Raw genomic sequence first — 72,089 nt, 5'->3', positions numbered from 1 at the left:
AGCCTTCAAGGCCGGTGGATGCCCTCCTCCATTACGGAAGAGGATATCAAGAAGTTGAGGGAGGCCAGATACCTGACCGCCAAGGTTTCGCATCGGCTGCCTGCCCGAGGGCAGGTCGTCCCTACTCCCGAACCCAACGAGAACGTTGTGTTCATCTCCCACTTCCTTCGAGGCCTAGGCCTCACCCTGGATCCCTTTGTTAGGGGTTTGATGTTCTATTACGGGCTAGATTTCCATGATCTAGCCCCGGACTCCTTTCTCCACATCTCGGCATTCATTGTCGTGTGTGAGACCTTCCTCCGCATTACCCCTCACTTCGGCCTATGGCTCAAGACCTTTGACGTGAAGCCGAAGATAGTCGAGGGGCAGTATGCAGCGTGCAGAGGTGCATTAATAAGCAAGATAGCAGGAGCTCCGTGGCCAAAAGGTTCCTTTCCAGAGGTGTCCGGATTATGGCAACGGGAGTGGTTTTACATCACAGCTCCCAGAAGTGCCAAGTGGGTGGCTGCCCCTGCTTTCCGATCGGGCCCTCCACCACAACTGATGTCATGGATTAGAAGAGGACTAAGCTGGGGACCAGCCAAGGACGTGCCTATACTGCAGAGCCGCATTCAAGATCTCTTCGAAGAAGATTTCAGTCTGGTTACAGTGGTGCAAGTCATGCTGGTTCGTCGAGTCCAGCCTTGCAAACGCCGGCCCCTCTGCATGTGGGAGTTCAACCCAGAAGGGACGCGCACTATTCGGAATTTCCTCGGCCTGACGCAGGAGGAGATGTACAAATCATTCTTCGGACCCCAAATAGAGTGTCCAGATACTACCGAGGACGTGGGCCTGAGTAGCAACCGTACCGCCGACCAAGTAAGTAATACTTTAGCCGAACACACCGTCTTTCATTTACCATGACGTCATTCTGATAAATCGCTCTTTGACCAGGACTGGCTAACAAGGGCGAAGATGATTCGGTGTTCGGCCCCCCTTCCTGAGGGTTTGGAGAATCCGGTACTGGAAAAGATGCTCGAGCTAGCACCTTGCTCGGAGCCATCAAAGGAAGATAAAGGGGGGAATAATGAGGTCGAAAGCGGGCCCCCATCGCTACCAATTCCAACCGAGGGAATGAGCGCCTCCGTGAAGGAGGATAACCAAGGGGAAGAATCTGACCTTCTCTCGCTTCGGGGAAGGAAGAGGACTGCCTCTGAAGATCCGGAAACCGAGGCTTCCAAACGGGAGAAGAAGTCTCCACCAGAGGGTCCTGCCTTGGAGGGTGCTTTTGCCGCACAAAGTCCGCGCGAGGATCAGCCCTCCAACGAGCTGTAAGTAATCAAAAAGTACTTTAATAGTGGAGATATACTACCTTACCTCTGAGGAAAATAACCGAAGCGTTTATCTTGCAGTTCGGATCTTTGCCCTTCTCAGCAGAGCTCGTCTTCGGGGGATCTTCTTCCGGAGATGATGGAGAGCGAAACGCCTCCCCCGGACTCCCCCGCTCAAGAAGCGGGCGACCATGAAGTGTCGTCACGGAGGGCCTCTCCGGATCCGGTGAGGCCAGAAGATAATCCTATAGTAACCCGAAGTCCCCAGTGTCCGGCTCTTGAAGAGAGCAAACAAAAGAGTCCAGCACCGTCTGGTATGCGGTCGGACGTACTGAGGGAGCTGTTGGAGTGAGCGGCCATCTCAGAAGAACACCGTACGTTGATGGGTACAGTGATGGAAAGAATTTCGTCCGCCGAAAGCGGATTGCATGAAGCCTTTATGAGTCTACTGACGGGCTTTGAGGTATGTGAAATGATATACTTTTTGATAGTACCGCACATTTTTAGGTGTGCCCTGTGTAGATAGTAGCCCCTGAGACTCTGGTCGTCGTCGAGAACGGCGACGAACAGAGGATCGTAGTCCCAGGTAATAACCATACTGCTTTATGTGCAGGTGATGGGAGCTCCAGTGGCTGGCCGGACTAATGAGTTTGCCGAACTAAAGCGGCAACTAGATGCGGCAGATGCCGACATCGAGCTTGTTAACAAGCGGCTTGACGAGGCACAAGGTAAGTAATGTTTTTCCGGTCAATGTCACATAGTAAGAGTAGCATGATGCCAGTATATTTAATATGTTGTGACTACAGATGGATCTGCCGCCGTGGAGACCCTTCGGGCGGAACTTGCCCGAGCCAACGAAGAAACAAGGATTAGTAATGCGGCCGCTTTAAAGGCGGTCGAAGAGTTAAGAGCTGAGAAGGCCGCGCATTGCGAGAGCAAAGAAAAGATGTCCAAGATGGCTGTAAAGTTAAAAGACACTGCCGACCATTGTCGGTTCTTTGAAGAAGAAAACCGAGCGAAGGCGACGGACCTCGAAAAGGCCACGATGGCGGCCAAAGACACCCGCTCTGCCATGAGGGCAAAGAAGGAAGAGCTGTGTGAAGCTGGTGATATTGTGGCTGGGAAGCCCTTTTTGCTGCGGAGGAAGTTCAGAGATCCACGGTATGCCCCTCTGGATCGGCTGTGGAGTTCGGCAGGCGCATATCTGGATTTGACGGCGAGTGCTGTCGATGCGGCCGAATACTTCCAAGATCAAATAGATCATGAAGTGGACAAGCTATTCTGGTTGCAATTTAACGTTCCAGAGCGTCCGCTTCCCTTGACTGATCGCCTAGCCGAATGGGCCGAACTCAATAGATTGTACGGACTCACCATGAGGTCCGTCGTAGATCATCTGTGGCCGGAAAAACCAAAGCCGAACAGCTATTTCAGCTTAGTGCAACAGTTCCTTGAAGCGGTGCCACGCATCAATGCGATGAAGAGGTCGGCGTGTATAGAAGGCTCGTGGATGGCTCTTGCCCGTGTCAAAGCATACTGGGCAGAGATGGATGGTACCACTGTTGCGGCGCAGGGTTCGGCCATAGGCCGAGTGGCTGCCGAGCACTATTTTGAAGAAGTTCTTGAGGGTGCTCGTTTGATAGAGGCCCAGTGCTCGAAGAATATTATGTTTGATTGACATGTATTCCCATTGTAAAAACAATGTTTTTATGAAATTTATCAAGGCTGTATTTATACTTTTGCCTGAAAGTAATATGATGCCTCCTGTGCGGCCGTTTATGTATACATGCGTATAACCTGAAAGATTGCAGTCGCTGGCTTCAGCCCCCACGCATATAATGCGGGGGTGTTCGCAGAAGACGCGTATTCACACTTAATCCAACGTCGTGGTCCTAATAAGGAGGTGATGGCGCAGCGAACTAGGCAACCGGACTATAATGCTTTAACACTTTCACTTAACCATAGGAGTTTGACAGTGGGGCTACTATATAGCCCCTGGTGGCTCCGCACTCATCCGAATTCGGGGTGCGTACATGCCTGGCCGGGAAATGGCCCTTCGTTAAGGCGGAGGAATTCTAACATTCCGATATGTCATCGAGTGGTTGACCAGTCTAACGCTATATCATGACAGTCAGTTTTCGGCTTTCTCTACTAAGGTGCTCGTCCAGATGAACTAGGGCACAATTGCAGCAGTTCTCCTGGTGCCGCCTTAGCCGATAGAGCGGAACGTAAGGCAGCAAAACATAGGAGCCGGGCAAACCCAACATTTGACCAAAGACATGATTCGGAGCTGATGCATATAAGGCCAAACTCGCGATGCCGAACACTCCCTAAGGTATTCGGTCTTTATGGTGTAAACCGGGCCTAAACAGTGCCCTTTGTAAGAAGCCCATGGTGTCCAGGTACGTGCATTATTCTGACGTGGCCACATGCCAAGACGCCAGCATTCTTCTCAATTGTACTGAGAATCCGAGGGATGTGTATCAACAAGAGAGAGTAAAAAAGGTTTACACAGGGTCTTAATCTAAAAAGAATCCTTGGAACGGGTCCCTGCTGCACGTCTGCGCCTATGTCTCCGTTGTGTCGTATCCTAGACGGGTGTAGCACGATGGTCATCTGTAAAATAGAGAAACTTAGGTGAAAAGTTGTCGTGCAAAAAGGTAGGTTTAAAGAAACCATGTACAATTCAAGATGAGTAAAGATTGCCACTTGTTTGCGCGTGTTGAGCCCCTTGTATTTGTAATAGGGGTGTGGCCTATCAAACCTGTGTGAATTACATATAGTTGCGCCGGACTCGTCTAACCGTGTCCATGGTCTTGACGACCTATCAAATGCTTTAGTTGGTGAGGCTGTTTTTAGCGTGCGGCTGCCTTAGCGGCTGCCAAGGCAGTCGCACTCTCTTCGGCGCGCAAGGATCACTCAATATTTCCATTCACTGTAATGATGCCACGTGGACCGGGCATCTTAAGCGTGAGGGAAGCGTAATGTGGTATTTCATTAAAGCGAGCGAAAGCTTCGCGTCTAAGTAGTGCTTGATAGCCACTTTGGAACGGAGCAATGTGGAATGTTAAATTTCCGCTACGGAAGTTATCGGGGAAGCCAAATATAACCTCTAGTAGCAGGGAGCCCGTGCAATGAGCCCCTGGGCCTGGAGTTACTCGTTTAAAGGTAGTATTGCTATGGCAAATTTTCGTTGGGTCTATCCCCATTTCGCGGATTGTGTCCTGATATATCAAGTTTAGACTGCTGCCACCGTCCATCAGGACTCGTGTGAAATGGTATCCGTCAATTATTGGGTCTAATACCAAGGCAGCCCATCCTACACGCCGGATACTTGCTGGGTAATCCCGATGGTCGAAAGTGATCGGTTGAGACGACCAGTGGCAGGACTCCGCGGTGATAGGCCCTTGGGCATATTTCTCTGGGAGTGCCGCTTTGTTTCTCCCCTTGATCACGTGTAACACGTTCACTGTTTTGACTTCTGGTGGAAATTTGTTTTGTTCCCCAGTGTCTTGCTTGAGAGGCTCATCCTCGTCTTTGCTTGCTGTATCCTCCCCCTTGTGTACGGCGTTGAGCTTGCCGGACTGCTTGAAGACCCAACATTCTCTGTGGGTATGATTAGCGGGTTTACCAGGGGTGCTATGGATCTGACATATTTGGTCCAGAATTTTGTTTAAGCTGGACAGTTCGTCTCTGCTGCCTTTAGAGGGCGGCTTTTGCTGACCTGGCCGAGAGCTTCTGAATCCGGCGTTTACTACCGTGCTCTTCAGGATGTCTTCTTTATTCCGGCACGTATTATTTTTGCTGCGTCGTGATTTCCCATTTCCATCTCTAACTTCGGATGTACTTGGGTCGCTGGTGCTGCATCTGGCTAGCCAGCTGTCCTCACTCGCGCAAAAGCGGGTCATGGGGCTTGTTAATGCTGCCATTGTTCTCGGCTTTTCTTGGCCGAGGTGTCTGGCAAGCCATTCGTCGCGGACGCTATGCTTAAAAGCTGCCAAGGCTTCGGCGTCTGGACAGTCAACTATTTGGTTCTTTTTGGTAAGAAACTTGTTCCAAAGCTTTCGGGCTGACTCACCGGGCTGTTGAGTTATATGACTCAAATCGTCCGCGTCCCGAGGTCGGACATAAGTCCCTTGAAAATTTGCCCGAAAAGCGTCTTCGAGCTCTTCCCAGCTTCCAATGGAGCTTTCGGGGAGGCTTTTAAGCCAATGCCGAGCTGGCCCTTTGAGTTTGAGGGGTAAATACTTAATGGCGTGGAGATCATCTCCTCGATCCATATGGATATGGAGGATATAGTCCTCAATCCAGACCCCTGGGTCTGTTGTTCCATCGTATGCCTCTATGTTTACGGGTTTGAATCCCTCTGGAAATTCATGGTCCAGCACCTCGTCGGTGAAACATAGGGGGTGTGCGGCACCCCTGTATCTGGGTGTACCGCGTTGTTCAGATGTTTGTTGTGTTGCATAGTATGCTGGAGCGCGCTTGCGTGGTCCATAGATGGATCTGGTTGCGCCGTCCTTTTGATGCGAGCCCTCGCGTGGATCGCGTATTTGCTTATGTGCGGCGTTGTTTGCCGCTCTATGTTGACCGTTGTCGGAGTCAAAACCGGCGGATCTCGGGTAGGGGGTCCCGAACTGTGCGTCTAGGCCGGATGGTAATAGGAGGCAAGGGACACGAAGTTTTACCCAGGTTCGGGCCCCCTTGATGGAGGTAAAACCCTACATCCTGCTTGGTTAATATTGATGATATGCGTAGTACAAGAGTAGATCTACCACGAGATCGGAGAGGCTAAACCCTAGAAGCTAGCCTATGGTATGATTGTTGTTCTGTATGTTGTCCTACGGACTAAAACCTCCGGTTTATATAGACACCGGAGAGGGTTAGGGTTACACAAAGTCGGTTACAATGGTAGGAGATCTACATATCTGTATCGCCAAGCTTGCCTTCCACGCCAAGGAAAGTCCCTTCCGGACATGGGACAAAGTCTTCAATCTTGTATCTTCATAGTCCAGTAGTCCGGCTGAAGGTATAGTCCGGCCATCCGGACACCCCCTAATCCAGGACTCCCTCAATAGCCCCTGAACTAGGCTTCAATGACGACGAGTCCGGTGCGCAGATTGTTCGGCATTGCAAGGCGGGTTCCTCCTCCAAGTACTTCATAGAAGATTTTGAACACAAAGACAGTGTCCGGCTCTGCAAAATAAGTTTCCACATATTGCCATAGAGAGAATAATATTTACACAAATCTAATCTGCTGACGTATTATGTAGTGTGACGCACCACGACCAAGCTTTTATTTGAATCGTTTTATTATCCCACCTCAGCGCGCCATGCGAGGCGGTTTCCTTGGCATGTCTTGTTAAAGCAGAGATTGTGTCCCCTTATTCCGGGATTCTCATCAATACGGGCGTGGGTAACCCAACAGCGCCATTGATTACGGTGCTTGGAGATAAGCGAGTTTTACCAGGCTGGTGGGGACACGTAGCTGCGTCCACCCATATAAGGGGATAAGGATCCACCTTTTCACCTACGCCTTCTTCCGCCTTTGCCTATCCATTTTGGTGCACTCGAGCTCCAGCGCCCAAGTCCGCACTCCCCACCTCAACCTTCTCCAGCCATGTCCGGAGCGGGAGGCAAGTGGATGGTCTCCTCCGTCACGGAGGGACACATCAAAAAACTGAGGAAGGTCAGATACTTGTCTAACGACATCGTGTACCGGCTTCCCGAAGAGGGGCAGCTCCTCCCCACCCCAAGGCCCCATGAGAGGGTAGTGTTCCTTCCCCACTTCCTCCGCGGACTGGGCTTTCCTATCCACCCATTCGTCCGGGACTCATGTTCTACTACGGCCTGGATTTCCATGATCTACCCCCGAATTTCATCCTCAACATCTCGGCGTTTATCGTCGTGTGCGAGGCTTTCCTCTGCATCCGCCCCCATTTCGGCCTATGGCTCAAGACTTTCAATGTCAAGCCGAAGGTGGTGCGCGGCAACCAGGCGGAGTGCGGAGGCGCCATGGTGGGCAAGATGCCCAACATCTTATGGCTCGAGGGCTCCTTCCTGGAAACCCTGAAGGGGTGGCAATCGGGGTGGTTTTACATCACCGAGCTGCGCGACCCTGAGTGGGTCGCAGCCCCGAGTTCCGGTCCGGACCCCCAACACGGCTCACGTCCTGGAAAGAGACGGGCCTGTCATGGGGCAGCAAAGGAGAGGTGACTGGACTGCAAACATGCATCCAAACCCTGGTGGACAAGCAGCTCAAGCTTGTCAACGTAGTCCAGGTCATGCTCATCCGCCGGATCCTCCCGTGTCAACAACGGGCCTTTAATCTGTGGGAGTTCAACCCAGTGCAGCACCGAACTCTGAGCAGGCTCTTCGACATGACGTACGAAGATGTCTGGAAGGTGCTTTTCAAGGGCACCGAGGCTCCCGCATCCGCTACCGAGGATCGCGGATTCAGCGCGCAGCGTCACGCCAGCGCGGTAAGTTCTTTGTGCCTTTTATAGTGTATTAGTTTTTCATAGTTTAACTCTATGCGGGATCTAAGCTCCCTTACCTTTGACAGGTTTGGCAGGCGAAGTCCGGACAGATCGACTGTCCGGCTCCTTTGCCCGAAGACCCAGCCGATGCCCGCTTGGCGAAGTTGCTGGTTCCGGCACCCTATGTGGTGCCAGAGAAGAAGGCCATGAAGAAGGCCACGGGGACTCTAAAAAGTGCCCGGCGCCGGGAGGTGTCGGGTTCATCATCCGACGGCTCCAAGGCGCATTCCTCCCATGAAGACGAGGAGGAGGAAGAAGAGACCTCCCCCCCTCCAGCGGGGGGGGGGAGAAGAAAAGGAAGGCTGCCCTCACTGGGGAGGCCGAAGGGTCCAAGAAGGGGAAAACCCTTCCTCCGGACTACTCCACCGACGCCGACGACGGTGGAGAGGAGTGGCCGCTCAGGGCCAAGCCCCTGGCGAAATTGTAAGTATCTGGATACCAGAGTAATTCATAGTATTCCTTTATTGCACAGCTTTCCCTTATGTCGAATATGTTTATGCAGCCCACCCAAAGACCGGCTCGACGCGTCGTCGAGCGGTTCACTGGACTCGTCGGATGTGAATTCACTTCCGACGGCTTCCTCCCCCCGCCCTTTGGACGACGCTGAAGTGTTGTCCCAACAGGTTCCAAGCCAGGAGGAGGTGGTCCTGAAGGTGCCGCAAGGCGACCTCCCGGACTCCAGGAGTAAAGGGGATAAAACCCCCCAGGGCTCCAAGTCCGGCTCTAGGCCGGACACCGCTCCGGAACCTTCAAAGGTTCCAGAGTCCGGCGGGCGACCTCCTTCCAAGAGGAGCAAGCCCACCGTGCCGGTGACCCCCGTCCAACCTGAGGTGCCGGACAATCTGTTGGAGGTGCTCAAAGGCGCCTCCATCGACGAGGAGCACCACACCATTATGAGTGTGGTGGTCCAGAAGGTTCAGTCCACCAAGAGTGGACTGACTGAAGCTTGTACTAGCCTTTTAACAGGCTTTGAGGTAAGTAAAGAATGTGTAGATAATATTACCGCATAGACAATAGCCCCGGATGCTCTATTTTGCGTTCGGGAAGAAAAGCCAAAGAGAGGATCAAATAAAATTTGCAGGAGTCTAACAAAAAGGAGTCAGTGCGTATGCAGGCTTCTCTGCTGGCGTCCGCCGCATTGACTGCGGAAGTGGACACGCTAAAGCAGAACCTCGAGCAGTCCGAGCAAGAGCTCGGGCGTGCCAAGAAGCAGCTTGAGGACAAGGAAGGTAAGAAATACCTTGTTTAAATATATATATATATATATATATATATATATAAGGTGCAATTGCAAAAAGTGACAGGATTATCGTGGCTATTGTAGGGGCCACATCAGAGGTGGCGACCCTTAAGCAAGCGCTGATCGAGGCCGAGAAGAGGGCGGCCATGGAGCGCACCGAGCGGGAGAAGTATGAGGCCCAGGTTGGCAAGGTGTAGCAAGAGCTCCAGGCTCTCATGAAAAAACATGAGAGTTTGGAGCTTGACTCAAAGACGCGAGTGTCCGAGCTCGCGATGGCTATTGAAAATGCCAAGTCTACCAAGGCCGAATCCCAGAAGACCCTCCAGGAGTTGGATGCGGTGAAAAAGATAGCAGCGGGTAAGGCATTCTTTATGCAAAGCAAACACATAAGCGTGAGTTACTTGTTACTTACCCAAATCCGGAGCTCTCCAGGAGCATTCGCAGATCTTCCCCGTAGCGTGTCCGATGCCGCCGCATTCTGTCGAGCCGAGGAGGGAAGCTCGACGGAGAAGGTGTTCTGGTCTCAGTATGCTGAGGCCGGACACCCCGTGCCCCTGAGCGACCAGCTGAAGCAACTGGTCGAGCTCCACAAGGCGGCCGAACAGGCCATGAAGGGCCTCATAGTTCGGCTGTGGCCTGGAGAGGCTCTTCCTGGGAGCTATTTCGGGCTGGTGCGGCGGCTAGTGGGGGCCTGTCCAAGGCTCGAAGTCATCAAGCGCTCCGTCTGCATTGAAGGTGCCCGTAGGGCCCTTGCCCGTGGTAAGGTGCACTGGGGCAAGCTGGATGCTGAGAAGCTTGTGAAGGACGGGCCACCGCCGGGGAAAGAGCATCGCAAGCCCGAAAATTATTATATGGATGTTCTGAAGGGTGCCCGCCTTGTGGCGGATGAATGTTCCAGGGATGTAATTTTTGAGTAAAACTCGCTCGTTTTTTCCTGTGCACTGAAAACTTGTTCATATGCGCTAAGCAATGCTGTTGGAATTTAAAATATTACCTTCTATGCGGCTATTTATCAATTCTGAGAGATGGCGAGTCGTCGGCTTCTGACCCCATGCCGCTAGTGCTGGGGTGTTCGGGGATAAACCTGAGCGCTCTTTTTCCCATGTTTGGGTCCTTCGAGGGAGGCGCTCAGCACAATGAACAAGGCAATCGGACTATAATGCGTGAACACTCTCACTTAGCCATAGAATTCTATAATTTTAAATTTTGGCGAAGCCCCTGGTATTCGGAAGACCGAGTTCGGGGCGCTATCCACGCCTTTGCTGGACAGAGCCGACTCCTCGCTCTAAGCGGCATAAGTCTTTAGGGACTCGAAAAACCTCTCGAACAGCGACCGGCTCTCGCTTCATCATGACAGTCAGTTTTAGCTTTCTCTACTGAGGTGCTCGACCTAGCTCAACTGGGGCACAATCGCAGTAGTTCTCCTAGTGCTACCTTAGCCGATATAGCGGAACGTAAGGCACCAAAACATAGGAGCCGGGCAAACCCAACTATTGACCCAAGACATGATTCGGAGCCGATGCATATAATGCTATAAGTTCGGCGTGCCGCACTTGTTAAAGTGTTCGGACTTCTCACACCATATTGAGGGGTACTAAAGCCCCTGGCGTATTTTGGCCGTACCAAAGTGTACGGGTGCAACATGTCGTTAAGGAACATATATTTGTAAAAAAAAAGAGTAATGCAAAAAGAGACAAAAGCTATGCATTGTTTATTAAAAAGGGCTGCAATCAAAGCGGAATGATACAAATAATGCGATAAGCAAAAGGTTGGACTATTTAACATGTCCGTTCCAGGGGTAGGCTGCGGAATGGTATGCGAAACAGGTATACTGCTCGTGATAGATACCACCTGGGAGTTCCGTAATGCGACATGGCTTGTCTGCTTCCCTCGTTCTTGCATCGTTTGTGCGGCAATTGAACTGCCGAACAGGCCTTCCGAAGAGTGGAGTCCTGAAAGTAAGAGAAAATTAAAAAATCGGCAGCCCCTGGTGCGGTTTAAGTCGTGTTTCGGGCGTGCCGTGATGGTGCCCCTCCCCCTGTATCCATGGTATTTCTAGAGCATAGTTATGTACGCGAAGTACTGGTGTCGCATTTTTGCGAGGGCTGGGGTTGGGGCCGCATTGCTACGCCTGCTCGGAACGTGCCAGGCGGTCTTGTTGTAGGTTACTCTGGGCGCGCTTGACGATGTCCGGACGTTTAATGGCCGGACTGGAGAACTGCCTAGAGAGGCTGCTTTGTACTTCCGCTTCAAGGGCCGCCGTGTGCTCCTCCGTTCGGAGAGAGCGTTCAGTGTTTCCATTGACCGTAATTACTTCTCGAGGGCCTGGCATCTTGAGCTTAAGGTATGCGTAGTGCGGTACCGCATTGAACTTGGCAAATGCGGTTCGCCCGAGCAGTGCGTGATAGCCACTGCGGAATGGGACTATGTCGAAGATTAACTCCTCGCTTCGGAAATTATCCGGAGATCCGAAGACCACTTCAAGTGTGACTGAGCCTGTACAGTTGGCCTCTACACCTGGTATTACGCCTTTAAAGGTCGTTTTGGTGGGCTTAATCCTCGAGGGATCTATGCCCATTTTCTGCACTGTATCCTGGTAAAGCAGGTTCACGCTGCTGCCGCCGTCCATAAGGACTCTAGTGAGATGAAATCCGTCAATGATTGGGTCTAGAACCAATGCGGTGAATCCGCCATGACGGGTGCTAGTGGGATGGTCCCTTCGATCAAAGGTGATCAGGCAGCAGGACCATGGGTTGAACTTTGGGGCGACTGGCTCTATCGCGTATACGTCCCTTAACGCGCGCTTCCGCTCCCTCTTGGGGATGTGGGTTGCGTATATCATGTTCACCGTCCGCACTTGTGGGGGAAAACCCTTCTGTCCACTGTTGTTCGGTGGCCGGGGCTCTTCGTCGTCATCGCTGTGCAGCCCCGTGTCTTTATTTTCGGCATTTAACTTGCCTGCCTACTTGAACACCCAACAATCCCTGTTGGTGTGATTGGCCGGCTTTTCGGGGGTGCCATGTATCTGGCACAAGCGATCGAGTATTCGGTCCAAACTAGACAGGCCCCTAGGATTTCTTTTGAATGGCTTTTTCCGCTGACCGGATTTATAGCCTCTGAATCCGGCATTAATTGTCGTATCCTCAGCATTGTCGCCGTTAATGCGGCGCTTCTGCTTGTTGCGACGCGACCTGCCACTACTGTCCCTGGTATCCGAATTACCAAGGTTCTTGGTCATATTGTTGCTACGAGCAAGCTAGCTTTCTTCTCCCGTGCAAAAGCCGTTCATGAGTGTCGTGAGTGCTGCCATAGATTTCGGCTTTTCCTGTCCAAGGTGCCGGGCAAGCCACTTGTCACGGATATTGTGCTTGAAGGCTGCTAGGGCCTGTGCGTCCGGACAGTCGACTATTTGATTTTTCTTTGTTAGGAACCGTGTCCAAAATTGCCTGGCCGATTCCTCTGGCTGCTGAATTACGTGGCTTAGGTCATCGGCGTCTGGTGGTCGCACATAGGTGCCCTGGAAATTGTCGAGGAATGCGGCTTCCAGGTCCTCCCAACAACCGATTGATCCTGCTGGCAAGCTGTTAAGCCAATGCCGAGCTGGTCCTTTAAGCTTGAGTGGGAGGTATTTGATGGCGTGGAGATCATCGCCGTGGGCCATGTGGATATGAAGGAGATAATCCTCAATCCATACCACAGGATCTGTTGTGCCATCATATGATTCGATGTTTACGGGTTTGAAACCCTCGGGGATTTGATGATCCATTACTTCGTCTGTGAAGCATAGTGGATGTGCGGCGCCTCTGTACTGGGCTATATCACGATGTAGCTCCAATGAGCTTTGTCTACTGTCTTCGGCCCTACCGGATTTGTGTCCGGCGTGACGGTTACCATCTCGAGTCGTGGGGCGCCCACTCGATCCGTAGATTGATCTTGTTTTCCTTGCCTTGTCCTCCAACATATCTCGCAGGTCTGGCGCATTTTCCCGTGCCTTGGTACGGGGTGTGGCTTGAGTGGAGGGCCAAGAGGCCTCTCTGTCGCGGCCACGAGGTGGCCGGTCAGCCGTATCAAGTGCTGGTGATGTAGGTTTAAGTGCTTCCTCCTCTAATCGGGGTAGCACACTACGCTTTGGGTAGCTCTTGGGGGGGCGTTCGAGTTTACGCTCTTCGGCCGCAAGGACTTCAGTCCATCTGTCGACTACCAAATCTTGATCAGCTCTAAGTTGTTGCTATTTTTTCTTGAGGCTTCTTGCCGTGGCCATAAGCCTGCGTTGAAAACGCTCTTGCTCGATGGGATCCTCTGGCACGACGAATTCGTCGTCGTCGAGGCTTGCCTCGTCTTCGGAGGGAGGCATACAATTATCGTCCTCGACCTCTCTGTCTGCCGCTCTCTCATGAGGGCTGGCTTCTTCATCCTCCTGTGCTGAATCTTGCTGGAGGTGGTTTTCTCGGCACTCTCCGGAGTATTATTATCTCTCGTGCTGGAATCACCGTATTTCCTTTGGCGGGATTTTGAGCGGCGCCGCTGACGCTGGCGCTTAGGCTGTTTCTTGGAGGGGTCATCCTCCGCTGTTCCATCACCATCTCCTTCTTTGGGGGTGTCCACCATGTATATGTCATATGACGAGGTGGCTTTCCAGGGCCCAATAGGTGCTGGTTCTTCATCGTCTCCTGCATCGGCGTCCATACCGTCGATGTCTTCGGAGTCGAAGTCGAGCATGTCAGTTAAATCATCGACAGTGGCTACAAAGTGGGTGGTGGGTGGGCTTTGAATTTCTTCATCGTCCGTATCCCAACCTTGCTGACCGTAGTTCGTCCAGGGCTCTCCTAATAAAGAGAGAGACTTTAGTGTCTTCAAAATATCGCTGAAAGGCGAGTGCTGAAAGATGTCCGCGGCAGTAAACTCCATGATCGGCGCCCAATCGGATTCGATCGGCAGGGGCGCGGAGGGTTCGGAGTCCGGAGAGGAGTCCGGCTCCTTGGAGTCACGAGTCTCGCGGAGTGTGGGGCTGGTGTTCGGCTCGATCGCCGTTGGGATCGCAGCCCTCGAGGCGGCGTCCAACCACCCATCCTCGATTGACGCAGTTGGCTCCGAATTAAGGGTCGGAGCCGATGCCGGTGCGGCCTCTAGGGCACTGTTCAGCGGCAAAGCTATGCTCGTCGTGATAGTGCGGCGTGCTCGACAGTGGCTCGAATCCATCGAAGATCAAGTCCCCGCGGATGTCAGCCGTGTAGTTTAAACTTCCAAATCTGACCTGACGGCCAGGGGCATAGCTTTCTATCTGCTCCAGATGGCCAAGTGAATTGGCTCGCAGTGCGAAGCCACCGAAGACGAAGATCTGTCCGGGGAGGAAGGTCTCACCCTGGACTGCATCGCTATTGATGATCGTAGGAGCCATCAAGCCTAACGGAGACGACACAGAGGAACTCTCAATGAAAGCACCAATGTCGGTGTCAAAACCGGCGGATCTCGGGTAGGGGGTCCCGAACTGTGCGTCTAGGCCGGATGGTAACAGGAGGCAAGGGACACAAAGTTTTACCCAGGTTCGGGCCCTCTTGATGGAGGTAAAACCCTACGTCCTGCTTGATTAATATTGATGATATGGGTAGTACAAGAGTAGATCTACCACGAGATCGGAGAGGCTAAACCCTAGAAGCTAGCCTATGGTATGATTGTTGTTCTGTATGTTGTCCTACGGACTAAAACCCTTCGGTTTATATAGACACCGGAGAGGGTGAGGGTTACACAAAGTCGGTTACAATGGTAGGAAAGCTTTCCTTCCATGCCAAGGAAACTCCCTTTCGGACACGGGACGAAGTCTTCAATCTTGTATCTTCATAGTCCAGGAGTCCGGCTGAAGGAATAGTCCGGCCATCCGGACACCCCCTACTCCAGGACTCCCTTAGCCGTGAGGTCGTCTATCCGGCCAGATGGCCGTTTTAATTTTTGGTAGCGGGGGATCTAAGGCCTCCTCATCGAATTCAGCTAGCAACTTCCGCTTCGGGTAGCTCTTGGTGGGGTGATTACCGCCGTACTTCGCTGCTGTGTTGAGCACTTTACTCCATCTAATTCTGAGTGTGTCTTGTGCAGCCTTGAGCCTTTGCTTCTGCTTTTTTAGACTCCTCGTGGTGGCAACGAGCCTTTGATGGGCATTCTGTTGCTCCGGGTGTCTGTCCGGTGTGATGTCGTGCGGACTATTATCTTTGACAGGGTCGGGTTGTTTGGTTTGATTCTTCGTGTTGTCGTGGTTCGGAGATGGTTCACCCTGCTCTAATGCTGGATCTATATGATCATTGTTTCTGTCAAGGCGGGATTTGGAGCGGCGCTTATGCCGCCGCTTTGACTGCTTCTCGAGGGGACAACCCATCGTTGCGTCCTTCCGTTCCTCGTCGTCGTTTTCTTTTGGTGTGTCCACCATGTATACGGCATGTGGTGAAGTGGGCGTCCAGTGCCCTGTGGGCAGTGGTTCTTGTTCGTCTCCTGCATCGTCGTCCATAACCTGGATGTCTTCGGAGTCGGAGTTGAGCATGTCGGTTAAGTCATCGATAGTGGCTACTAAGTGGGTGGTGGGTGGGCGGCGAATTTCTTCATCATCCGCATCCCAATCTTGCCGGACATATTTCGGCCATGACTCTCCTGATAAGGAGAGAGACTTTAATGAATTCAGTATGTCGCCGAAGGGCGAGTGCTGAAAGATATCCACGGAGGTAAACTCCATGATCGGCGCCCAATCGGATTCGCTAGGAACGGGCACAGGCGGTTCGAAGTCCGTGGCCGGAGAAGGATCCGGCAGTTTGACAACACGGCTCTCGTGCAGGGTAAGGTCGATGTTCGACTCGATCACCGATGAGGATAAGGCTTCCATGGCAGGGTCCATCCACCCGTCCATGGACGGCGCAACTGGCTCCGAATTGAGGGTCAGAGCGGCCGCCGGTGCGATCTCCTGAACACTATCTGATGGTAGAGCTAAATCGTACTCATCATGACCGCGTGACGCACAAGGCAGAGGCTCGAATCCGTCGAAGATCAAGTCTCGGTGGATATCGGCCGTGTAGTTTAAGCTTCCAAACCTGACCTGGTGGCCAGGGGCGTAACTTTCGATCTGCTCCAGATGGCCAAACGAGTTGGCCCGCAGTGCGAAGCTGCCGAACACAAAGATTTGTCCGGAGAGAAAAGTCTCACCCTGGACTGCATCACTATCGATGATAGAAGGAGCCATCAAGCCTAACGGTGACGACACAGAGGAACTCTCAATGAAAGCACCAATGTCGGTGTCAAAACCGGCGGATCTCGGGTAGGGGGTCCCGAACTGTGCGTCTAAGGCGGATGGTAACAGGAGGCAGGGGACACGATGTTTTACCCAGGTTCGGGCCCATTTCATGGAGGTAAAACCCTACGTCCTGCTTGATTAATATTGATGATATGGGTAGTACAAGAGTAGATCTACCACGAGATCGGAGAGGCTAAACCCTAGAAGCTAGCCTATGGTATGATTGTATGTTATTGTGTCCTACGGACTAAAACCCTCCGGTTTATATAGACACCGGAGAGGGTTAGGGTTACACAAGGTCGGTTACAAAGGAGGAGATATACATATCCGTATTGCCTAGCTTGCCTTCCACACCAAGTAGAGTCCCATCCGGACACGAGACGAAGTCTTCAATATTGTATCTTCATAGTCCAACAGTCCGGCCAAAGGATATAATCCGGCTGTCCGGAGACCCCTAATCCCGGACTCCCTCAATAACCAATCATACATAAAAGATTTCAGAGAAGAATCAAATATTGTTCATAGATAGACTTAATCATAAACCCACAATTCATCGGATCTCGACAAACACACCGCAAAAAGAGTTACATCAAATAGATCTCCAAGAAGATCGAGGAGAACTTTGTGTTGAGATTCAAAGAGAGAGAAGAAGCCATCTAGCTAATAGCTATGGACCCGAAGTTCTAAAGTAAACTACTCACGCATCATCGGAGGGGCCATGGAGTTGATGTACACTAGTAGAAAAAGGGTCACACGGGAAGCACATTAGTGCCGGTTTGTATTTGAGCCGGCACTAATGTATACATTAGTGCCGGTTCCAACGGCTAGCCAAGCCGCTTTCATTAGTACCGGTTTGTGGCGAACCTTTAGCACCGGTTCGTGCCACGAACCGGTACTAATGAGAGTGGTGGCAGGATGTTGTCAGACTGGGGCCCCTCCAGCCCCTTTAGTACCGGTTCTTGGCACGAACCGGTACTAAAGGTCGTCCTACATAAACCCTTCGTCCACCCGAGCTCGCTCTGTTCTTCCCCTTTCCCCTCTCCTCTCTTTGTTCTTCCCCTCTTCCTCTCGAGCTCATCACACATTTTGCCCAAAATTTGTCAAGATTTGAAGGCCCCCATCCATTCAAGTGATCACAAAGGTTAGCAACTTTGTCCTTTCATCTCTCGTTGCTAGATTAGCTCTTGCAATGCTTTATATAGTGATTAATTTGTGAGTTTAGTAATTTGGGAGGATATACATATATATGTGTGTGTGTGTGCTAGTATTTGATTTATATGCAATTTGAGGTCAAAAATAACACTTAGTTTGCATATGTAGGTGTGGTTTACTTAGTGCCTTCTAAATCTCCGTCGTAACCACCGTCGATCGCCCTCACCGTCCCGTCGCCGGCACCAACTTGTGGTGAGCCTCTTGTTCATGAAATTTTATGTAAAAATTGATGTTTGTGTGATTTGGATATATAGTTACTCGTATAATTATCTTACCCGTACGTTGTTTGTTATACATATAGTGCCATGGTTTTGATATCCGTCCCCGTCGGCCCTCGTCCTTGTTATGATTTGGATGTGGTATATATATTCTCTTTTAAAACTAGTTGCATTTCGTGTTTATGATAAATTATGCCCATCAAGTTGACATAGAAATTTTTTCTAGGAGGTATGTGAACTGGAAATTCCAACCGACCCTATTGTCGAGAGGTTAAATTTAGTTGAAAGAGAAAACGAGTACTTGAAAGAAAAATTGAAAAGAATTGAGGGGGAGAAGATGGAATTGGAGTTGCATGTTGCCGATGTCGTCGATGATCACAAGATCAAGATGGAGAAAATGCGCTTGAAGATTAAAAAGATTAGAAAATATGCCATCGATAGTGAGGCTTGGTATCATTATGCTGTTGGATCCATTGTTACCTTAGTTGCGATCTTGATCGCATTTGTTGTTGCATTTAAATGCTTTAGCTAGAGAGTTATTTGTTTGTTGCATTTAAGTGTTGTATGAACTTTATGTATGAACTTGTATTAATTTGGTCTATTCGGTGTTGTGTAATAAAGATGAGCCGGCAATGGATGTACGATGACCGATGCTCTCCCCAGTTCGTTGAGGGCGTGCATACTTTTCTGCTTGCGGCTGAGGCAAACATGCGGGCGGATGGTTTTATTCCTTGTCCATGTGCTGGTTGTAAGAATGGTCACAATTACTCTACGTCAAGAACCATTCACGTCCACCTGTTTAAGTCCGGTTTCATGCCCCACTATAATGTTTGGACCAAGCACGGAGAAAGAGGGGTTATGATGGAAGACAATGAAGAAGAAGAGGACGACGACAGCTAACCTGGCCATGGGTTCCCTGAATACGATGATACAGCAATGGGGGAAGAAGCTGAGCCAGTAATGCGGGAAGAAGCTACGCCGGCAATGCGGGAAGAAGCTGAAGAAGAGGCATCAGATGAGCCCGTTGATGATCTAGGTCGGGCCATTGCCAATGCAAAGAGAAACTGCGCAAGTGATTTGGAGAAGAAGAAGTTGCAGCGCATGTTAGAGGATCACAAAAAATTGTTGTACCCGAATTGCGTAGGTGACAAGAAAAAGCTGGGCACCACACTGGAATTGCTGCAATGGAAGGCAGAGAATGGTGTATCTGACAAGGGATTTGGAAAGTTGCTGGTAATGATAAAGGATATGCTTCCAAAGGACAACGAATTGCCCGAGAGTACGTATGAAGCAAAGAAGGCTGTCTACCCTCTAGGGTTAGAGGTGCAGAAGATACATGCATGCCCTAATGATTGCATCCTCTACCGCGGTGAGTATGAGGATTTGAACGCTTGCCCGGTATGTGGTGCATTGCGCTATAAGATCAGCCGCGATGACCCTGGTGATGTCGAGGGCGAGCGCCCCAGGAAGAAGATTCCTGCCAAGGTGATGTGGTATGCTCCTATAATACCACGGTTGAAACGTTTGTTCCAAAACAAAGAGCATGCCAAGGCGATGCGATGGCACAGAGAAGACCATAAGAAAGACGGAAAGTTGAGAGTACCCACTGACGGGTCGCAGTGGAGAAAATTCGAAAGAAAGTATGGGAAGGAGTTTGCAGATGACGCAAGGAGCGTATGGTTTGGTCTAAGCACAGATGGCATTAATCCTTTTGGGGAGCAGAGCAGCAACCATAGCACCTGGCCTGTGACTCTATGTTTGTATAACCTTCCTCCTTGGTTGTGCATGAAGCGGAAGTTCATTATGATGTCAGTGCTCATCCAAGGCCCTAAGCAACCCGGCAACGACATTGATGTGTACCTAAGGCCATTAGTTGAAGAACTCTTACAACTGTGGAATGGAACAGGTGTACGTGCGTGGGATGAGCACATGGGGGAAGAATTTGACCTAAAGGCGTTGCTGTTCGTGACCATCAATGATTGGCCTGCTCTCAGTAACCTTTTAGGACAGACAAACAAGGGATACCGCGCATGCACGCACTGTTTGGACGATACCGACAGTATATATTTGGATAATTGTAAGAAGAATGTGTACCTGGGACATCGTCGATTTCTTCCGAGCAGGCATCCCGTAAGAAAGAAAGGCAAGCATTTCAAAGGTGAGGTGGATCACCGGACGAAGCCTCGCCACCGTACTGGTGCTGATGTACATGATATGGTCAAGGATTTGAAGGTGGTCTTTGGAAAGGGTCCTGGTGGACAACCTGTTCGAATGACGCTGACGGACGCGCACCCATGTGGAAGAAGAAATCTATATTTTGGGACCTGCCCTATTGGAAAGACCTAGAGGTCCGCTCCGCAATCGACGTGATGCACGTGACGAAGAATCTTTGTGTGACCCTGCTTGGCTTCTTGGGCGTGTATGGGAAGACAAAAGATACACCTGAGCCACGAGAGGACCAGCAACGTATGCACGAAAAAGACGGCATACATCAGGGTCATGCAAGCTACGCTCTTACCAAAGAAGAGAAGGAAATCTTCTTTGAATGCCTGCTCAGTATTAAGGTACCGTCTGGCTTCTCGTCGAATATAAAGGGAATAATAAACATGTGAGAGAAAAAGTTCTAGAACCTAAAGTCTCATGACTGCCACGTGATTATGACGCAACTGCTTCCGGTTGCATTGAGGGGGCTTCTACCGGAAAACGTTCGATTAGCCATTGTGAAGCTATGTGCATTTCTCAATGCAATCTCTCAGAAGGTAATCGATCCAGAAATCATACCAAGGTTAGAGAATGATTTGGTGCAATGTCTTGTCAGTTTCGAGTTGGTGTTCCCACCATCCTTCTTCAACATCATGACGCACGTCCTAGTTCACCTATGCAAAGAGATTAACGTTTTGGGTCCTGTATTTCTACACAATATGTTCCCCTTTGAGAGGTTCATGGGAGTCTTAAAGAAATATGTTCATAACCGTGCTAGGCCAGAAGGAAGCATCTCCAAGGGCCGTTAAAATGAGGAGGTCATTGAGTTTTGTATTGACTTTATTCCTGACCTTAAGCCGATTGGTGTTCTTGAATCACGGCATAAGGGCAGACTGGATGGAAAAGGCACGCTAGGAGGGGAACAAATAATATGTATGGACGAACATTCTCTCACTGAAGCACACTACACAGTTCTACAGAATTCTGCCTTGGTGGCTCCGTATATGGATGAACACAAGAATTTGCTACGCTCCAAACACCCGGAGCGGTCTGATGACTGGATTACACGTGAACAAACCAGGAGTTTCGCCAGCTCGTTGCAGACACGTACCATGCATGACACCTCTATTGAAGATGACTTGTACTTGTTGTCCCAGTTACCATCTTCGAATATAATGACTTTCAAAGGGTACGAGATAAATGGTAATACATTTTACACGATCGCCCAAGATAAGAAGAGCACCAACCAAAACAGTGGTGTCCGCTTTGATGCAGAAACCAAGACGGGAAAGGAAACATATTATGGTTATATAAAGGACATATGGGAACTTGACTATCGACGTGGTTTGAAGGTCCCTTTGTTTCGGTGCAAATGGGTCAATATGACACGAGGCGGGGTAACGGAAGACCCGCAGTACGGAATGAGAACAGTGGATCTCAACAATCTTGCGTATGCAGACGAACCATTCGTCCTAGCCAATGATGTGGCACAGGTTTTCTATGTGAAGGACATGTCTACCAAGCCAAGAAAAATAAAAGATAAGGAAGCGAATGCATTGTACGATGAGCCAAAGCGGCACATAGTTCTTTCTGGGAAGAGAAACATCGTGGGAGTGGATGACAAGACAGGCAAGTCGGAAGATTATGAAAAGTTTGATGAAATTGCTCCATTCACAGTGAATATTGACCCGAGCATCCCGTTAAATGATGAAGATTTTCCATGGTTACGGCGCAAAGGGACACACGCGAAGAAAAAGTTTCACACCCAAAGATCTGGGATGTGATCGGCTTCACTATCATCACTTTCTTCTGTGTTTCACACCCAGAAGGGAATCTCTGTAATAGTTAGGATAGTTAATTATGTGTTTTGGCATTTGAAACGCGAAGAAATTTTATGTGCAAACAAATTCTTTCATGCCTTTACTGATTTTTAAAGTTAAGTTATTCACAAACTATTGATTCACACTAATTTCAAATAATTCAAAATTTAAACTATTCAAATTTGAAAACTACAGGCACTAACAGAAAGTTTGTAATTTTTTGTACCTAAAGCAAAAATATTCACAGAGAAACTCTAAATACACAAAAAAACAACTCAAAAATAAATAAAGCAAAAAAAATAAAAAAGCCCGCCTACTAGGCCAGAGCGGCCTGCATACGACTAGGAACCCAACCTGTTGTTGGGCCAGGATGCAGGCCCGCAAAGGCCCAGTAGGCCAACAGGGCAGCACAGAACATGTAGGCCCAGTAGGCCTACTTTGGAGAGGAGCTCGAGAGAGCTACCGCACGGGGGTTTATAAACCAGTGCGGTCGCCCCTCGGCTGCGAGGTGGGACTAAACTTGCGCACCGCACCTGCGCCAGCGCACCCCCTTTAGTACCGGTTCGTGGCACCAACCGGTACTAAAGGGGGTGCGGTTCCCGCTGCTTGCCTGGCCAAAACAGGCCTTTAGTATCGGTTGGTGGCTCCAACCGGTACTAAAGGTGCCTTCTATATATACAACACTTACGAAAATTTCATTCTCCCTCTGTTTCTTCCTCTGTTTCCCCATTGGAGCACCGCCCGCGCGCCCCGATCGATCGACGCCGTCGCCGTCGCCGCCCCCGTCCCCGTCCCCGTCGCCGCCCTCGTCTCCGTCGCCGCCCCGGGCCCGTCCCCGTCACGCCGTCCCCGCGTCGCTGCCCCCGCGTCACGCCCCGGCCCGTCGCCGCCCCCGGCCGTCGCCTCGCCGTTGCCGTCGCGAGCTCTCCCCCTCTAACCCCTCTCCCTCGCCCCCGGCGGCCACCATGGGCGCCGCCCCTCCCCGAGCCCATACACACACACACAAGCATGATGAACACACACACACACACACACACACACACACATATGTATGAATTAATGCATGTATATATTAGTATATACGTATTTTGTATGTTTAATTAGTTTAGATTTTTTAGATTATTATTTTTTCACTAGTATATATGTATGAATGCATGTTAGATGGATATAATTAGTGTTTAATTAGTATGGAATTTTTTTATATAATGTTGTTTTTCAGTTTTTTAATGTATGTATAAAAGTTGTGTTTTCTGTTTTTAGTGTTAGATGCTTAATTAGTATGAAATAGCATATAGAATTTTGACATATGCAATGATAGCATAATTAGTGTTATATAGAAATGTTAGAAATCAAAATCCAATCATTAAAAAAATATTACTTTTTGCGGGCATATAGCTAGTATTTGTTCTCGACGATGCCCGGCCCGCATCCTCGCCGTCGACCCGTCCGCGACGACGTCCGACTGACCCATGTCCGGGACTGGGCTCCGCCGGGCTGGCACTGGGAGGTGCTGCTTGGAGGGGCGCGCCGCTTGATGAGGAACCCGGCCCCGGGTCCCGTCGTCGACCCTGATCTCGTTTGGTGGCGTTCGCGTGGGCCAGTTTCGGTGCGGAGGGAGCCGGCCCCGCCGGAGGTGGTACGTCACCGTGTCAGGGAGGAGGACGAGCAGGTCCATCGCTACATGGTTGCGTTAGAGGGCGGCAGGTTCTCCAATACCTGGCAGTTTCTTCAGGGATCTCACTTCAGCTATGATCCTGTGAGGGTTCCTTCTCTTTGGGTGTCCACCGCCCGCGTCGCAGGAACCGCGAGTGTCCTAGATTCTTATGTAGTATTCGGTCTTTAATTAGCTACCTAGCCAGTCATGTACTATTCAATATTATATATTATTTGAGACGATGTATTCGAGATTATATCTATTATTTGAGACGATGTATTCGAGATTATATCTATTATCGAGACGATGTATTCGAGATTATATCTATTATTCAAGATGATGTAATTTGAATACTAAATTGTTTTATATTTCTTTTGGCATAGTTAAATAAAAGCTATGGCAGACAATACCGACAGAGAGGGAGAATAGACCATGTTCGATATAATACGCGGGCCAGATGATGATCAGAATGAAGAAGATTATGATGGCTCCGAATTTCTAAACAACACCGGGGAGGGTGATATGATATTCGATCGCGACGACCGAATTAATGAAGTCATGAACTACGATTATGACAATGACAAAGAACATGTTGATCCTGAAACAATAAAGACCGGCGAGGTATATATATTTATATAAGCATGCATCTGGTGATCATCACATGTTTTAAATGAGTTGAAGATATATTAACGAATCAATCTTTCTTCTTTCAGCCATCCGGATCGAGCAAATCTTCAGGCAACAGGACGAAATGAGGCCCGAACAAAAAGTTGAAGGTGGGCGTAAAGTATAATATCGAGGCAATCAGACCTAATGGCGAACCATTAGCGCCTAAGAAGATTGCGGACAAGTTTGTTCGTCAGTGCGGAGTTCTTGTGAAGGACCAACTCCCGATCTCCCTTCAAGAATGGAGAGAGCCAGCAAAGCCACGTCCAGATCTTACTTTTGTCGATGACAGACAAAAAAGTCTGCTTTGGGATACTCTCATGGAACATTTCACCCTACCAGATCATTTCACATAAGCAGATGTGCAGAAAGTCAAGGACGCTGCTCTTAGGAAGATGGCGGTTGCATTCAAGAACCACAAGAATCGTGAATGGGACAAGTACGTCAAGGGAGGAAGGAAGACTCCAGTATTCGAGGGAACACTAGAGAATCAAAGTGCTCATTGGGACGATTTCGTGAAATTCAAGGATTCAGATTAGCTAAGGAACGGTCGAGAATAAACAAGAAGAATGCCGAAAAAAGGATAAGTTCCATAAGCTGGGGCCAGGTGGCTACGCGGTGGCAATGCCTAAGTGGGATAAGTCTGAGAAAGAGATGGAGGATGCAGGTGTCACTCCGGTTAATAAGAGCTAGCCCCCCCCCCCCGGTGCAGGACTTGGTTCTATGCGCATGGGGGGAGTTGGACCCGAAGATAGGCAAAGTTTCGACGAAGGCGTGTCTGAACGGAGCCGACGAAAATATACTTGTCGCAATAGAAGAGGCTCGAACGGGGGTGTTCCAGCCCAACAGAGAGAACGACGAGCTTACGCGTGCCCTGGGAAATCCTGAACACCCGGGAAGAACACGAGGCAAGGGCGCTATTCCGTGGTATGAGGGGTTTTCGGACTGGAACGCCGACTACAGAACCCGTGCGAGAAGGAAGATTGCGGAGGAGAAGCAGAGGAAGATGGAGCAGGAGAAGAGGAAGCTGGACTATGAACGCCTTCAAGGCCTAGAATCAGCGCACGCGGACTTGGTAGTCAAATTCCAGCGGCAGCAGGAGCAGATCGACTCACTTAGCCAGCAAAAGGGGTCTCAGCAGCTGCAGCAGCTAGCGGATGATCTAGCATTGGATACCACCGCCCCATCCATGCCGAGAAGCAGCGTGGGTTCCGCCCCGTTTGACGCAATGCTGGATAGATACCCCGTGGATGACATCGCGGAGAACACTAACTGCGAGCTACACTTCAAAATTAAGAACATATCCTTGAAGGTGGCGGACGGTGTTGCTTATACAAATTCCCCCGATGCAACCTTCCATTGCAACCCGATTCTAGCAGGCTATGCTCGTGTCGTGGTTGATGAGGTGGTGGACCAATATTCGGGGCTAGAGCTTGACATTCCTGGAGGTGACGAGGAGCACACACTCAGAGATGCCAAACATCGTATCATCCTATGGAGAAAGGATTGCATCATCTTTCGAAGGCCACCGACACTGCGTCACCCGACTCCTCGTCGAAGTCCGCCACCGAGTCAGCAGACTCCCGCTCCTCCAAGTCCACCAACGCGTGAGGCCACTCCTCCTCCTCCAAGTCCGGCAAAGTGTCAGGCCACTCCTCCTCCAAGTCCGACACAGTGTCAGACGTCCACTCCTCCTCCAAGTCTGGCACAACCTCAGGCCACTCCTTCTCCAAGTCCGGCACAGCTTCAGGCCACTCCTCCTCGTCCAACTCAGCCCCGTCAGCCGTCTCCGCCGCCTCAGCAATCGCAGAAGAGACACCCCGCAGCTATGGTGCGTAGCGGTATGAGTCGAGGTCATAGTACAAGAAGTACAGGCGGAGGCAAGCGATATAAATATGGTCCAAATCTCACTACTCCTCTTCTTGAGAGGGCTTACGACAGGACCGAATAGAAAACCAATGCCATAGTGCGGGCAGAAGTCGACGCCCATTTTGGACTGAAACCGCCACCACCGCCAAGGGAGAAAGTGCCTGTGGAAGTAGTTGACCACTTCATTCGTATGGCTCAACCACCAGCTCCTAAGCCTATTGACACAGACTATGAGCGCCACATCAGGAAGTTACATCGACAACGTCTACAGAAGGAGGCGAGCTCGAGCTCGAGCAAACAACAAGCAGCTGTCAAAAAATGCGGGAAAACCGTTGCCCAGCTGGGAGAACAGGCGGCGCAATCGATCCCCCCCCCTGCTTGTTGTGCCGCCAACAACACGTGACAGTACGCGCACCCAATATTATTGTGGGCAAACAGTTTACGTTCCTGAGGTGGGCGATGTGGTAATAACCCAGGAGCATATAATGCAGGCTGAAACTCTCAACATCACTGTTGGACAACTCCTCGAGATCGAGGACATGCCTGTGCTTACAGAGGAGGAAATAAAACAGAAATATGCCCGGGGCCAACCTTTGGTCAAGCCAGAAGAGGTCAAGAAGCTCCCAACGAGAATGTATGAATTGCATCAATGGTACATGGACATTACCAAGAGATTCGATCGAGAGTCCCTCGTGGTGCAAGTCAAGAAGGATCATTACTACCATCAGAAACCTGTGACCGTTGAGTATTCTGAACTGTTTCAGTTATACAATCAAGACACACTCGACAAATCTATCGTCAGTTGCTATTGTCTGTAAGTGATTTCTTTCTGTAATTTAAGTCTCAAGCTAGCTGTAGTGATCCTTTTGATCAATCATTACCTGTAATTATCCTCACTATATTCTTTTCTGTGGTATTATGCAGGATGAAGATGTATGAAATGAGAAAAGGTGGACGCTATGGCATTGGGTTCATTGACCCAAACACCGTTAATGAATACACATGGAAAATAAACAAGCATCATGAAAAGTAGGTAGAGGACAGCATGCTAGAGTTCTTGAAGCGCCTCAAATACAATGAAGATATACTACTTCCTTACAACTTCCAGTGAGTCACACTTTCTTGTACTACAAATTCTTTGTTTTTGCCTACTAGCTAGCTACATGTTTTTGCTTACATATGCCCGCTTAATTAAGACATGCAAATGTGTGTGCATGCAGATTTCACTGGATCTTGTGTATCATTAAAGTTGACGCCGGAACAGTTGAAATACTGGACTCACTACTCAAAGCAAATAGTGACTATAACATCTTGTTTGGGATAGTCAACAGGTAATTTCAATCATTATTAACTATATATCTCGGCCTATTTAGTTCGTCATTTCATGATATGAACTATTTAATAACCCCTTTATTCATTTTCTTTGTCGGCGGGCAGGGCTTGGGCAAGGTTCATCAGCGTCACGGAAGGCGAATGGAAACGACAGCTGAAATGGTTTCGACCCAAGGTAAGTAATTAAGTAGTACTAGCTAGCTAGCTAGCTGCCATCTCTTTAATTATCATGCTTGATTAATTATTATCTAATCAAATTAAATTCCATTCTCGTAATAAAGGCCCTGAAGTAGGCGCAGGGGACTGATCTGTGTGCATTCTGCGTTTGCGAGAACATTCGCATGATGGCGTCCCAAAGGAGCAGATCTCAAAGACAGGAATGGGTATGCTTGTTAGAACACTATTCACAATTTTTACACCATTATCGATATCTAGTCACACAACTAATACACATGCATATTGATCTCCTTCTTAACAGTTCACAGAGGTGCGGGACAAGCTCCTAGGAACGGAGCGCGTAGAAGCACTTCAACAGGAAATAGCGGGATTTTTGCTCGACCAAGTCATAAATCCGAAGGGAGAATACTATTACCCGCTACCGCCCCATCGACCAGGTCATGAACCACTTCCAATTGTCATCATGCTCTGAAGGCACCAATTAGGCTAATGCCACTGGCTCCAAAGGCAACATGCATATGTAGGAGAAATTGTATATAGCTATACATGTGTGTATGTGTGAATTAATATGGTGGTTTGTGAGACATTGATGATATATATATGATTGGTTCTACTAGAAATTCTATTTATATATATATATGCATAACGTGTACAATGTGTAGTATCATAAAATACCAGCAAACGAAAAAGAATTAAAATGGAAAACACAAAATTAATTGAAAAAGAAATCATAAAACCAAAAAAACCCCAAACATTTTAGTACCGGTTGGTGTTACCAACCGGTACTAAAGGGCTCCCGGCCCCCGGAGCTGGCTCGTGCCACGTGGTTGCCCTTTAGCACTGGTTTGTGCTGAACCGGTACTAAAGGGGGGGCCTTTAGTGCCCACACTTTAGTGCCGGTTATGGAACCGGCACTAAAGGGCCTTATGAACCGGTGTTATTGCCCGGTTCTGCACTAGTGGTAGAGGCCCTCCATGATCGATGCCCCCTCTGGAGGAGCTCCGAAAAAGGCCCAAAGATGGGATCTCTTGGGTACAGAAGGTTGCGGCGGTGGAAATAGGGTTTCGTGGTGCTTCTGGATGTTTTCGGGGTATATGAACATATATAGGAGGAAGAAGTAGGTCGGTGGAGCCACGAGGGGGGAGGGCGCACCCCCTGCCCCGTGGCCACCTTGTTGGTTGCTTGATGTCTACTCCAAGTCTTATGGATCACGTTTGTTCCAAAAATAAATCTCCCAAAGGTTTCATTCCGTTTGGATTCTGTTTGATATTCCTTTTCTGCGAAACACTGAAATAGGCAAAAAACAGCAATTTGCACTGGGCTTGGGTTAGTAGGTTAGTCCCAAAAATAATATAAAAGTGTAAAATAAAGCCCATTAACATCCAAAACAGATAATATAATAGCATGGAACAATCAAAAATTATAGATACGTTGGAGACGCATCAAGGGGTAATCTTCACACAATCCCATATACTGAATAAGAAAGGGATAAAGAGTTGGCTTACAATCGCCACTTCACACAAATAGAAAGTTAAACATACATCATCCAGAGTACAATCAAGGTCCGACTATGGAACCAAAATAAAAGAAGACAATCCCAAATGCTAGATGTCCGATCGTCCCAACTGGGCTCCACTACTGATCATCAGGAAACGAAACATAGTAACGACCAAGGTCCTCGTCGAACTCCCACTTGAGTTCGGTATCATCACCTGCACGGGTATCATCGGCACCTGCAACTGTTTTGGAAGTATCCGTGAGTCACGAAGACTCAGCAATCTCACACCCGCAAGGTCAAGACTATTTAAGCTTATGGGTAGGGTAAGGTAATGAGGTGGAGCTGCAGCAATCCATAAGCAAATATGGTGGCTAAAATTCTCAAGTAAGAGTAAGATGAGAAGCTACGCAACGGTCGTGCAGCTAGAAATGATCAAGAAGCAATCCTGTAACTACTTACGTTCAAGCATAACACAAGACCATATTCACTTTCCCGGACTCCATCGAAAAGAGACCATCAAAGCTACACACGCGGTTGATTCATTTTAATTAAGTCAAGTGTCAAGTTCTCTACAACCAAATATTAACAAATTCGCATCTGCCACATAACCGCGGGCACGACTCTCGAAAGTTTATACCCTGCAGGGGTGTCCCAACTTAGGCCATCACAAGCTCTCACGGTCAACGAAGGATATTCCTTCTCCCGGAAAGACCCGATCAGTCTCGGAATCCCGGTTACATGACATTTCGACAATGGTAAAACAAGACCAGCAAGACCACCCGACTGTGCCGACAAATCCCGATAGGAGCTGCACATATCTCGTTCTCAGGGCACACCAGATGAGAAATCCGTACAACTAAAACCAGCCCTCAAGTTTCCCCGAGTTGGTGCTGCAAAGGGCTCTAGTTTGGACCAACACTAAGAGGAGCACTGGCTCGGGGGGTTAAAATAAAGATGACCCTTGTGTCTGCAAAACCCAAGGGAAAAGGCTTAGGTAGGCAAATGTAAAACCAAGGTTGGGCCTTGCTGGAGGAGTTTTATTCAAAGCGAATTGTCAAGGGGGTCCCATAACCCCAACCGCGTAAGGAACGCAAAATCAAGGAACATAACACCGGTATGACAGAAACTAGGGCGGCAAGAGTGGAACAAAACACCAGGCAAAAGGCCGAGCCTTCCACTCTTTACGAAGTATATAGATGCATTAAATTAAATAAGAGATATTGTGATATCCCAACATATCCATGTTCCAACATGGAACAAACTTCAACTTCACCTGCAACTAGCAACGCTATAAGAGGGGTTGAGCAAAAGCGGTAACATAGCCAAACAACGGTTTGCTAGGAAGGTGGATTAGAGGCTTGACATGGAAATATGGGAGGCATGATATAACAAGTGGTAGGTAGCGCGACATAGCGATAGAATGAACAACTAGCAAGCAAAGATAGAAGTGACATCGAGGGTATAGTCATCTTGCCTGCAATATTCTCAGAGTTGTCGAAAGCTTGATCGTCGTTAGCGTACTCAACAGGTTCCTCGTCCACGTACTCGTCTCCCGGCTCTACCCAAGGCAAGAACACAAGCAATGGAATACCAATCAATCACGATGAAGTGCACAAGCAACATGATGCTATACATGGCATGATATGCAAGATATGATATGCAATGCTTATGCGTGCTCCGGAAGTAAAAGAACAAAGCATCAACTTGGCAAACCAAGTATGCCGCTGGAAAGATGAGATGATTTCGGTTGAAATCGATATAAAGATCACCGGAAACGGATGCACGGTTTGCAAATGGCAAGCAAAACAAGAATGATGCAAATCTGCGATTAACAACATGATGGCACTTAGAATGCAACAAGAAACTAAGCTACTGCACTCTAACATAGAAACAAAGCATATGGGGTGATGTACAAGAGATGCTTGACAAAACATGAACACTAAGCTACGGCTAAATCACACTAGAACAGGTTCAAACAAGCTTGACAAAAGTGCGAAAGATTTCAGCTTCACAGACTTAGTGAAAATACTAACATGGCATAAACAGCATTAGAAGCAATGTTTAGAGCAAGCAAACAACATTCTACAGGAGCATCTCATAGCAAACAAAGGCATGGAATGATTCTACTAGATGCATAGAACAAAAATCCCTTACTGATCATGAGCCAAAAAGGCACAGCAAATATGATGGCACACATGAAAACATAGCAAGTTTTATAAATAGATTTAGACTTAGTGAAATTTAAGGACATGGCAGAAACAGATACATGATAGCAACTTTGCAAGCTCATGTCACTCACCACAAAGCATTACATGACAACACAAGCCTACCAATAGTAAATACACATGTTCAATATGCTAATCATGGCAAGATAAAGTTCATAGGATGCATGGATCTCTAGCAAAACACATGGCAATATTGATTAACATGTTACCAATCTGCCAGGAACAATATAAAGCAAAAGTAGAGCAAGAAAAAGGCATGCTACAGGACTCCATAATTTCAACAAGAGGCATGGATGGATAGAGCATAACCACTTGTTCAAAACATCCTTACTGAAGTATCTCAAAATAAGCATGGATCTCATGGTAGCAACAAGTTCACATGGCATGAAAATAACATCAGGAAAAGGACTTAGCAAGATCCTAAGTGCCTGAAAACAGCAACATCACGGAGCCTACTTTGCATGTTTGTTCTAGTCACCACATAGATCACAAAAATACTAGACTTTCACCCCTGTAAAGATGGCATGTTGTAGTACAAAATACATGTAGACCTCATGCTCATAAGATGCACACACCAAATGCAACAAAAATGACAAATCACCATGTTCTGTTAAGAACTAGCACTTAACATTTTATAGCACTCTTGCAACGATGATAATGGCATCAATATGGACAGTAACATGCATGCAATTGCTACTAACATGAAGAGCTTAACGAGACGAACATTTCGACATATCATATGCATGAATCGGAAGTATGAGTAGTGAGATGTGGCATGATGAACAAGGCATAAAATGTCACAGGGGAAAAGACTTAGAAGAAAACTACCGCTGCAAGGGCTCGAGCGGGACGGCGGCGCGGGAGCGGGGCGCTGGGACGCGTGGTGGTGCCCGGTTGGACGAGGGCGGCGGCTAGCTGACGTGGCAACTGCTATTGGTCCGCGCGATGTGGAGGGGAGCGACGGACATGTCCGGCGCGGCGCGGATGTGTCTGGCGGCGCGGAGGAGGTGGTAGACTAGGGTTTCGTCCATGAAAAATGGAGGGGGGGTGTTTATATATGTAGAGGGAGCTAGGAGAGTCCAAATGAGGTGTGGTTTTTGCCCACACGATCGTGATCCAATGAAGGAGAGCATGGAGGGGGTTTAGATGGGTTATTGGGCTGTTTTAGAGGGGTGTTGGGCTGCAACACACAAGAGGCTTTTACGGTTACCCGGTTAACCGTTGGGTCATCAAACGACCTTCAAATGGAACGAAATTTGACAGGCGGTCTACCGGTGATGTACCAAGGCCACTCGACAAATCCCGGCCCATTTCGAGAACGTTTTTCTCCCGCTCACGAAACAAGACAAGAGGGGTGCGTCGGGTGCATGTGGGAGTGTCGGATTGCGAAACGGACAACGGGGAAAATGCTCGGATGCATGAGACGAACATGAATGGAAATGCGATGCACATGATGACATGAGATGAAATGCATGACATGAACAAAATGCAAAACAAAGACAAAACCCAACCACGAAGGGAATATCATATCACACAGCCGAAAATGGCAAGAGTCGGAGTAACAAATATGGAAAGTTACATCCAGGGTGTTACAAAAAATTACTATGAGAAAGGAACATATGCTTTTACATATTGCAAAAATATCAAGTCTCCTCTCTATGTGTTAAAAATCTTGAAGTTTTGCTTGTTTTGCCTTCTATGCTAGTTGATTCTTATTCCCATAAATTGTTTGCTCACAAAATCCCTATGCATAGGAAGTGGGTTAGACTTAAATGTGCTTGCCATGTGATTAATTATGCTCTTGTTATATTTCAATTCTTATCTTTTATGTGAGCATCATTCAAATCATCATGCCTAGCTAAAAGGCATTAAAGAAAAACGCTTGTTGGGAGACAACCCAACCACGATTAGGCTACTTTAGTAACAATGTTTTTTAGCTTTTGTTTCAATAAAGTGCCAAGTAAGACCTTTGGGATGGTCTATGGTGATAGTTGATTTGATCTTGCTGAAAAATAGAAACTTTTGTGCCCAGTAAAATATTTTTCAGTTTTTACAAAAGCATGGTAAAATACTGATTCTTTTTGCACAAGATTGATATACAAATTTCCCAGCTTGTCCTAATTTTTCATAATTTTTGGAGTAGCAGAAGTATGGTTATTGTTCAGATCATTACAAACTGTTCTGTTTTTGACAAATTCTGTTTTCAATGCATAGTTTGCTTGTTTCCTAGTTTCTATGGCTTATATTGCTCAATATAAATTGTGGAAATGATAAGGTACTGTAGGAATTGTGTGAGAACAATTATGAATCTTGTATTTGACAGTACCTATGTGAACGATTCGTCTTTATCATACTAACCTATCTCACAAAGTTCCGTTAAGTTTTGTGTGATTGAAGTTTTCAAGTTTTGGGTGAGATATCGATGTGAGGAGAATAAGGAGTGGAAATACCGTAAGCTTGGGGATGGCCATGGCACCCCAAGGTGATATTCAAGGAAGATCCAAGCAACTAAGCTTGGGGATGCCCCGGAAGGCATCCCCTCTTTCGTCTCCAACAATATCGGTAACCTTACTTGGAGCTATATTTTCATTCGTCACATGATATGAGTTTTTCTTGGAGCGTCATTTTATTTTATTTTTATTTGCTTGATGGTATCTATAATAATGTTTTGCATCTTTACTTCAATAAAAAGGTCAAGTATAGCCTTTGCCATGCTTATTTTGCAAGTATATGAGTTGTTGTTTCATAACAGAAAGTTTGTCGCTGTTGCAAAAATTCTCTAGAAAAACCAGAATGTGATAAAATGTTGAAAGTTTTTGCACAATAATATATGATAAATTTTCTATAGTGTGGTAAAGTTTTAGAATTTTTGGAATTACATAAGTATGAATGTTCTTGCATTCTTTACAGACTGTACTGTTTTGGCAGATTGTTGTTATGGTTGCATTGTTTGCACATGTTTGAGTGTTTAATGATTCTATTTGAGGATAGAAGTATTAACTATGTAGAGGCATTTAGTATGCAATGTTAAATTATAATTTTAGTGATTTTCTACAGTAGAGAATGATAAGGTGTTGCATTGATTTGTACTAACGTATCTTACGAGTTCTTGTTGAGTTCTGTGTGGATGGAGTTTTTAAGATTTAGGAAAATCGTGATATAAAAGGAATTATGGAGACAGAAAATTTCAAGCTTGGGGATTCCCAAGTCACCCCAAGATAATATTTCAATAATTCTCAAGCATCTAAGCTTGGGGATGCCCCGATAGGCATCCCACCTTTCTTCATCAATAATTATCGGTTAGTATCGGTTGAGCCTAAGTTTTTGCTTCTTTACATGAGATGTGCTATGCTTGGAATATCATTTTGTTTTGTTTTGATTGCTGTTTTAATAAAATACTTAGATCTGAATGTTTTTAAATAAGAGAGAGTCCTCACATAGCTACCTATTTACTTAACTACCCACTTGATCTTCACTTATATCTTTTTGGAGTAGTTTGTCTTTTGCTCTAGTGCTTCACTTATATCTTTTTGAGCACGATGTGCTTTAATATTTTTGAAAAAAATTCTCTCATGATTCACTTATATGTTTTTGAGAGATGAAAACATTTATGCTCATGTTCTTCACTTAAATTTGTTTGAGCTTATCAAAAGCAACATATAAAAACTTTCATGAAGATCATTGGACAAAATAAACTTGATTCTTTGTAATAGTTTTACAGTATGATGACAGTGATATGTGAGTCATGTTGGTGAGTAATTATGCTTTAGTAAGAATATTGGTGTTAAGGTTTGTGATTCCCTATGCAAGCACGAAAGTCAATAGTTATGCAATGAAATTACATCCTTCTTGTGGTGCATTATTCGGTGTTAGTTTTGCTTAATGCTCACTTATGATATTTTTCTTTTCTTGGTTGGTTGCTTCTCAATATTTTGCTAGCCTTCACTTGTACTAAGTAGGAATACTACTTGTGCATCCAAAACCCTTTAAACCAGTTTTGCCATATGAGTCCACCATACCTACCTATATGCGGTATTCTCTTGTCGTTCTAAGCAAATCTGTACGTGCATCTCTAATTTTCAAAAGAGTTTACTTTTTGTGTGCTCGTCCCGCTCATGAAACGGTAGGGGGTGGCTGATATTTTTCCATGCTAGATGTGTTATTCTCAAGATGAGTGTTTATTCACTTGTCATTGCACGAGAGTACGACAAAGGTAATAGGGATGCCCAGTCCCGAAATAGAAAATGAATTTACTTTATGTTGTCAAATAATAAATTCCTTGGGAAGTGTTGGTATGGACGGTACCCATGAATACGGCTAGCCGTGGAATGTGAAAGAATGGTGGAAAAGGAATAAACTTTATTTTCTGTTTGGGAACCGCCTATGATATATCTAGCATGGAAAGTATTGGGAACTACTCGATCATTTTCGTTGACAGGAAATGCATGCCACCCAAAATGTTTTTATCTCTCTTTTCCGCTTTGAGCTCTGGCACCTCTACAAATCCCTACTTACCTCTGCAAAGGGTCTATCTATTTACTTTATGCAATTTTTATTTTCATTTGAGTCTTCATCTTCTCTTATAAAGCACCAACTAAGGGGCACTATGATCGTACTTGAGCATTGGATGTAGCTAATATGTGAGTGTGTTTCATGAATGGATCAATGATTGAGCATGATGGGCTAGGGATAACTTTCTTTAGTGTTGATATTTTGAAAGACATGGTTGCTTATTGATATGCTTGAGTATTGAAATCTTCATGTCAGAACTAGACTATTGCTTTGAACCAGATAAAAGTCTGAATGTCCATACTACAAAAGAAAAGAATATGTGATGAATATGATAGGTATCTACCCACAACAAATATTCCATTTTCAATTGCTACTTTATTATGATAGGTTTTATGAGAAAGAGTTGTTGTTATGATGCTAGGAAAAGTGATTGAAATTATCATTGATCAAACTTGTGCACTTTACTAGCATTCACACTTCATAAATTATTTCTTTTATCATTTACCTACTCGAGGATGAGTAGGAATTAAGCTTGGGGATGTTGATACGTCTCCAACGTATCTATAATTTATGAAGTATTCATGCCATGTTTACAACAATTTTATATGGTTTTGGAATGATTTGCATGGAACTAACCCGGACTGACGTTGTTTTCAGCAAAACTACCGTGGTGTTGTTTTTTGCGCAGAAATGAAAGTTCTCCAAATGAGCTGAAACTTTTTGACGATTTTTTTGGAACAGAAGAGACCCCCGAAGCTTCGTGAAAGGACCAGAAGCTGAAGGAGAAGGGCACAAGACACCAGGGCGTGCCAGGGGGCCCAGGCACGTCCCGGTGGGTTGTGCTCACCTCGAGGCCCATTTTCGCGTGAAACCAACGCCACAAAAACCTATAGATAGAGAAACCACCAGAAATAACCCTAAATCAGAAGTTCCACCGCCACAAGCCTCTGTAGCCATGAAAAACCAATCTAGACCCCATTCCGGCACCCTGCCGGAGGGGGAAAACATCACCGGTGGCCATCTTCATCATCCCGGCGGCCCCATGATGAGGAGGGAGTAGTCCACCCTCGGGGCTGAGGGTTTGTACTAGTAGCTATGTGTTTAATCTCTCTCTCTCTCTCTATCTCTCTCTCGTGTTCTTGAGATGGCACGATCTTGATGTATCGCGGGCTTTGTTAATATAGTTGGAACATATGGTGTTTTCCCCTCTCTATCTTGTTGTGATGAATTGAGCTTTCCCTTTGAGATTTTGTTTTATCGGATTGATTACTTTTATGGATTTAAGAGCACTTGATATATGTCTTGCATATGAATACCCGTGGTGACAATGGGGTATTATGTTGATTCACTTGAGATATGTTTTGGCACTCAACTCACAAATTCCTAAGGTGACATTGGGGTAATCTATGCATAGGGGTTGATGCACGTTCTCGTCTTTTATTTCTCCGGTAGAAATCTTGGGGCACTCTTTGAGGTTCTTTGTGTTGGATTGAGTATTATGGATTTGAATTTGCTTTGGTGTTATTTTAGTACGAACTCTTGATAGATCGATCGGAAAGAATAACTTAGTGTTATTTTAGTGCAAACTCTTGGTAGATCGATCAGAAAGAATAACTTGGTGGTATTTTAGTACGAACTCTTGGATAGATCGATCGGAAAGAATAGCTACAAACAATTTCTTCTTATGTTCTCCGCTAGATAAGAAATTTGGGGTGATTCTTCATCGCACTTTGAGGGATGGTTATATGATCCAATTAGATTAGCATTGTTGAGAGATTGCACTAGTGAAAGTACGAACCCTAGGCATCATTTTCAAGCATTGCAATACCATTTGTGCTCCATTTTATCAATTGCTACCTTGCTATTTTTATTGTTCTTATTACAAAAATCAATATCTACTATCCATATTACACTTGTATCACCATCTCTTCGCCGAACTAGTGCACCTATACAAATTACCATTGTATTTGGTGTGTTGGGGACATAAGAGACTTTTTATTATTTGGTTGCAGAGTTGTTTGAGAGAGACCATCTTCATCCTACGCCTCCCACGGATTGATAAACCTTAGGTCATCCACTTGAGGGAAAACTTCTACTGTCCTACAAAACTCTGCTCTTAGAGGCCCAACACGTGTCTACAAGAATAAAGTTGCGTAGTAGACATCAGGTATTAATTTTTTGTAAAAGACAAAAACAAGGAAAAAACAACAACTGGCACTAGTCACTAGGTTTATAAGTTGGTACCAAAAAATGATATAAAATAGCATAATAATGCATATAAAACATCCAAGATGTATTATATGATAGCATGGAACAATAAAAAATTATAGATACGTTGGAGACGTATCAAGTATCCCCAAGCTTAATTCATGCTCGACCTCGAGTAGGTAAATGATAAAAACAGAATTTTTGATGTCGAATGCTACCTAACTTGTTTATCAATGTAATCTTTCTTAATTTGGCATGAATATGCAGATCCATAAGATTCAAAACAAAAGTTTAATATTGACATAAAAACAATAATACTTCAAGCATAGTAATAAAACAATCATGTCTTCTCAAAATATCATGGCTAAAGAAAGTTATCCCTACAAAATCATATAATCTTGCCATGCTCTATCTTCATCACACAAAGTATTTATCATGCACAACCCCAGTGACAAGCCAAGCAATTGTTACATACTTTTGACGTTCTTAAGCTTTTTTAACTCTTACGCAATACATGAGCGTGAGCCATGGATATAGCACTATAGGTGGAATAGAATATGATGGTGGAGGTTGTGAGGAGAAGACAAACAAGGAGAAAGTCTCAAATTGACGAGGCTAATCAATGGGCTATGGAGATGCCCATCAATTGATGTCAATGCAAGGAGTAGGGATTGCCATGCAACGGATGCACTAGAGCTATAAGTGTATGAAATCTCAAAAGAAAACTAAGTGAGTGTGCATCCAACTCGCTTGCTCATGAAGATCTAGGGCAATTTGAGGAAGCCCATCATTGGAATATACAAACCAAGTTCTATAATGAAAAATTCTCACTAGTATAAGAAAGTGATAAAATAGGAGACTCTCTATTATGAAGAACATGGTGCTACTTTGAAGCACAAGCATGGAAAAGGATAGTAACATTGTCCCTTCTCTCTTTTTCTCTCATTTTTTCTTTTGGCTCTTTTGGCCTCTTTTTTTATTTTTTATTATGGGCTATATGGCCTCTTTTTATTTATTTAAGTCAGGAGTCTTGTACCGACTTGTGGGAGAGTCATAGCCTCCATCATCCCTTCCTCACATGGGACAATGCTCTAATAATGATGATCATCACACTTTTATTTACTTACAACTCAAGAATTACAACTCGATACTAGAACAAAGATATGACTCTATATGAATGCCTCATGCATATGATAACAATAGGACAATGATGGTATGTGCCATAACAAAATGGAACGATGGAAGTTGCATGACAATATATCTCGGAGTGGCTATGGAAATGCCATAATAGGTAGGTATGGTCGTTGTTTTGAGGAAGATATAAGGTGGCTTATGCGTGAAAGAGTGTATCATATCACGGGGTTTGGATGCACTGGCGAAGTTTGCACCAACTCTCAAGGTTAGAAAGGGCAATGCACGGTACCGAAGAGGCTAGCAATGGTGGAAGGGTTTGAGTGTTTATAATCCATGGACTCAACATTAGTCATAAAGAACTCACATACTTATTGCAAACGTTTATTATCCCTCGAAACAAAGTAGTAATACGCATGCTCCTAGGGGGATAGATTGGTAAGAAAAGACCATCGCTCGTCCCCGACCGCCACTCATAAGGAAGACAATAAAAAATAAATCATGCCCCAACTTCACCGCATAACTAGAGACCATACATGCATGCTTCCGGAATCACAAACCTTAACACAAATATTCTTACTAATCCACAATTACTCACTAGCATGACTCTAATATCACCATCTTTATATCTCAAAACACATGCAAGGAAACAAACTTCTCATATGTGCAATGATCTTCATGAAAGTTTTTATTATATCCCTCTTGAATACCCATCATATTAGGACTAAATTAATAACCTAAGCAACTTGCAATACTATTTATAAGACTCTCAAAATAATATAAGTTAAGCATGAGAGTTAATCAATTTCTTCAAAATAAAACTACCGCCGTGCTCTAAAAAGATATAAGTGAAGCACTAGAGTAACTACCTAGCTCAAAAGATATAAGTGATGCACATAGAGTATTCTAATAAATTCACGATTAATGTGTGTCCCTCTCAAATGGTTTGTACATCAAGTATGATTGTGGAAAACTAAAAAACAAAGACTCATATAATACAAGACGCTCCAAGAAAAACACATATCATGTGGTGAATAAAAATATAGCCTCAAGTAATTTTACCGATGGATTGAAGACAAAAGAAGGGATTCCATCTAGGGCATCCCCAAGCTTAGAGGCTTGGTTGTCCTTAAATATTACCTTGGGGTGCCTTGGGCATCCCAAGCTTAGGCTCTTGCCACTCCTTATTCCATAGTCCATCAAAACTTCACCAAAACTTGAAAACTTCACAACACAAAACTCAACAGAAAACTCGTGAGATCCGTTAGTGAAACAAAGCAAATAACCACTTTTAGGTACTATTGTAAACTCATCCCAATTTTATATTGGTGTTATACCTACCGTATTCTAACTTCTCCATGGTTCATACATCCCGATACTATCCATAGATTCATCAAAATAAGCAAACAACACAATGCAAAATCTATCCAAAATAGAACAATCTGTAGTAAGCTGGACTTTGGCCAAACTTATGTAACTCCAAAAATTCTAAAAAATTAGGACAATGTTGGAAATTTCTATATCAATCTTGTGTAAAAAATTTAAGAAGTTATCATGTTCTGGTAGACCAGATCAATTCTGTTATTGGGCGGAAATTTTTCTGTTTTTCAGCAAAATCAAATCAACTATCACCCAAATCATCCCAAAGGTCTTACTTGGCACAACCACTAATTAAAACACAATCATAACATAAGTTTAATTTTGTATTTATTTAAACATAGTAGGAAAACATAAAAATAAAAATTGGATAGCCTCCCAACAAGTGCTATTGTTTTATGCCCCTAGCTAGGCATAATGCATAGATATAGGTATTGTAGTAAAAGTGAGGGAGATTGTCCATGCTCATCTCATATTCCCTCCTATCAGCAGCACAGTTTCTTTGTGGCAAGAAAAAATAATCAAAAGGGATAAATTTAATAGGATACAGATATATGAGATCAAGTTTGGGAGGAGGAGGTTCCTCCTTTGGTCCCTTATATGTGATAACTATTTCTTCGTTATAAACATTCCTTTGATTGAAATCTCTAAGGCTTTCTTTAAGGGCATGCCCTAGCCCATTATTTTATATAGAAAAATTATCATTGAGTTCAGAAATCTTATCAATCAATTCATCTAGGAGGACCTTTTTCCTTAGATTTTCATTATAAGCGGCATAATCTAGAGATTGTAATATCCTTATCTCTTCTTGATTAAAGAGGATCTCCTGTATAGGAGGGCAACCACCATTAATATTACAATGAGCAAAAATTTCACTAGCTTCTTTCATAATATGTCCAAATTCATAAGCTAGAAATATAGTGGTAACACGCATAACGGAAGGATCGTGAATATTAGAAAATTCTAAGAACATACTTTGTATGCATGAATGCATGTGAACAAATTGTCTTTGAAGTTCAACTATATATAAGTAAGATATTGCATCTGCAAGACTAAAAGTTTTGTTAAGAATCGACCCCCTTACCGACACAAGAAAAGAAATCTTGGATAACACTTTTCCAATAATATTACTGCTACCCACACTGAGTTTTTAGTGTGCATGATAGTAGGTTCTTCTTTATGAGGATCATCATTAGCAAAATCATCAATTTTTTTCTCAAGATTATTACTAGTTTTTTCAATGATAACCTCCCCAGATTCAGACATGATGGCAAAACAAGCAATATAGCACACAAGCAAACAAATAGATGAATGGAAAGAGGGCGAATGAAAAGGCAAATGTTTTGTTTCTTAAAACATTTTAGAAGTGGGGGAGAGGAAAACGAGAGGCAAATGACGAATAATGTAAATGCAAGAGATGAGAGTTTATGATAGGTACTTAGTAGGCTTGATGGAGAACTTCTCCGACAACGGCGCCAGAAATTTTTTCTGGTACTTCTTGAGCTTGCGTTGGTTTTTCCTTGAAGAGTAAAGGGTGATGCAGCAAAGTAAAGATAAGTATTTTCCCTCAGTTAAGAATCAAGGTATCAATCCAGTACGAGGAACACACAAGTCTCCATGAACATCGAGGAGAACATTGTATTGAAGATCAAAGAGAGAGAATAAGCCATCTAGCTACTAGCTATGGACCCGTAGGTCTGTGTTAAACTACTCACACATCATCGGAATGGCAGCAAGGTTGATGTAGAGGCCCGCCGTGATCGAATCCCCCTCTGGCAGAGTACCAAAAAAGGCCCCGAGATGGAATCTCACAAGGACAGAAACTTGCGGCGGCGAAAAAGTTTTTTTGGTGTGCCCTTTGGTGTACGGGGAATATTTGAGTATTTTATAGAGCTGAGATTAAGGTTAGAAGAGCCACGAGGGGTCACAAGCTCATAGGGCGCCCCCTAGGGCACGCCTGGTGAGCTTGTGGCTCACCCGTGGGCCTTCGGGTCTTCGCCCGAAGCTTCCTAGGTGTCTTCTTGTTCAAGAAAAGTCGTTAAAAAGTTTCATTCCGTTCAGACTCCGTTTGGTTGATTTTCTGTAAAAGACAAAAACAAGGAAAAAACAGCAACTGCCACTGGACACTAGGTTAATAAGTTAGTCCCCAAAATAATATAAAATAGCATAATAATGCATATAAAACATCCAAGATGGATAATATAATAGCATGGAATAATAAAAAATTATAGATACATTGGAGACGTATCAGGGACGCGTCGTGGGCGGCGCCTTCGGCCTGCGCGCTGCTTCAATGGCAGAGGCAGTGAAAGCTCGTGTCTGCTCTGTGCCCGCTTCAATGTGGAGTGGTATCTCTACATTGAGATGAATGCGGGCAGCTGGTGCCGAGCGAGAACGCGCGCGGGCGAGGGAGGAGGGGGTTTGGGTGGGCCAGGGTGGTCAGAAGCAGGCATGGGTCCTGTTTGAACGCCCGCAAAGCCCCATGTTTTTCTTCGGTTTACAGGAGAAAATATGTCCGGACTGCCGTGCGGATTGATACGCGACCTCGTTGAATGACACAACACGACCGGACCGCACGGTCCAAATGGATGCGGATGATTTAAAGGTCGGCGTTGAAGATACCTTTAGCTTTAAAATTCAAGAAATTCAGGCAAGCTTCCACCAGAGTCCGGTGAGTAGCAAACACCACATCTGCTCTACAGACACAAAACAACCCCAACGCAAAATGACATGTACTGAACTGACACACAAAGCCTCGACCAACACCAGACATCTCCAAAGAGCAACAACTCCAAACAAATTACTACATCCGTCATATTTTATTGGTCCCCTTAGTACTTTCTGCCAAATTGTGACCATGAATTTAATTAACAAAATGTTAATGTATGTCACAGAAAATAGTATCATTCGAAACTATGTTCAAATGCGAATCCAACAATGTAATTTTTTATGACATGCATTAACATTTTGTCAGTTAAATCTATAATCAAATTTTAACACAAAATACGAAAAGGACCAATAAACTAGGACGAAGATAGTATACTTGTTGATGCACCAACTATCCTTGACTACCTAAAAGAGATGGCAGTTGGGTGGCGGCACTCGGACAACCCCGAGAAAGTCATCCTCTTGGACCTCACCCGCAACGGCGTACATCGCGCCCCTAACGAACAATTCAGGACATCGACGAGCATCAAAGGAACACAAATCCGGATCTGAACCTAGGCTTTTGCCCTCAGACAACCAACCAAGTGAGAGAGAGCGATGTGCCGACACATCACATTGACACCTCCTAGGAGAGGAAACAACACTCATGTGCGCCGTCGTCGTTGGCACCGACCGAAGACGAGCACAACTTTCATCTAAATTGTTGCACTCCTACATCCTTTCCCACTGGAATGGATCACACCGCTCATGTTTGTTCACCCTACCGCCGTCGCAACACCTTACCGATGAAGCTTGGTCACTGCGCTCCACCAACACCAACGTTAGAAATGGCCATCACCACCGCGGCGCCCTGCACCACCCCGGTGCCCAGCAACTATGGAGGCTCGACGTCTCCATGCTTGCCAGCAGCCACAGACCAAGCCATGCTGGGCAGATCAAGTTCAGGAGCGGATAGACCCCAAACCCCAATGCTGTCATTGCCGCCAATGCAGCACCACCAGATGGTGCCCACACCACCTTCGCCGCCAACAAGCAGAGGAGTCACCGTAACTTCGCCGCCTCACCGCCAATCAAGGTTGTCAGAATCGCGATTCTGTTATACGATTCTACGACTTTACGATCCAAACTAACCCCTCTGATTCTACGATTTTAGTTCATAGAATCTACGTTTTTACGATCCTAATAGTGAAGATTCTACGATTTGCGATCCTACCATCAGAGCTCCGATCCGATTCAAAATCGCGATTCTGACAGTCTTGCCGCCAATAGCTTCATCGGAAGAGAACAACTCCGATGCGATGGAGAAGGCGAGTGGCACCCATGAGAGGCCCCACCGCCACCGGCACTGACCAGGCTTCACCCAACAGTGACCCTCGACGATGAGGGACGCGGGGTCAGGAGGGGAGGAGGGATAACGCCTCGATTGGTGGTGAGATAGGATCCTGTTTTTCTTTTTAATCTTGGGACGCTGAATCTTTCTATTGGAACGGGAACAATGATTGCATCTTGTGTGACCCAGCACCGGCGAATTGGCGCATTCTGCTGCACCTCCCGTTGGTCGACAGCAGATCCACCTGCCATTCATCATGGAATCCGTCCTTGTGTGCATAGCGCTAATTGGGTACGGTTCGTCGCCACACACATATACACAAACTCACACAACAAGACACAAACATGCCAGTGAAAACTGAAAACGATCGCAAACTCTCTTCAATCAGGAAAATAAAAGAAAAGAAAATACTATTGGCAGTAGTAAAACTGACGATAGGGACATGCAGTTTTGGAAGCAAGCAGAGCACACACAAACCAAACCAACGATGACATAAGTGGAGTGTGAGGGGGGGGAGCCCGGCCCGGCCCTTCTTTAAGATCACCACCCGCCCCCATTGCCCTCTCCCACCTCTCTCTCTCTCTCTCTCTCTCTCTCTCTCTCTCTCTCGTCATCCCCATTCACCAGCTAGCTTGAGCTAGCTTGCTCTTCTCTGCTGCAAGCTGCTGATCGGTTCTTTGATCTTTCCGGGAGGGAAGCGCCGGGAGTTGGCTGTTCTGTCAGGCTGGCTCTTGACATGTTCAGATCGAAGGTCCAGGAGATGATCCTCAGGAGGAGGTCCAGGTCCATGAACGGCGCCGCGCAGCACGCCGGCAGCTCGCCCACGGCTTCGTGCGACGGTGGAGGCGGCAAGGGTGCTGCTGCTCGTGCGCCGTCGTTCGCGGCGCCGAGGCTGCTGCACTCGTCGTCGCTGCCGGCCGGCGGCCGCGCCGCGGTCGTCATCGGGAGCCCCGCGCGGGACCCCGAGGCGATGTTCGCCTACGCCATGAGCCCCACCTCCGTGCTGGACGCGTCGGCGGCCTTCGGGTCGCCCGGCCCGGCCGTGGACGCCGGAGGGGCCAAGCGCCGTCCGTGGTGCGACGGTTGCGCGGGGCCGCACGGGCTCGCCGACGTGCTGGACTGCGCCCACGAGGCCCAGCGGAGGAAGAACGTCCTCCGGGGCGCTGTGAGGGCGCAGGCGCCGGCCCTGGTGCGGTCGTCCTCCCTGGACCGGCGCGTGGAGTTCGGCGTCAAGAACAAGAGCTCGTGGCTGCCGCTGCGCGCCGCCCGCGCGGCGACGGAGGCGGAGGAGGACGGGCCGTCGTCCGAGGACTACACCTGCGTCATCTCCCGCGGGCCCAACCCGAGGACGGTGCACATCTTCGGCGACCGCGTCGTGGAGGGCGACCGCGCGCTGGAGAGCCCGCCGCCGGCGCCGGCGCGCCAGGGCAGAGGCTTCCTCAGCCTGTGACGCCATGCCCATGCCACCGATAGTAGCAATCCTTCCATGATGCGTGCGTGCGTGCTCCGGTAAAGTAGTAAGTCCTGTTGATGCTGTCAGTATTTTGTTCTTGGATCGATCGATCTCGATGAGATGATCAGGCAGATGCCTCTTGGATCAGATGATCAAACAGATTGGGTTTTGTCTGTACTGTAATATATAGGAATTCTATATCTCTTTGCTGCAACAACATGTTTGTACAAGAGCAAGATCACATCCGAACATGTAAAATTAGTAGCTTATGAATGAATTGATCGTTGAAAATGCACTGGATTTCTTGGTTGCCACTTGCCAGCGCTTGTGATCAGGTAGTACCTTCTGAATGACATGAACGTTAAAAATGCACTGAATTTCTCGAGCCCTGGGCAGAGCCAGTGATCAGAATCTTGGAACCATTTCCCATGAAGCTACTCCTACTAGTTGCAATCAATCAATCAAGCCAGGCCACTCCCCTACTCTACTCTACCTCAGCTAGCCTTGCTGCAAGATGCTCACTGCATCTCCAATAATTGGCGGTTTCTTGCAGCAGCAGTAGCAGAAAACAGGGCCAGGGCCATGGGCCGTGGGCCATGGCAATGATTGATGTCCCCCGCGCCGGGCCCTGGCCACTCGAGAGACTCGAGAGCACGGTGGTGCCTTGTCCTAGTCAGGGGCCCGGATTTGGCATACGGTTGCAGCGAACCACTGCGGCGGCGGGCCCCGCCCCCTCTCGTCTCATCTGATCCGATCCGATCGCCTCCCGCTCCCATCTCGACTTGTGCTTCAGTTTTTTTTTCGTGACGCCGATGGAATTGATGCCCACTCCGCCTCCCCATCACCGATTTCTCTTTCTTGATTTTTTTTTTCTTTCTGGTGATCAATGCATTCTTTTTAAACATCAGTACAGACACAGGCGCACGCGCATATACTCATCCCTATGAATGCATACACGCACACCCTATCCTATAAGCACCTTCGAAAGACTAAGGCCTCCTTTGGTTCATAGGAATATTGTAGGAATTGCAAAGGATAGGAATTTCGTAGGAAAAATTCCTTTGAAGCCCTTTGGTTTATAGGAATGGATTCCTATTCCTACGTAGGATAGGAATTAATCCTTCACATTTTAAAGGGAAAAAAACATTAGCCTAGACTCAATGGAAAAAATCCTATCCTATACATCAAATGACATCTCTTTCTTTATAGGATTTGAGATGTATGTCATCTCACTACCTATGATTTTCCTATTCCTATATTATTCCTATCCTATGAACCAAAGGAGGCCTAAGATTTACAAAGTCACCGTAGGCGCCTCGTTGTCGACGGGAACGTCTCCTCCCACTGAATGCACATCGCCGAAAATTCTAAAATAAATTCAGGAATAAATGCGAGCACCAGAATGAATTTGCACCCTGATGGGCTGGGGATACCACACTCCCTCTAACCATCCAACCACAAGTTGGTTCGTTGATCAATGCACTCTTGCTATGAATCGGCTGATGTGGACCGTGGTGGGCATCTAATGAGTTCTTCTTAGCCCACTTTCTCGCAGGGCAGATAGATGGATGGATAGATCAAGTGGGCTGTGGAGAACAAATTTGTACAGTATGTGATGATCGGTGGTGACAGCGAGAGTTAGGGCAACTGGACAGGGATTTTAGAGGATTTTAGCTTCGGATTGTGCTGTAAAATTATTCTAGGATGGTTAAGTAGTACTTCCTCACTTATTTTGGGACGGAGCGAGTATACGTATTTGTTGATTGGATGGTGATTTGTTCATGGGAATTTTTTTTACTTGCTGTGAATTTGGAGGTCATATGTAGCAGAACTCAAGTTGCAGTTGTTGTTTCTCAGACATACGACCCCGCAAAATAAAAAGACAGACATACGGCCTCCTACATCATCCACAGCGCAACCCTCTGATAGATATTATACTCTGATCTTAGAGGAATGAACAGAAACAGATCTTGAGCCCAACCGACGCCTGATCTAGCACTGCTCACAAAAACAAAAACACAACTGTTCAGTATTCAGAGCTTGCTCTGGTTCATCATCATGCATCTGACAAAATGAAACATTGCATCCAAGACCATCCCACCTTAGCCTGCCAAATCTCAATCAAGCTGAACCTGAGAAGACTACATGAACCTCCATACGAAGACAACAACTGAGTTAAAAATAGTGTACTCATATGCTGCGATCTACAGTACTCACTTAGTTTGGAGGAAGCATGTAACCAGAAAAAGCCAATGCCATCTTCCTCCATGTTGGCTGGGCAAGCTGCTGTCGCGAAAGGGTCACATCCACTAATTTGCCATAAGAGATAAGAACCCAGGGATGTATCAGCAAATGCTCATGTTAAACACTGCAGAAACTTGAATTGTGTCCAAGAACTCCCACAAACCCTTCAATTTACCAGCAACAGATGACAGAGAAATCCCCTAAAAACATGCCGAGAGGAAAGCAGATGACCGTACCGTGCTGTCAGTTTTGATAATTACAATTGAATTAGACACTAACTAAGTCATTTACATGCAAACGAGTGTCCTCAAGAATGGCGGTGGACAAGCAATAACACCTTCAGGTGAAACTCACCACATCCTGGTTTGAACGACCAAAAGGAAAACACAGGTCTCAAGCCCATATATGAATATGATTCTTGTCAGCGGTGGCAAGAGGTCCAAACTCAGACCATGCACTTGTAACAACGGGCAGTGAATGGCCCTCTAGGATGGTCGGCCCCTCATTCTTCGATCTCGACCATATGCAAACAGACCCATCAGAGGAGCCAGACGCTATGCAGTTCTCATCCGGGCTTATACAAGCTCTGCCCCAGGTGCCAACCAATCTGTTACTCGGGGCCCTGAATGTTCCACAAATCTCCACTACCTCCGTCGGCATTCTAACATCAAAAAGCTTGTGCAGACCCTCTCTCCCACTTGAAAGAACATGGTTTTTGCCCCGGGTTACACAGATCGAGCTGACATCAGCATGAGCTGCTACCGTGGCAAAGCATTTTCCACTGCGGATATCGTGGAACTTTAGGCTTCCATCCCTATGACCTGAGCAAATGGCATCACCATGGATGAAAGCTAGTGTATTGGGGTTGCTTGCTGACATTATGGTGCTTTTACAGAAGCCAGTCTGGAGGTCCCAGATCTTGATAGTGCGGTCATTGGATGAACTAGCAATGACCAAACTTTTCACCCAGCTTGCGTCTACAGAACAGACATTTTTTGTGTGGCCAGTCAGAGTGTGACGAGGACGCCCCCCATTAATTTCCCATACAAACAACTTGTTAGAGCTACAGGCCGCAATCACAAACTTGTTATCATTGGTCACAGCAAGATCGTTGACAGTCCCCAAGCAACCCTGCAGAGTGGAGGTTAAAGCACCGGTATGTGCAGACCATATCTTGACAGTTTGATCCTGGCCACCACTGATTAGCTTATCTGTGTTATTCTGGAATATTATAGATCCACACCCACCATCATGAGCACGGATGGTGATCCTGCATGTAGATGGGATTGGTGTTTCCATGATGTCGACATACCCAGCTTCGGATCGACGAATGACGCCGTCAGCTTCTTGTTGTGCATGGTGTTGTATTCCGCCAGCGCCAAGCCCAGCTGCCTTTAGCTTTAGGACCATCTCCTCGTACATCGCATTGGCCTGAACAATTTTCTCACCAGTTAAAGCAGCAGTTTCTTGGTATATACAAATTCTATGGGCACAGTTATCTATGCAAGACATACTGCTAAATAAAACATCTCTGACAGCTAAAACAACCATAAATCAATAAGCTCTTAGTTCTCCTATTTCCACTCTTGCTACGGAAGCAAAAGCAGTGGCGGAGCTACATTGAAGGCTGCAGAGGCCATGGCCCCCCCAGCCTTGGTCAAATTCGTGAAAGAATTTTTTTGGGGGGAGAGATAGATTAGGAAAAATAGAGTCTTTTGGCCTCCTAAATACCCATATTTTGTTTGGCCCCCCCAAAGGATCCTACCTAGCTCCGCCACTGAGCAAAAGAGTTTCAACATTACATACAATTCCGAAAAGAGTCAAAGTTTCATGGATAAAAGGAGCACTACTGTTATCGTGTAAACTTAAAGAGCCGAAGTATTTTAACAATAAAAAGCGAGACTGAAGCGAAAGATCACCAAATATAGTACATCAAGTCTCTTGTGATATGTCATGGTACACAACTAAGCATGCTGGTACTTGAGGTATCTCATCCTGGATCCACCGGGGACTATGGTAGGGAAATATGCATTGTTAATAGGGGAGAAGATTTTTTTGTGTCATCTTAGTGGGCCTAACAGGCGCTTAATAGGCAAGCGCAATCCTTGAACAATCTTGAATATGCGATAGCTTGTACAGGAACGGTGAAGTCTTAGCAATAGTAAAAAGAGACAACAGGGTACCTCATTAAGCTTCTCTGCCTCCACCATCTTCGCTTGCATCAATCGCTCGACCAGCTGCGTGTTCTCATGCTCCACAGCTTTCAGTTTTGTTAGCACCCGTTCAAGTTCGGCTTTAGCCGCCTGGTGCTCCTGAACGAGAAGATCTAAAGCGTTTGTCTTCTCTTCAAGTGACTGTTTTAGCTGTACGTTCTCTTCGCTGCAAGAGTTTCATCCGGACATCAACGGCAATGTTCATACTGAATTAAACACAGCAGCAAAACTATCCATCACATTCAATACCTAGTCTGCTGAAGTTCACTCTGCAAAGTCATAATCAGTGCCTCCTTCTCTTTGAGCAGCGCTTTGGACGTTTTCGCCTCGTTTATCTCGGAAACGAGCTGCTCAGACAACCGGGATTGAGCCTTGTAGCACTGCTGCAGCTCCAACTCGTTCTTCTCGGCCTTCTCTTTCCACTCCAAAGCCTACAAAGAGGGTCAGCAAACCAGTCACTACATGCAGAAGGCGCCACAGAAGCTCCAAGTGCAAGGATTAATACTTATTTTCGTGGATTACTTAGTAAAACTATTCGACATTGTGATCGTGCTAATCCTACTTAAGCAGCAGTCACTGTTTCACCACCAGAGAGGAACAATCAACTTCACACAGCCGACCCCATCAGCACATTCTTTTTGAGACTTTATGTGGCTCGAATGCGTGTTCACTGGTGAAGTCAAATTGGCCCGATTCGATCCAAGCTAGAAAGATCAGTAACAAGGGGCTAGAGATTGGTACTTACGTGGGCGGCGAAGGGCCGGTTGAGAGCCTCGATGGCGGGGCGGTGGGCCCCCTCCTCGACGAGATGCCGCTGCCGCAGCGCCCGCAGCGCGCGCTGGATGGCCGCCTTGCCGGCATCTGCCTCCGCCTGCGTCCTGCACCACCAACCCTTAAGCAAACAACGGAGGAATCGCGAGATTTGCTGCTTAGTTCGAGGAAAGCTCACATGCTCGCGGCGATCCCGTCGGCGGCGTCGGCGGCGGAGGTGGCGTGTCCGGCGGTGCGGGGCGTCGCGGCGAGGGCGACTGACTTGGGTGGAGAGGAAGACGAAAGCGAAAGAGGAACGAAGCCGATGGGGGTGGCGTGTCCGGGCCGCGAAGCGAGCCTACGGGCTCGAGGAGTTGGAGCTGAAGCCCGCTTCGGGAGCAAACTGGGCCGAGCGAGATGCGGGTGGGGCGGAATATTCCGGCCTTGGCGACCACGCGAAGAACCGTCTTGACCAGCGACCGCGGGCGGCATCTCCGCCTCCCACGCCGCCTCGCTTCCCGGCGAAAGCCACGGCCGTCTCCGTCTTCCACCCCACCCCACGTGCCGTGCTCCGCACGTAAGTGCACATTCCCCTCGCCCCCCTCGTCGCGGAGCCGGTTCTGGTGCCCCGCCATCTGAATTGTGCCATCGAGGGGAGCATACGGCGAAATGGCGGTTGCCGCGCTCCTGCGCCGGGGGGCGCTCTCGTCGTCGTGCCGCCATGGTCAGTGCCCGCTTTCTTGAATGGCTTGTTGGGTTCCTGGGCGTCCTGTCTGTGCTCCCGTGCGTGCTCCGTCCATGATGTTTCTTGAGCTGCTGTCGATGTCCGCCGGCGCACGCGCACGGTGTGTGTTCGGCGGAATGCCAGAGGCCGGGCGCGCGATATGCGTCCATTTGGAGGTCAGCTTCGTGCTGCATGTTTAATTGGAGGAGCAGTTGGGTCAGCCAATGCGTCAATTGTCTGGGGAAATGGAAGAAAAGGTGCTGAATCATAGAATAGAATGGGGTAATTAGAGATGACCAATTGACCATGTCATACACACAATATAAGGGATATAGTTTATCATTGTTCACATGATGGCACAAATAAATCAGATATGACAAGTTCACATAAACCTGGGCACTGTGGTAAGTTAATTTTGGTGCTCCAACAGAAAAGACCACCCCTAATGACAAGCAATGCTAGATCATGAGGAGCTGATGGAGATTCAACAATTTCCTCATCCCCTTTCTTTTAAAAATGACTGCATTCTCTGCTGTTTCAAGCACATACCACAGCCGTAATAGATGGGGTGAACACTACTGGGAGTGGACATCAAAATTTCAGTCAATCAACTTGGGGGTACTGAACATGCTTAACCAACACCAGGGTCCAGGGCGAGTGGGCTATGACCTCGGGTTCGGCGTGCACTGCTGGCATGGGCGAGCCGCGGGCGGGCGGTGTGGCTTCAAATGTGGAGAAGCCGCGGGCACCGGCGCGTGGCTTGCCGGTGTGGGCGGACTTGGTCGGTGAGCCGTGGGCATGCCGCATGCATCCACTCCAACCGCCGGCCGAGAGCGGAGATGGAGGTCAGAAGGGGATCGAGGTCTCGGGGGAGGAGGTCTGTAGTTCAGAACTTAGGATAAGCTATCAGGTCACCGACGGCCGACGCCCAACACTGGCGGTGGAGACGGACAAACTCCATGGACGAGGCGACTTTTCTTTCTGAATCGCTCTATCTGATGATGGGCTGAACCTACGCAAGGGGACTATAAAAGGGCAACCCGGTGCATGTAGCTCCCGCTTGCGCAGAGTCCAGGGAAGGTCCGACCACTTTGGTTCTATTGTACGCAGCCTTTCCCTACATTTCTGTAAGAGGCTGTTTCCAGGATTTGAACCCATGACCTCATGGTCACAAGGCAGCAGCTTTACCACTGCGCCAAGGCTTTACGCAAGGGGAATATACCTAGTAAAAATTTGTTTTCACTTTTGGAAGGGGAGATTGTGGCTGGGTATTGTTCTGATGGATAGAGTATAGCTATGGATTTATCTTTATGTAGAGTACTTGTCGGTTGCAAAAAGGCGTCCAAGAAAGCGTCTAATCGAACTTCTTTTAATTTGACCATTAGTTTGAACTCATTTTCCCCCCTCTGATTTTTCTGTTTGTTACATTGGGGAAAATTGTTCTCTTGTACTTCATGTTTATGGTGGCATACATAAGCATCCATGCATCTTGTGTATAGATAGATACATGTTTTTTGCACTGAGATGGGCAGATTTAATGTATGCATATTCTGCTGTTAACATGTGTAATGAGCTTAAACAAGTACAGAGTTAGCTCATGAGATAAGAGAGCGGACCTCAGTTCATGTCTCAACTCGTTATGTTAAAGAGCCGAGCCGAGCCAAGCTAACTCGATACCTTACAATTAGGTTATCTTAATTTATCTTACCAACATATTCATATTGAAAATAATGGACAGAGTTGCATCTTGGAAACTTTCATCTTGAATGGAGGGACTATAACCTTTATGGGGTTATGATATTACTGCTTAACACAATGGAAGCAGTTCTTTTTGGGGTGAATATGTCATCTATGGAAACCTAGTCTGCTGCGATTTGAACAATATTATTCACTTCTGTAAGCACATTGGACCCTGAGAGTTATCAGTCGCACGTGCAGCTTCTCCTTGCCATGCTACATAGAAAAAGCAGAGTCAGGAGATGGCCCTCGCCACAGTGGACTGTTAGTCTCTGCAGTATGCTTTATGGTGCCAAAACTTTGGTAGGTTGGTCTATTGTGCTAAGATTTTTTTTGTAACACCTTTTGTCTACAGATGTTTATATCCGTTGCCTTCTCTCCTATTATGATCTACATCCCTTGGTCAATTCTGCCAATTTAAAATTTTGGAGGGGCAACCACAACTCTGGGAAGTTTGATTTCACTGATATGACGTAAGAATAAATTTCGTTCCCCTTTCACTACCTAATATCCAAGTTTTCTCTACATATTCTTGTCAGTGTATAATGTGTGCATTATGTACCAATGTACTATATCTTCAAGGGAATCCGTTTCTTGCCTGCTTAAAACAATCGTCCAGTGTGGGATGCTGGTATCCAGTATGGTTCATCTAATTAATGAAGTGAAAACAAAAGGAGGCAATATTATTCTTGTGTCAAATATGTGACACAACAGTGATGCACATGCTATTTTAGTTCGTTTAATTGCCTAAGCAATCATCAGTTTGGTTTCATGCCTGGGAGGTCAACCATGGAAGCCATTTTCCTGGTACGACAACTTATGGAGAGATACAGGGAGCAAAAGAAGAACCTGCATATGGTGTTCATTGACTTGGAGAAGGCCTATGATAAGATACCACGGAATGTCATGTGGTGGGCCTTGGAGAAACACAAAGTCCCAGCAAAGTACATTACCCTCATCAAGGACATGTACGATAATGTTGTGACAAGTGTTCGAACAAGTGATGTCGACACTGATGACTTCCCGATTAAGATAGGACTGCATCAGGGGTCAGCTTTGAGCCCTTATCTTTTTGCTTTGGTGATGGATGAGGTCACAAGGGATATACAAGGAGATATCTATGCTCTTTGCGGATGATTTGGTGCTAGTTGCGATAGTCGGACGGGGGTCAATAAGAAGTTAGAGATATGAAGGTGTAGTATCACCAAAGAACTAGCAATGGACAGGGGTGTGTGGAAGCTTGCTATCCATGTGCCAGAACCATGAGTTGGCCGCGAGATCTTATGGATTTCACCTCTAGCCTACCCCAACTTGTTTGGGACTAAAGGCTTTGTTGTTGTTTGTAATCATCACACCAACTTTTCGAGATTAATTATGTGCCAAGATATGGTGTAAACACTGTTTTCCTCATTGTCCCATAAAGACTTGAATTAAGTTCTGTGCAATCTTGAGTAACAGGCATCCTCATTTATGGTATCCGAATGCCCGAGAAAAGAAGCGCAATGTATTTTTGCATGTTGGTCCTACAAATAGTGGGAAAACACATAATGCCCTCAAACGATTAGAAGCAAGCTCTTCAGGTACTATTTTGATCTACCCAGTCAAACTGAAAGAGCATACAGTTTAAATGACTACTGCTCTTATTTCTAACAAAAAAATGTAGGTGTGTACTGTGGACCTCTAAGATTGTTAGCACGGGAGGTAGCAGAAAGATTAAACAAAGCTAATGTTCCCTGTAACTTGACTACTGGACAAGAAAGGGAAGAAATTGAAGGTGCAAAGCATAGCTCAGTGACGGTTGAGATGGCTGATGTGACGACTGAGTATCAGTGCGCTGTTATTGATGAAATTCAGGTATGTAGTGATCCACATTTTATGCACTCACTAGAAAAATGTATATTTGTACAATATTATTATTATTATTATTTAAACTAGTGTCTATTGATATTTACATATGAGAAAGTTGAGACCTATCAAGCTATTTTTTCAATAAACCATCCAACTAACCATACCTTAAACTGTCTACGAAATATTGTTTGGAATGTTCCTCATAATTCTTTTTTCATTTGCTTTGACGTAGTAGATGGTTGGCTGTAGAACAAGGGGTTGTTCATTTACACGTGCACTGCTGGGGCTTTGTTCAGATGAGCTTCATGTTTGTGGTGACCCAGCTCTTGTCCCTATTATTCAGCGATTGCTTGAAGCTACTGATGATGTGGTTACGGTAATTTAACCAAAACTCGCGTAATTTCTGATGATTGTTAATGTACCCAGTATGTAATGTCTTCTAAACATATGATAGTTGTCAAATTGAATTGTATTAAGGTTCGCACTTATGTTCCTCTGCCAGGATAATACACTAGTTATGAAATTAATTTTTTTCCCACATGGACAGTGAATTTAATCCTTTGTACAAGAAGAGTAAGACGATGTAACTACTCAATATAGGTAGGATGAAACAGTAGTAAATATCACGTCACATGTTTCCAAATTGTCTCCCAGTTCAAGCAGACAGTGATTTTCTGAGCTGGTCATATCTTACTTCCACACACAATTTTGTATGATGGAATCATGAAAGTCAGGGATAACAAAATCAGTCTATCTTAGGCTTTCGCCCAAGGTATGCTTTCTAACCTGTTACTCAAGTAATGCTCTGTCATGTACCAGTTTTAAGCCTTTGCCTGAAATTTAGGTTGCAACCCGGTGTAGTAAGTAGTAAGTAGTAATACTAATTTTGGACCTCTGCATGAAAACTGTGTGTGGTCATGTGGATCTTCTTTTTGTTAGAGTTGTGAGGTTGTTCTACGATTGCAGACAGTTTCCAAGTGAGTTTTATTAACTTATCCTGACCATCGTGCTATGTAGTACTCCCTCCGATTGATATTAATTGTCGCTGCTTTAGTACAACTTTAGTACAAAGTTGTACTAAAGCAGCGACAATTATCTGAAGTTGTACTAAAGCAGTGACAATTAATATGGATGGGAGGGAGTAGTTATTTTTAGTGCTAATTCTGCTGAGTACTGATGCAAACATCTCGAGAACAGTATGTCACATAGCAAATATCCTAACATGCTCATAGTCAAAAAATATCCTAACATGTTGGGTCTATGTTGCTGAACAGATTCAATATTATGAGAGACTATCTCCTTTGGTTCCTTTGAAGTCTACACTTGGGCCTTTTTCAAACATCAAGGCAGGGGATTGCATGGTAACGTTCTCACGGCGTGAGATATATAAGCTTAAGGTTGGTATTCTTCAAGTGATATTCCAGCAATTGTTCATTATTTTGGGAACATGTCATGAAGTTAGAGGGTCATAGAAAAGAAAACTGAGAAAGTCTCACTAGTTTGGGGGGAAATCAGAAACTCGAATTTCAACTTTATTTACCCTATCAGCCCAATTGGATGTCAACATGTAAATTTGGAAATGATCAAAACTCTCCATACTCATGTATGACAAAAACCCTTGAATCAAGAGCTGTTTAGCTCTCTATCCAATTTTAAATTTTGAACACCACACTTTTTAATACCCAGAAAGAAAGGGAAGGGACAATTATTTGACCTTGGCAGTCAAACTTTTTTATGCCTGGAGACTGTATATCTGCATGCCAGGAGTTAATTACAGCTGATATTGGTTCTTGGTATTGTGCTCAGTGAAGGAAACAAAAGTACATCCGTGCCAAAGTAATTTGGGGAGGGGGGAGGGGAGGTCACACGATTGGTACTCACTAAATAATATAGTTGATATGTCATGCTGCAGTAGCAATGGTAGTTATGTGACATGATCAACTGGTAACATGTTTACCAGCGCAGCTGTTTTTCGTAAATGCAATATGATGAAACCTGTTTCTGTAGTTAGCAACCATCCATCCAAGCATCTCTATTTCCTTTCACCTTTTCATGATACATGCTGGTTGAATATTCCCAACAAATGTAAGCAGTGAAAATTAAAATGCAATCCAATGACTATTTCCAGAAGAACCAGTTAAGCCAGGGCCGCCAGTACTCCAGTGCAAAGATTTGGTCCGGTTATCCTGCGCTTCCTAGCCTAACTAAAGGAGAATTTGGCGCTCATAGTACTTACCATTTTTAGTTTATACCCATAGTATGTGGTTGCGTGCCCAAATACATGACAATGTTTTTCCTTTGAAGAAAGAATACATGACATTGATGCATCATTCTGTTATTTTATGGACTAGAGGGCTCTATATTTTTATTAAAATTACTAAATTAGACATCTGCCAGATAGAGTAAAATACAGAGCTTCAGCTACCCTTATATTGCAAATTTTCACTCATGCAGAGAAAAATTGAAATGGCGGGAAATCATCTTTGCTCTGTAGTCTATGGCTCATTACCACCAGAAACTCGAACGAAACAGGTAATTTGTAATACATTATTTGGGTATGCCCCATCATACTAGTATTAGAACATATACCTCATTGAATCATTGTCATATATCTGTAGGTCCTAATCTAATTAGAGTAAGGTGAAATATCACACCTTCCATTTGAACATGTTGACATGCATATCAGCACATTTAATTTGTTAAACCTACTCATTGAGTCATTGATATACATTATATAGTGTCATATAGCTGAATTTTGATTAACAAAGTTAATATGGTATGTGATGGTTGAGTTACAAATTACAACAATCTGAATAATAAAGCATTTTTTTACAATTACGAAACCCATTTTATCAATGCTGCTTTAAATGCTTTCTAATTGAGCATACTGTTCAATGTTTGGAACATGGATTTTTGAGTTATTATATTGTTGATTTGTACCTGCTATTTGCGAGAATTTTAATGAACACCACTTGTTTCTTTCTATATAATTTATTAATACAACATGCCCGCAACTCTTAGCCAGAATTAAAAGTTCGCGAATAATAGTTGTAGGCAATAAATTCAGTCTGTTGCTTGTCGTAATTTATTCTCCATGATGGCATGATTGTTATGGATAAATTTGTTAATCTGTTCCGCTTCCAGGCGACAATGTTCAATGATGAAGCCAGTGACCTTAATGTGCTAGTGGCTAGCGATGCTATTGGAATGGGTCTTAATCTGAACATTTCTAGAATTATTTTCTCTACACTGAAGAAGTTTGATGGTATCTGCACCAGGGAGCTGACTGTGCCTGAGATCAAACAGATTGCAGGTATTATGTTTGCTTTTCAGTCGTTTTACCCCTGGCAGTTTTCTCTTCCCTTATTACACAGCCCTCTTGAGCTGTGAATTGAGCTTGTTCTGCATGTCTTATTCTTTTGGTAGGCAGAGCTGGGAGATATGGGTCTAAATTCCCAGTTGGCGAAGTGACCTGTCTAGATGCTGAAGATCTCCCGTTACTACACTCATCCCTGAAGTCACCTTCTCCCATTATAGAGGTGCCCACCCATTACTGAGCAACATAATGAATCCAACTGCTATTATATGATGAAACTTCAAAAAGCTATGTATGACTCGTATTTGTAAAAGCTAACCACAGATGCTGCATTGCTTCATCTGCAGCGTGCTGGACTTTTTCCCACATTTGATTTATTGTCCGTGTATTCACGATTACATGGAACTGACTTTCTTCACCCTATATTGGTAAGCTATAAGTACCATCGTTTTCATATTGAAATGCATTGGTTCAAGCACAGAGCAGCTTCATACTTCTATAACATGTTACTTGTCAATGCCAAAGCTAAATGTTACAGTAAAAAATAGTTAATGATGAAAGCAATTTTGTTGTGCCAGTTTGTATGGGGTAGGGAGTTACTCAACAGTTATTGTGGTTGGTGCGATCAATTATGCACTACAATAATTTAGCTATATTTTGAGGTATCTTATATTTGTTTGGATTTCAGCTTGACATTGCTTGTTCACAAGTCTCAACAATTATAAATTGGAGTTTACTTTTTCTCTATGTACTTCTTTTTCAGTAATGTGTTATCTTCTTCTCTCCCATTGAGTGAATCTCAATGCTTCGTGTGTATTTACAGCTATTTCCTCTGGACAGGACTCAGAAATATGTGTTACCCTTTTTTCATTCTGCTGCAGGAACGTTTCTTGGACAAGGCTAAACTGTCTCCGGACTATTTTATTGCCGATTGCGAAGATATGCTGGTATTTTATTTCATTAAGAAACACATTTTTTCTTTGTTTGGTCAATTTCTACAAGCTACATCTAAACAATGTAAATAAGATTGCCTGGGTAGAAAAGCACAAACTGGTTGACTGCCTTCTTTAAAAAGGCAATAACTTAGCATTATATTGAAATTAATATCGATAGACTAATAGTGAACTTTGTAACTGTAAGCTAGATTTATTTCTGCTATTGAATTGTGGTTCAATATTTTATCTAGTCACATTTCTTCCTCCCACTGTTAACAGAAAGTTGCTGCTATTGTTGATGAGTTGCCTCTTGCATTGCGTGATAAGTACATCTTTTGTCAAAGGTGATTTACAATCTATCCCAGTATTAACATATGCCTTTTCTAGATTCTATTGTTCTAATCTATTGTCACCTATCTAGCATCCTGATCACTTTCTGACACTTCATACTGCAGTCCAGTGGATGTGAGGGATGATATATCTACTCAAGGATTAACACAGGCAAACATTTCTACCTCTATTGTTTATTTGTATGTTTTTGTAGAATTAGGAAACAGTTTCACTAAAATTTTCAAGATGCAGTTTGCAGAAAATTATGCAAAGAAAGGCATAGTTCGGCTTAAAGAAATATTTACACCTGGAACACTGCGGGTGCCTACAACACACAATCAACTCCAGGAGCTTGAATCGGTTCACAAGGTTATTCCCTATTTTATTTCTCTAGCAAATTACTCCCTCTGTAAAGAAATATAAGACTTTTTAGGTCACTAAAGTAGTGACCTAAAAATCTTGTCAATGTTCTTCTAATCACAAATACCTGTAATTTGCCAGTCAATACCAGCACTACTATAAATCTTGTCAATGTTTTTCTAATCACAAATTATTTTGCTCTTAAACATGTGCATTGTCTATTCTGTTGTGAAGGCAGTTTCTTTTCTGCATTATATAAACTTCCAAGTTAAAAATCAAACTTGGGAGTTCCAAGGATGGTACAACATACCATAGCATAGACTACCACCTCAAATACTGAAACGCAAACTAAAGTGGTTTTCTGTGCTAGAAATCCCCCTCCCCACCCCCCAATCACTGGTCTAGCACTCATTTCTCATTGATCCATAATTTTATACTTGTATAGGGCCTAACATGTCATTACATAATTCAGTGGGCTGCATTGGGTCTGTGTGCATGCAAGATGAGCTTTTTTTGGAAAAATGTTGGACTAGACACTTGTTGCCATTTCAGGCAACCGTTACTTCCGGAGAGTTCCTAGTTTCTACAGTGATTATTTAGATTCCATTTTGGCATGCCGCTGTCTCGAAACTGTTTCTAAAGTGAGATTAATCAGCATCGCATTTGTGATCATTACAGGTCCTAGAGTTGTATGTGTGGTTAAGCTACAGATTTGACGACTCTTTCCCAGATCGTGAATTGGCGGCTTCCCAAAAGTCAATATGCAGCATGTGAGTTCTTTGTTCTTCCCTTTCGAGTTAGAATAAAAAGGAAAAAGAGAGTTTATTTTTTCATCTTTTTTCGTAAATAATCTGGAGGTCTGATTGGCAATGTCAGGTTGATTGAAGAATACCTTGAGAGGTCAGGATGGCAGCAACAAGGACAAAGAAGGGTTTTGCGTACTCCACGGAAAATGCGCCGAGAATATGATGCGTTACAATTGTATGATACATCTCTTCAGATGCCATATATTATTTGCATTCTAAAAGATTAATCAATATGCTATAATTTGTTTAGCTAAAAGCCAGATTTCTCAACCTTCTGTAACTTTCATAATTCTGCGCCTCAACTACCCCCCTTTCAAATAAGTAGGGATGGTGACAAATGGAATAATCTATCATGCATCTACTACAACCACGTATACTTCGTCGTTGTTGGTATTCAACATTTTTTGCATTTTACCTTTAAATAATTTTTTTCTAGGCCGTCCCAGTTGATTTTCTCAAGTGGTTATGACTTGCGTTGTGTGTGCTTGCTTATGGGCTCATATTCTTCCTAGAGTTTTTTAAAAGTTTATTAGGGGTAGTGATATACTGCATCATGTACATAGAATTGTTGTTCCATCACTATGTGCTGCCATTACAATATATTTTCATGCATTTCTCTTGATGTGTGCCTCGAATGCACTTGACCACATAATATTGTTTGTTAAAACTTAAAAAGGCACTATTGCTAAAAAATCCTTTTACGTCCGCAAGAAAGTGCTGTTACATAAGATGGTTAATTTTGATATCATTGTTTTCCCTTCTTTTTAGAACATCTGTTTCTTGATGTAACCATCTTCTGGTTAACAATGAGCAGGCGCGGATATTTTCGAGAAATTGACGCAAGATCAAAATAGAGGCTGATTCAAGAAACAACACCTCACCATATTTGGTCAATATTTGAGCAAATGTCCAGGGAATGCATCTGACTATCCTACTGGATATGTGAAATGTGATCACTGGCAAGCAGCGATAAAATGACACCTGTGTGGCAGAAGATCTACTTGGACTCGCCTTTCAATGTCATTGAAGTTGACCTTACGTAGTCAATGTGGCAGCACATAATATTATTCTCCATTCATGAGATTTGTACTACTTCCTCTGTTCACTTTTATAAGACCTTGAAGACATTTCAGACAATGTACAAAACATCCCATTTTGAGTTGTCTGAAATGACTTACAAAAGTGAACGGAGGGAGTAGTTCTTTCAGTAGCACTTTCTGTAACTACTAACTAGTGCAAATGGAATTGTACATTATAAGTAAAACATGAGGTGCAGGCATGAAGAACCATTTGTCATATTGCAGTGCACCATTCCAAATTATTTGAAGTTCTAGCTTTGTCCTAAGTTGAACTTCTTTAAGTTTGATTAATTTCATTAGTTTCCTCATAAAATAAGTTTCCATACTATATGTATATTTGATGTTGTAAATATTAGCACATTTTGCTGTGGACATGGTAAAATTTATTAAATTTTGACTTAGGACAAAGCTAGAACTTCATATAATTTGGAATGGAGGGAGTATATACAATGACGATAATTTTCATGCCTGTAACTCTATGGTATCAGAAAGGCATTAATGTGTTTGCTCAACTGTTGGAAATAAGGGAGCGTAAATAAGGCTGCTGATTTTGTGAAGTCTGAATGCTGTCATATTTGATTTTGCATGTCCAGTTGCATTTTCGTGAACAACCTCTGTAGGGCTTGCAGGAAACTGTTTATATATGCTGAAACGCTAAATGGTGAACCGCTTCCACATTCTTTTTATACTGCAGACGTCGATGAACAGGATTAAAATTGACAGTTGGTAGGGGACTTGACCAATGTCCTTACTGCTATGGAACTTCTGTTCTTCTTTTTTAAGGTGTTGTGAATATAGTTCAACGTAGCAGAGCAACATAATTGTAACAGATCAGTGACAGTGTAAAAAAGATTTTCCGTTTCGATGAATGGATAGGTCGAGTGATAAACTTGTATTACTGGTTTTGTACCTTCGCATTTGTTCTAAGGTTCATGGCCACAAGCGTTTGATAGTATGTCACTATGTTGTCCAGCAGCACCATCCTTGTTCATGTAAGGGAAACCAGTGTGCTTCACACTTTCACAGCAGCTGCCCGCAGGGTGAGAAGTTGAACCTTTTTCTTCGCTGAATGGAGATTTGCCTTATCAAGCTTCTCCACCACAAGATCAAACGTTTCTTTCTTTGGCGTAAAACCCTTCAGGACCATCTCCTCCAAGAACAGGCAAGACTGAGCAGGCTTCCCGTTCCGGCACAGCCAGGTTACCAACAAGGTATAGGTGCTGAAATCAGGGGTGATATCCTTCCTGAACATGTGGCATATGAGGAACCGGAGTACCTTTATCCATTGCCTTTTGCAGCACAGCTTCAGCAATGGGGTGTACGTCTTGATGTCAGGCTTGCATGACTGCTCCTCCATCCTAACCAGCATCTTCAGGGCATTCTCTGCCTGGGAGTGGTCACAGGCAGCAGAAATTAGGGTGTTGAAGGTAGCAACAGTGGGGGGAACTCCAGTGCTGGACATCTTATCGACGACGGAGTTTGCATCCTCCAGTCTCCCTGCTCTGCCGAGTATGTATATGAGAGAGTTGTAGAAGGAAGCGTCTGGGGCACAGCCATCCCTCCTCACCTTGTCAAATATATCCAAAGCTTCTTGCGTTCTTCCATCCTTCCCTAGAGCGTGCATCACGATCGTGTATGTGATAACATTTGGAGGGCATCCTTTCGAGCGCATCTCGTTTAGGATGGCGTAAGCCGTCTGAAAATCTTTCTCCATGCAGTATGCTTCTATCAGGCTGGTGTAAGTTATCACTGAAGGCTTGAAGCCATGTTCCTCCATCTCCTTCATCGTATCACGGGCTTCATTCATCATCCTCGCCTTGCACCACCCATGGACCAACGTGTTGAAACTACTCTCGTCGGGAGGTACCGATCCCCTCAACTCTTGGAACGCGCCTCTTGCGCGCTTCACGCTCCTCTCCTTGCACAGCGTGTCTAGGAGGACATTCATAGCTGTGGTGTCTTTCACAACACCAAACCGGTCCATTTTGTTGAAGGCGTCTATGGCATCGCTCCACCGGCTGGCCCCAGCGAGCCTCCTCATCACCTTTGTCATCGTTGCCAGCGACACCAAACCGCCAATCTCACCCATCTGAGTGATCAAGCCCCACATCAAATCAAACTGTTTGAACTTTCCTAGTATGTCAACCATCGAGTTGTATGAATCAGCAGAGTGGCAGTAGCCTTCCTGAGCACCGGCCCACATAAAGAACCCGAACGCCGCCAACCAATCACTGCCAAACCTCCTTAGGATCTTGTCGACCATGCGGTCTGATACCCTGACAGGGCAGCAGTCCATGGCTATCACGATGGCCTCCGGGGACGCAAAGCAAGAGGTCAGGATCCTGCTGGCTTCGTCGAAATCAGCCTCGAACTCGGCGTCCTCGTGGGAGGCAGCCTCGGGGCGGAGCGACAGAGGCTTGGAGCTGCCTCCATGGCTCCGTTCCTCCACGGGATCAGACTTGATCGGGAGCACAAATTTGTCATGGTCATCACCATCAAAGGAGTCGCCGTCCTTCTTTGGGTTCCTGAACCATTCGGGCAGCTCGAAGCCTGCAGTGCAGAACCGTGACGCGGCGTGGTTGCCTTTATGTGGCCGGAGCACAGCCGGCTGCGACACAATGACCCGGCAGCATCGTTGCATTCTTCAGCTCAGAAGCCAGAACAGGCAGGCAATTCGTCGAGCACCTTGTCCGCGCGGCCACGTGCTCCTCAAGAGCAGTCAAGGACACACCGTCGGTGCTAATCGTGACCGGCCTCAGGGCGACCACTAGCACCCTGAAAGAGCTTGGGGGTGGGGGGCCTTGGCGGCGACGCGGCCGCGTAGGGGTTGTGAATGGTCTCTAGTGGGCTGCTAGCTAGATGCCATGGGCGACGAGGAGGGCGCCGCGGCGGGGAAGGGGAGCTTCAGCGGAGGAAGGAGTTGTGAATGGTCTGTGCTGGGCTGCTAGCCAGACGCGATGGTGGACGGGGCGAGTGCCGCGGCGGGCGGCGCGCGGCGAGTGGGTGGGCGGCGTGGTCTCGTCTCGTGGTTGGCGGCGAAGTACTAGAGCACCCGAAGAAACGGAGTTAATTGCAAGGAACGGCAGAAAACACATATTTGACCTGTGGAAAAACAATTCAAAATTTGAACTGCTTTCTAAAAAAATTCACGCTGATGACCCTTTCGAGTGGCGCCCGATAGCAAGGCGCCGTACCCTACTATGCAGCGCCTATCCCTTAGGCGTCGCACCTCCTGCCAGTGTGACAGCCCGAGGCCAGGCGCGGCCCCGCGGACGACAGTGCAGCGCCTAAGCATTAGGCGCCACAAAGTGTAATGTGCAGCGACTATCGCTTAGGCGCTGCACTGTGACTTAACCCGCATTGGGCCAGGCCATCCCAGGCAGTTCTTCCCCCTCTCCCATGAAGTTGCTCTCTGTACAGAGAGCAGCGGCGGCGCCTCCTTCGGATCCCCCACCCACACACCCATCTTAGATCTTGAAGATTTTAGCCCTGGATTCGATCTCCAATCCCTCCTACTAGGTTAAACTCCTCTGTTCCCTTTCTTTTCCTCCGTAAATTCGTTGCAATTTTAGGGATTTGTCCAAGATTGGGTGGAACCCTTGATTTGCTTGGTTTGGATCTTTATTTCTCCAACATTGGGTGTTGTGATGGAGTATGTGGAGTCATAGTGGTACTATATGATTTTTGTTAGTGAAACCTAGATTGTTTAATTTTTTTAGATATATATGACATGCCTAGTTTTGTAGATAATTATGAGATGTTGAGTTTTGTAGCTATATATGAGATGTTGAATTTTTTTAGATATATATTAGATGTTGAGTTTATTTGAAATATGAGATGTTGAGTTAGTTTAACACATATGACATACGAGATATATATGAGAATTTACAATCATTTATTCATTGTGTGAGAAGGAGATATTGAGATTCTTGTAGATGAATACATATGAGATGTTTAGATGAACACATATGAGATGTTTAGTGTATACCGATATTTGAGATGAACTCATATATGTTTATTGTTTGAACTTTGTAAGGATGGTTTGGCTTCTCGACGATGCCATTGACACACAACACCGGGCCTACATGATGCGCGAGAAGGGGCTGGTAATAATGAGTAATCTAAATATTTAGCAAATTTGCCTTTAGTTGAAATTGACATGCCCTAAGATTTGTCATTACTTGTTTTTTCCAGAAGCTTGAACCTCTGAAGATTCGGTATCACGGGGTCTCTGGTCCTGCCATGCCGTACAATGAGCGCTACACACAGTACATATAGCAGGCAGGACTACTCCCGTGGATTCGGTTGGTCAGCCAGTCCACGCCGAACCCCAACGCTCCACTGGTGTCCGCTCTTGCTAATCGGTGGAGGCCGGAGATGCACAGTTTCCATCTTCGAACTGGGGAGATGACCGTGACGCTCGAGGATGTCCCCTTGATCATCGGTCTTGCTATCGACGGGAGTGTAGGATCAAAAGTATGTCTAGAGGGGGTGATTAGACTACTTGACCAAATAAAATCTAGCCTTTTCCCAATTTTAAGTCTTGGTAGATTTTAGCAACTTAGCACTAGTTAAGCAATCAACCTACTCATGCAAGTCTAAGAGTATAGCAGCGGAATGTAAAACATTGCACATGAAGGTAAAGGGAGGAGTTTGGAGGGAGCAAACGCAATGTAGACACGGAGATTTTTGGCGTGGTTCCGATAGGTGGTGCTATCATACATCCACGTTGATGGAGACTTCAATCCACGAAGGGTAACGGTTGCACGAGTCCACGGAGGGCTCCACCCACGAAGGGTCCACGAAGAAGCAACCTTGTCTATCCCACCGTGGCCATCGCCCACGAAGGACTTGCCTCACTAGGGTAGATCTTCATGAGGCGATCTCCTTGCCCGTACAAACTCCTTGGTTCAACTCCACAATCTTGTCAGAGGCTCCCAAGTGACACCTAACCAATCTAAGAGACACCACTCTTCAAAAGGTAATAGACGATGTGTTGATGATGAACTCCTTGCTCTTGTGCTTCAAATGATAGTCTCCCCAACACTCAACTCTCCATCATTGATTTGGATTTGGTGGAAAGTAGATTTGAGTGGAAAGCAACTTGGAGAAGGCTAGAGATCAAAATTCATATGGTTGGAATGGAATATCTTGGTCTCAACACATGAGTAGGTGGTTCTCTCTCAGAAAATGAATGTTGGAAGTGTAGGCATGTTCTGATGGCTCTCTCCATGAATGAAGAGTGGGTGGAGGGGTATATATAGCCTCCACATAAAATCTAACCGTTACACACAAATCAACAAATTCAGTAGGACCGAATAATGAAACTCGGCCAGACCGAATTTAGTTCAAAATATGAACGTTAGGCTTTTCGATGGGACCGACATGTCAACTCGGTGTGACCGATTTCATTAGGGTTAGGGCATAACGTAATCTCGGTGAGACTGATTACACAAACTCGCGGTGGGACCGATTTTGATAATAAGCTAACCAGAGAGTTGGTCAGGCAAACTCGGTGGGACCGATTCGCTCATCTCGGTGAGACCGAAACGTTACGAAAGGGAAACAGAGAGTTTGCATTGCGAACTCGGTGGGACCGATCGCTCATCTCGGTTGGATCGAAACGTTACGAAGGGAAACAGAGAGTTTGCAATCCCATCTCGGTGAGACCGAGATCCCTATCGGTAAGACCGAAGTGACTATGGTTTGTGGCAGTGGCTATGTCAAATGAACTCGGTGGCGATGGATAGAAATTTCGGTGGGGCCGAGTTTGACTTTTGGTTTGGGACATATGTGGATATGAGAAAGTAGTTGAGGGTTTTTGGAGCATATCACTAAGCATTTTGAGAAAGCAACCCATTAAGCAACACCTCGTCCCTTTTTAATAGTATTGGCTTTTCCTATGGACTCAATGTGATCTTGGATCACTAAAAGTAAAATATAGAGTCTTGAGCTTTAGAGCTTGAGCCAATCTTTTGTCCTTAGCATTTTGAGGGGTCCATATTTCTAATCCATGCCATGCCAATCATTGAGCTTTCCTGAAATATTTATCTTGAGATATCATTAGCTCAATGAGCTATATGTTGTTAGGAATTACCAAAACCACCAAGGGATAGTTACACTTTCAATCTCCCCTTTTTGGTAATTGATGACAACATATAGATCAAAGCTTAGACAAATGATCATAAGATTGAAATACATCGTCGCTTTGAGAAGTATGTGATAAACAAGAGCTCCCCCTAAATTTGTGCATTACTTAAAAATTTGCTTTTGAATGCAAATGCACAATCAATTAGGATCATGGGTTACTCTTCCATGTCACATATATCTTGGTGGAGTGCTCAAAATAATGGAAATTAAAAGCATGCACTCATCACCAAGCAAAGTGAATGACCATATATGGGATATAAGAGATAATATCATTCAGGCAAGCATTAAAGTAGCATATGATCAAACACATGATCAAACAAGTATCTCACACAAACATAAAGTATCAACCAAGCACACAATAAAGTTCAACCAAAAGCAAGAGAGACAAAGAAGCAAAACACACACTCTCTCTCTCTCTCGAAGCCTATGATCTATACATTTCTCCTCCTTTGGCAACAAGTTACCAAAAAGATTGAAAATGCATAGTGATATGCGTCTCTCAGGCTTGGACTTCGGGAGGTGGTGTAGAGAGAACTCCAAGGACGAAGGCATCTGTTGATGTAGTTGGAGCTGGTGGAGTGGGTGCTGGAGGTGGCACTGAAGCTATAGCTGCTGGTGCTGACGATGTAGCTCTAGAATCTGGTACTAGCACTGCAGCAGACCTATGACCTCATGGCACTCGCTGAAAAGCATCAGTAGTTGTCTTCCCTCTCCTCTCCTTAGCTTCCTCCTGGAGCTGCTCAACTGCAGTCTGTATCTCAGTTACCTTGAGGTCAAGATCATAAAATTTTGTCTCAACAATCCTTTCCAAGCTCTCCTGATTCTGAGTCAGGGTGGCCAAGCCCTTCTCAATCCTAAAAGTAGATTGGATCAGATATGCTAGCTGATCTTGCTTGCTCTTCAGGAACACCTAAGATGCTTCCTCTACACTTGGCATCCTTGCAGCTTTCTCCGTCTTTTCTTTAGTTCTCTTCTCTTGTGCTTGTGCTGATGAAGGTTCATCCTCATTCATCACAACTGTGTTGTCTTCAAATTCAAGATACAGAGGTAGATGCTCCTTGTCCAACAAGTAAGTGCATGTGCCCATCTTGGAGTTGATGAGCACCTGAATATGTGGGACATACCCACATGATCTCTTCTGGTGAGCAACTGTCCTCTTGATTGTCTCTACAATCAGACTCATAACCTTAAATTTTTTAGGCACATCAAATATTTGCAGCAAGTTGATGGAATCTCCTCTAATCATCTTGTGATCTCCAGACTTGGGTAGCAAAGTATGCCTTAAGATGGTGTTGGTAGTAGGCAGACCAAACAACAAATAGTGTACAGATCCAAACTTGTGTGTCTCCAAAGCTTTATCAGGGATCTCTCTGTACATGTTTACCATAGAGTTGTGGTCTTTCTTCTTCTTGGCATACACATCTAAGTCATCCTCATGCTCTTCTGGGGCATTAATCAGCTTGGCCCACTCTTCAATAGTTGATTGGTACCTCGTACCTTCAGACATCCATACTATCCTTCCATCTGGATAGAAATGAGCAGTGGAGTAAAATTGCATGATTAGCTCATCATTCCATTTGGTGAGCTTCTGACCCACAAACTCATCAACTCCACAAGCTTTGAAGCTATCTTGTATACCTGGGAAGTGATCTTCATTTTCTTTGATGTATTCTCAGTCAACCCATCTCATGTCACAAACAATTGGCTTCTTGTCAAGCAGAATAGTCTCATAGAAGTCTTGTTGTTCTTTTGTGTGGAACCTATAGTCAACAGCGATTCTCCTCCTCATAGCATAGGGATCAGACTGTCTCCACAATCTCAGTCTTGAATCCTTCCTGATATTCATGTCCTCAGCCACGGGATGAGCATCATTGTGGTCTGGAATCTTGGGTTTCAGTTTTCTTAGCACAAGGGCTTCATCATCCTCTTCTTCAACTTCAAGCACTGGGGCCTTGTTCTTTTCTTCTGCAGGAATGTTTCTGGTGCTTCTCTTGGGCTTAGACTTGGTGGTTTAAGCAGCAGCTTTGGGAGCACTTTTGGGCTTTGATGTGGCAGCCCCTGACTTGATAGCATCTCCCATGAGCTTCTGAGACTTGGGAGCTGGAGCAGCATCCTCTTACTCTTCCTCTTCTTCTGGCTCTCTCATGATGGAGGATGTACCAAGAACTCTGGCAGTAGTCTTCTTGACCCTCTCCTTTCTCTTCTTTCCATCTCCAGCCTCTTTGGGTTCAAGAGTGAACTCCATAGTTTCTTGAGTGGAGGCTCTGGCCTTAGACATAGGAATCCTTTTTGCGGGTGCCTTCTTGTTCAACCCTTGCTTAGTTGTTGCAGCTATGCCATACTATTTCTTTAGCACCTTCTTCTTGGAGCTGACTTCCTCCTCAGTAGCCACATAGTCCTCATCTTCAGAATCTGAGGTTTTCTTCTTCCTTGACCTGGTGGCTGCCTTTGGCAAATTACTGGGAGTGCTCCGGTTGCCATCATCTGAGGTACTTGAGGGACTAGTGCCCTCGCTCATTTGCACTTGCTCTTCTAACTTGTTCTGCCTATCACTCTGGTCTGACATTCTGGCAAGCAAACTGGCAGCAAACCCTGTGAATAGATATAGATGAGGTAGAATGGATGAGCATCACAAAGTGCAGAGTTTTTGCAAAACTGATGACTCAAAAACTTAGTTTTAGTTCTCCACAGAAATCATTTCGGAGCTACTGATTTGTTAAACTCAGTGATATCGAAGCAATTTTTGGAACCTAAACTAGTGAACTCGGTCAGACCGAGTCACAGTTCGGTGGCACCGAGACTGCTAGGGTTTCACAGAGAATCGAATTCAGTCACACCGATTTCCAATTTTCGGTCAGACCGAAAACGCATGTGCAATGGCCTTAGCCAAATCGGTGAGACCGATTTCTACAACTCGGTCGGTCCAAGATGAGTTCGGCGGAAACCTAACCCTAAATTTTCGAATCAAACCTAACCTAAAGGATGTTTTATGTGGATAGATTGTTTTCATACGTGGTAAAGATCATGGAAAAGCAATGTGCTATGAATCGGAGTAAGGAAATAGCACAAATAGTCGAACCCATACCCTAGTTCAACGGGAGTTCACTATGGCGACAACGGCGGAGCAAAATTCCATTGACGGTGATGGAAACCAGTGGCGGGAGGTCGCTGGTGGCGAGGAGATGATCCGGAGACCCGAGGAGGCAGAGCAGGACACACGCGCGAGCTGAGGAGTTTGAAGAAATTTCCAAAATCTCACCCGTGGGTTTATATATCCCGACCCTGTCGGTGTGACCGAGTGGAACAACTCGGTGGCACCGAGATGCAGAATCGCAAGCGGTTACTGCAACTCGATGTGACCGAAAAGTTCAAATTGGTTGCACCAAGATGGAAAACCTAGATCAACTTAGTGAACATGGTGTGACCGAAGTGGATGACTCGGTCATACCGAAATGCACAAAGAGGTTTTGGAAGTTTAAGTCTATGACGAATCGGGGACTCTGAGTGCTCCTCACATAGAGTGTTTGAATCTGACTTGATCAAACTTTGTGATGTAGCATGAATAGGGTTTGAGATGAGAAAAGCATAGATAGCTAGAGGAGGTTCTTAGGAATTCTTGTCCATCCACTTGGCAAAAGAGAAAACGCCAAACAATCAAAACAACAAGTAGATGTCTTCGAATGAGTAAAA

The 72,089-nt window shown here is 45.7% G+C and overlaps 3 protein-coding genes and 1 pseudogene across 3 annotated transcripts; 2 read left to right on the top strand and 2 right to left on the bottom strand.

The window, feature by feature from the left end:
* The first annotated feature begins 44,967 nt into the window (after positions 1–44,967).
* LOC119303116 lies at positions 44,968–46,220 on the top strand. Its single transcript, XM_037580203.1, has one exon. It carries the CDS (start codon positions 45,191–45,193, stop codon positions 45,902–45,904), a length of 714 nt encoding a protein of 237 aa, XP_037436100.1. The 5' UTR covers positions 44,968–45,190; the 3' UTR covers positions 45,905–46,220.
* Positions 46,221–47,813: 1,593 nt separating this feature from the next.
* LOC119303114 lies at positions 47,814–51,756 on the bottom strand (annotated as a pseudogene).
* On the top strand, positions 51,702–62,512 carry LOC119303115 (ATP-dependent RNA helicase SUV3, mitochondrial-like). The gene is made up of 17 exons (XM_037580202.1): positions 51,702–51,838; positions 53,931–54,048; positions 55,034–55,155; positions 55,239–55,429; positions 55,659–55,799; positions 56,698–56,820; positions 57,878–57,955; positions 58,568–58,736; positions 58,850–58,962; positions 59,087–59,167; positions 59,621–59,686; positions 59,954–60,018; positions 60,130–60,175; positions 60,257–60,373; positions 61,043–61,134; positions 61,241–61,345; positions 61,985–62,512. The coding sequence occupies exons 1-17, from the start codon at positions 51,784–51,786 to the stop codon at positions 62,022–62,024; spliced, it is 1,722 nt and encodes a 573-aa protein (XP_037436099.1). The 5' UTR covers positions 51,702–51,783; the 3' UTR covers positions 62,025–62,512.
* A 535-nt stretch (positions 62,513–63,047) lies between these two features.
* Positions 63,048–65,289, bottom strand: LOC119303112 (pentatricopeptide repeat-containing protein At3g22670, mitochondrial-like). Its single transcript, XM_037580201.1, has one exon. The coding sequence runs from the start codon at positions 64,888–64,890 to the stop codon at positions 63,262–63,264; it is 1,629 nt and encodes a 542-aa protein (XP_037436098.1). The 5' UTR covers positions 64,891–65,289; the 3' UTR covers positions 63,048–63,261.
* Positions 65,290–72,089: the final 6,800 nt, after the last annotated feature.

Source organism: Triticum dicoccoides, chromosome 5A (assembly GCF_002162155.2).
Source record: "Triticum dicoccoides isolate Atlit2015 ecotype Zavitan chromosome 5A, WEW_v2.0, whole genome shotgun sequence".
NCBI classification, from domain to species: Eukaryota; Viridiplantae; Streptophyta; class Magnoliopsida; order Poales; family Poaceae; genus Triticum; species Triticum dicoccoides.
Note: the sequence above shows the minus strand (reverse complement) of the source record. Positions and strands in the feature narration are given on the sequence as shown.

What these genes read in the sequence shown, in the direction of transcription:
- LOC119303116 (XM_037580203.1), top strand. Translation starts at nt 45,191, where the DNA reads ATGTTCAGATCGAAGGTCCAGGAGATGATCCTCAGGAGGAGGTCCAGG.
- LOC119303115 (XM_037580202.1), top strand. Translation starts at nt 51,784, where the DNA reads ATGGCGGTTGCCGCGCTCCTGCGCCGGGGGGCGCTCTCGTCGTCGTGC. An exon ending in CAGAAACTCGAACGAAACAG is followed by an intron (nt 57,956 to 58,567) that starts GTAATTTGTAAT and finishes TTCCGCTTCCAG; the next exon opens with GCGACAATGTTCAATGATGA. An exon ending in GAATATGATGCGTTACAATT is followed by an intron (nt 61,346 to 61,984) that starts GTATGATACATC and finishes AACAATGAGCAG; the next exon opens with GCGCGGATATTTTCGAGAAA.
- LOC119303112 (XM_037580201.1), bottom strand. Translation starts at nt 64,890, where the DNA reads ATGCAACGATGCTGCCGGGTCATTGTGTCGCAGCCGGCTGTGCTCCGG.